The following is a 72,089-nucleotide window of genomic DNA, read 5'->3' as shown; positions in this document are numbered from 1 at the left end:
GGGTGTGATAACGCACAGGGTGATGATGATGAGGTTGGAGATCCCACTTACTGTCAACCCACAGTCAGCCAAGAGATGAGGTCAGCAGAGGAGGTGGAGGAAGATGCTAGTGACGACGAGGTCAGGTTGCGCCTTCCTGGACAGAGACGTAGTACTGGAAGCACGTCAACAACTGCATCCTCAAACACAACTCTGCCTCTCACCACAAGTCGTGGTGGCTCTTCAGGTCGCATGGGTGCTAAGCCTTGCATAGCCTGGGCATTTTTTCAGATCGATAAAGATGACCCAACTCGTGTTATCTGTAACATTTGTCAGCAAAAGCTAAGTAGAGGCCAAAAAATACATAGTTTGAGTACTTCATGCATGAACCGGCACATGGACATGAAGCATAAGTTGCAGTGGGAAGCTCAGTGTGCTACAATGCGGCCTAGCCGGCCGGGCCAACCACCGTCTGCCATATCTTGTGCATCCGCGGCCTCTTCATCCTCTGTGACTGGGGGGACAGCAGTCACACCTGTTTTGGGGCGCAGACCTGCCACCTCTTTACCCGCAACAGCCAGCGTGATTGGCAGGTCATCATTTTCTTTGGAGGTGGTAACACCAGCTGGTGTTGAGTGCTGTCCGACATCGATAGCACCACTTTGGATCAAGGCAACCTAACATGTCCGCCTGCATCTTCCTCACAGACCGGCAGTTTGCCGGGGACACCCTTATCAACCCCGTCTAAGCACAATAGCCAGCCCTCGGTCCCTCAGATGTGGACAAGTAAAAGACCTTTTCCTCCTAGCCATGAGAAAGCTAAGAGGTTGAATTTCACCATCTGCAAGCTCTTGGCTACAGAAATGCTGCCTTTCCGCCTGGTGGACACAGAGGATTTTCGAGACCTTATGTCCGTCGCAGTGCCCCAGTACCAGATGCCCAGTCGGCACTACTTCTCAAAGAAAGGTGTGGCTGCGCTCCACCAGCATGTCGCACACAACATCACCGCTTCTTTGAGAAACTCTGTGTGAGACAGGGTGCATTTCACCACAGACACTTGGACGAGTAGGCATGGACAGGGGCGTTACATGTCGCTGACTGTGCACTGGGTAACTATGGTGAAAGCAGGACAAGGGGCTGCTGTCCAAGTCTTGCCGTCCCCACGAGTTGTGCGTCAATCCTCTTTATGTCAAAGTTCCTCCACTGCTTCTGCCTCCTCAACCTCCTCTCGGTCTTCCACCTGCACCCAAAGCCTGTCTGGTCATGCCACAAGCTTTCTAACTGCGCAGAAGGGATCCTGCACACCTCCTTACTATGCTGGCAGTAGGGCTCAACGTCATCAGGCGGATTTTACATTGAAATGTCTGGGAAATGTGAGTCACACAGCTGAGGAGTTGTGGTCAGCTCTGGAGAACCAATTTCATGAATGGTTGTGTCCACTGGACCTGAAACCAGGGAAGGCCGTGTGCGACAATGCTGCAAATCTGGGTGCGGCCCTTCGCCGAGGCAATGTCACATACGTGCCTTGTATGGCTCACGTGTTGAACCTGGTTGTCCAGCAATTTTTAGCCCACTATCCCAGACTAGATGGCCTTCTGCAGAGGGCACGGTCGCTGTGTGCTCACTTCCGCCGTTCGCATCCCGCAGCTCAGCGACTTACATCTCTACAGAAGTCGTTGGGCCTGCCACTTCACCGGCTAAAATGCGATGTGCCTACCCGGTGGAATCCAACTCTGCACATGTTGCAGCGACTGTGGCAGCACCGACAAGCCCTGGTGCAATACGTTCTGACGTATAGCCTGGGCCAACGAGATCCAGAGGTGGGGCAAATCACGCTGGAGGAGTGGTCTCAGATCAGGGACCTATGCACCCTTCTGCACAGTTTTGAAATGGCGACGAAGATGTTTAGTGCTGACGATGCCATTATCAGCATGACTATTCCGGTGATTTACATGCTGGAGCACATGTTAAACAGAATTCGGAGTCAGGTGGTGGCACAAGAGGAGGTGGAGGAAGTAGAGGAGGAGGAGTTGTATGCGGAAGGGCTAACATCTGCAAGGTCCAGACGGTCGGCAGCACCAAGGCGGCAGGCATGTGAGGGTGGGGGAGATGGTTTTACCAGGGCGCATGGTAGCAGCCAAACTAGTGAGGAAGGTGCAGGAGCCCAGGAAGAAGTGAAGGACGAACTGATGGAAGACTCATCATATGAGGGAGACCTTGATCACATTTCTGTTGTGCGAGGTTGGGGGGAGAGGACAGAGGAAGGAAGCACGATTGTTACCTCGCCACCAACACAACAGGGACTTGGTGCTCCTGGATGCGCAACACACATGAGTGCCTTCTTGCTGCACTACCTGCAACATGACCCTCGAATTGTGAGAATTGGAAATAATCCTGACTACTGGGTTGCCACACTGTTAGATCCCCGGTACAAAAGTAAATTTGCAGAAATTATTCCTGCCATAGAAAGGGATGCACGCATGCAGGAGTATCAGCAGAGACTGTTGCAGAATCTTACATGTGCTTTTCCACAAAATACCAGTGGTGCACGAAGTGAATCTCACAGTTCCAACTTGCCAACCGTGGGACCTTCAAGTGTTCAGCACTCAAACCGTAACAGAACCACAGTATCTGCTGGTAACATCAATTTTGCGGAATCATTTCACCACTTTTTTAGCCCATCCTTTGCAAGGCCACAGGAGACAAGAAGTCTGACACATAGTCAACGCCTAGAGACGATGGTACAGGAGTATCTCCAAGTAAACATTGAAGCCATGACTGTGTCACTGGACCCTTGCTCTTTTTGGGCTTCCAATCTGGATAAATGACCGGAGCTAGCCACTTACGCCTTGGAGATCTTGTCATGCCCCGCAGCCAGCGTTCTGTCTGAACGTGTGTTCAGCGCTGCTGGTGGTGTGCTGACAGATAAGCGCACGCGGCTCTCCACTGATAATGTAGACAGACTCACACTTATAAAGATGAACAAATCATGGATCCGAAACGACTTTTCTACCCCTGTGTCATCCTGGGGAGAGTAAAAGCTTGATGATTGGTTAAAATCACCCTACCAACCGTTTTAAGCTTTCAAATTACTAATCATGTTTATCTGTATCTTGGCTGGAAAATAATTTGGGCTTTGTAGCAGTGTGCAGCACTGATTCTATTAGGCCATCTATAATAAGCTCCACCAGATTTAAAATTACTAATCATGTTTATCTGTATCTTGACTGGAAAATAATTTGGGCTTTGTAGCAGTGTGCAGCACTGATCCTATTAGGCCATCTATACTAAAGCTTCACCAGATTTAAAATTAATAATAATTTTTAGCTGCATCTAGCCCGGAAAATAATTTTGGGGCTCCGAGATGCGCAAGACACATAAGTGCCTTCTTGCTGCACTACCTGCAGCATGACCCTCATATTGTCAGAATTCGAAGTAATCATGACTACTGGGTTGCCACACTCTTAGATCCCCCAAACTTTTCGATCAACCTTTTCATTTTAATAAAGACCAAAAAAATGGTCATTTTTGAAATTATAAGCATTAGCAGGTTGTTAGAAACTGAAATCAAACAGTTTTCAACTCAAAACTTTATTCTAGGTGATGTTACATTTTCACATAGGACCCCTTGTTCGAAAGGAGCTTCTGAACTCTCTCGTCCATTGAATTTGTCAGGTTTTGGATGGTTTCTGCTTCAATTGTTTTGCATGAGGACAGAATACCCTCCCAGAGCTGTTGCTTAGATGTGAACTGCCTCCCGCCATCATAGACACTCCTTTTAATGATGCTCCAAAGGTTCTGAATGGGGTACAGGTCAGGGGAGCATGGGGGTCACACCATAAGTTTGTCCCCTTTTATGCCCATATCAGCCAGAGATGCAGATGTTTTATGTGCAGCATGAGATGGTGCATTATCATGCAAAAAAATGATCTTGCTGTGAAATATACGGTTCTTCTTCTTGAACCATGGCAGGAAGTGCTGTTTGAGAAAATCCACATACATTATGGAGTTCATCTTTAGCGCCTTCATTGATCCTAAAGGGGCCGACAATCTCTCTCCCCATGATTCCAGCCCAAAACATTGCTCCACCTCCTCCTTGTTGGCTCTGTAGTCGTGTTTGCGTGGGGTGTCCATCAACCAGCCATCCTCCACTCCATCCATCTGGACCATCGAGCGCTGCACGACACTCATCCGTGAACAAAACAGTTTTGAAATCAGTCATCTTGTAATGTTTGGCCCACTGGAGCCGTTTCTGCTTGTGTGAAGTGGATAGAGGAGGTCGACAGGATGGCGTATGCACAGCTGCAAACCTCTGAAGGACCCTGCATCTTGTTGTTCGGGGGACGTTGGAGGCACCAGCAGCTTCAAAAACTTGTCTGCTGCTATGACAAGGCTTTTTTGCCGCTGCTCTTTCAACCTGACGTAATTGCCTGTAGGAAAGAGTCCTCAATTTGCCCTTATCAGCACGCACACGTGTGTACTGTGAATCAGCTACATACTTCTTGATTGCCAAGACACTTCATCCTGATCATCGCACAATGTTGATTGTAGTCATGCCTTGACCTAAACACTCCACAATTTGTTGCTTCTCAGCAGCCGACACGTCCTTTTTCTTTCCCATTTTGGCAGAAAATGTAGGCTGCTTAATAATGTGAGACAGCCTTCTTAAGTAGTCTTGCCTTTCATTGGACACACCTGCCAAACTAATTAGCACAGGTGTCTGCAATTGCTTACAGTGATATAAAGAGCCCTGACACACATCACCATCAATGAGTTTAACTGACAAACAAACAAATTCTTCCCTTATCACTCCTAAACACTTTTTGCATAATAATTTGGAACACAGTGTGCATGTGCTTTTCCACAAAACACCAGTGGTTCACGTAGTGAATCTTACAGTTCTAACTTGCCAACCGTGGTCTGTATGGAGTTGTTCAATAAAGGGCCCAAAATTAAGATAACATAGATGGGAGAGGTCTCTATGAATAGGAATTCCTAAGTATTTGATACCCTGTGAGGGCCAGGCAAAGGGAAAGTTGGACTGGATGGAATCCTATATGGATTTGGGGAGGGAGACATCGAGGGCCTCAGACTTCGCTGCATTGATTTTAAAATTTGACCATGTAACAAAGTGATCTATTTCAGCCATAACAGCATGGATGGATATATGTGATTGAGTGATATATACTAGGACATCATCAGCAAATAGAGACCACTTGTACTCGGTGCCTCCCACCTCAATCCACCTAATATTGGGGTTATGGCGAATTGATGAGAGCAGGTGCTCCGTCACTAGGATGTATAAGAGAGGGGACAGAGAACATCCCTGCCTTGTCCCATTGGTGATTGTGAAAGGTGATGAAAATGTTCTGACGCGCCCCCTGGGCCTTGGGACACCCGGAGCCGGACCCTTTTTGGTGGATGCTGGTGGTTGTAGTCTCCGTGGCGGCGACCCGGTTCCGTGGCTCAGGGCGGTCAAACTAGTGGCGGAACTATTTATGTGGTTTTGATGTTTAAATGTCCGACTACGCCACCCGTGGATTGCGGTCAGAGTGAACCGCCGCTCCAGGGCAGACCGCTGAGGCTGGTGTTGTGGGTGCAGCAGAGCGTAGCATAACTCCCCACGGGAGGAGTATAGCCTCAGGGCAGTGTATGCGGAGGATGGGGGTGATGGTGCAGGGCAGCAGCAGTAACGACACGGAGTCAATGATGCAGTCCAGGGCCTTTACTCACAGTTCTTATTATCCAGACCACGTCTGCAGGTAACGGCTGCCCACGTCGTACTGTGCTCACCAGGTGAGGGGCTCAGACAACTCCCAGCTAACTTTGGAGCACTTCACAGGACCCCCTTTGTGTGTCCTTTGTCTGGCCTTTCTTACCAACCCTTCTGTCCGGCTGCCTCGGGCCTCCTCTTGGTAAACTTGGCGCCAGTTTCCCTGACCCTATGTGGTGCCTTCCTAGCGGGTGTAGCGAGGGGCTGCGCTACATAAAATGTCACAGCCTCCTGTTTCTAGCTGAGGGTCGTTTCCTGCCTCCACTAGTTTCGGGGACCGGTCTCCCCCTTTGGCCTGACCCCTCCACGCAGGTGGATTCGGGCGTGCGGTGGCGACTCGCCCGTCCGCACCCCTGGGATCCCTTCGTTCCTCGTTCCTGGAGCCTTCTCCGCTCCTCTTCCTTCCTTCTCCCTCTTCCAGGCCTGGGCCTCTGTTACTAGGCCCGCCTCCGGAGCAGAGCTCATGCAGAGCCCCTGCTCCCTGCCACTTCTGCTCAGACTTCTCTGCACTGAACTAAGATGGTGCCCACCTTTTATACTCCCTTCTCAATGCACCCAGGAACTGCTTCTTCCCTGCTCCTGCACTACAGGGTTCCCCTTCCTCAGTGTTCCCTCCCCCAACTCCAGCCAGGGACAGGGACTGTCATGCCCATCTCAGGGGCATATTGGTCGCCCTGCCCCACGGCAATGTGGTGTAATGCATGCAGGTGTCGGGTCCTGATCCACACTACATCTTTACCTGAGAGTGAGATATCACACCTCTGGGTGAGGTGCAATACCTCTGTAGCAACCGAGCCCTCAGGGTGCTACAGTTCCATTTATCTTCAGCCTAGGTGACGTATTGCGATACAGGGCCGTGATTTTGGCTATAAAAGGGTCCCCTAGACCCCTACCCCAAGCTTTTTAAGAGAATCATATATGGCGTGCCAGGAGACTCTATGGAATGCTTTCTCAGCATCCAACGAGAGTATCTAATTACAAATTTTTAACTGCATCTAGCCCAGGAAATATTTTGTGCCTAGTAGCAGTGTCTGCTAGTCAGCGGATTATCCCGGCTGTTAAGCAAGCTACACCACCTGTAGTTTGGACACTTAATTTTTTCAAAGGAAATGCTTCGGGACCACGGGATACTCAGTGAAGAGCATCAGGAGGCACCCCAAGGCATAGGGGCTGGGACTGGCAGTAGGATGCCTTGCGGTGGACAGCCGAGCTCGATCCTTATAAAAGCTTTTTAACTGCAGCAGCTTTAGTGGACGCTACTGGAGCTGGAATTACGCGGCTGCTGGCATGAGACTTGCCCTCCAATAGATCCTTGTAAATGGATTTAAAGTGTATTCATTCAAATTAGAGAGACAATTTAAATTAAAAAGTTTAGAGCTGCCTCCACCACAGGGGGGCTCGCTCGACCCACCAGCGGACAGGCACCAGTATTGGGAGAGGGGGGCTGGCCGTCAGGGTTCACCGCGGCTCTGGCACAAACCCGGCGACGCGGAGGTGGCACGGGCAGGAGCGGACTGAACGTGTCGGCTTCTCACTTTTTGGATTTTAGAAGGGCATGACATGCCTATATCTGTGTCTCCCCCTCCTTTTACTCCTCCACCTCTTTTCTTTTCGCATGACTATATGTACTTGTCACTTTTCCATGTGTTAGTTGTGTCTTCTGAGCAGTTTTTCAGCTTTTGGACACCTTTGAAGGTGTTTTCTATGTGTTTCTATGTGTTTTTGTTTGCCTGCCATTGGTTTTAACGGTGTTCGAAGGTGTTCGACGAACAGTTCGACGAACAGTTCGGCAAACACACGGGTGTTCGACGAACCGAACCGAACTCGAACACTACGGGGGTGGCTCAACACTACTCAACAGCCTTCCATCCATAGATTCTGTCAGTTGCTTGATCTGTTTTCGATCAACATTGCGTGCAGCAGCCACCACAGCCTCCCAGACACTGTTCTGAGAGGTGTACTGTTTTCCCTCCCTGTAGATCTCACATTTTATGATGGACCATAGGTTCTCTATGGGGTTTAGATCAGGTGAACAAGGGGCCCATGTCATTATTTTTTCTTCTTTTAGACCTTTACTGGCCAGCCACGCTGTGGAGTAGTTGGATGCATGTGATGGCACATTGTCCTGCATGAAAATCATGTTTTTCTTGAACGATACTGACTTCTTCCTGTATCACTGCTTGAAGAAGTTGTCTTCCAGAAACTTGCAGTAGGTCTGGGAGTTGAGCTTCACTCCATCCTCAATCCGAAAGTTCATCTTTGATGATACCAGCTCATACCAGTACCCCACCTCCACCTTGCTGGCTTCTGAGTCAGAGTGGAGCTCTCTGCCCTTTACTGATCCTACCTCTGGCCTATCACGAGTCACTCTCATTTCATCAGTCCATAAAACCTTTGAGAAATCAGTCTTAAGATATTTCTTGAACCATTCTTGAAGTTTTATCTTATGTTTCTGACGCGCCCCTGGGCCTGTGTCGCGCTGCGTTGCGCACGCGGGAGCTTACCCGGAGCCGGATCTCTTGAGGGTTGTAGTCTCGTGGCGGTGACCCGGTCCGTGCCCAGGGAGTCAAACTGAGCGGCGATGTAATAGCGGTAGATGTAGGACGACTACGCCACCCGTTGAATGCAGCTATGGAGCTGCCGCTGCAGGACAGTCCGCTGAGGCCGGTGGATGGATGGTGCAGCGTAGATGGTATAACCCCCAACGGGAGGGGTATGGCCTCAGGGCAGCAGATGTGGATGATGGGGGTAGCAGGAACCACTCAGAGACGGTGCGGTGTAATTCAGGGTCTTTACTGGTAACAACGATAGACCCTCCCGGAGTACTTGCTAGTGAACGGGGCCTGGTCAGTCCTTGAGCAGATGGGATCTCCCCTGGCCAGGCGGAGTTGTAGGCCTCCCAAACTGACTGTACTCTTCTGGCTACCTTGCTAGAAGCGGATATAAGTAGCCCACGTCCCTGAGTGTACCGTGTGGTGCTCACCCGTATGGCCGGTGACTCGGGGCCTTCTAATGGCTTCCGCTCCACGATGGCGGTGCTGGTCCCACGCGTGTGACCGTGCCTTTGGGTTTCTGGGCCTGAGGACCTGAAATCCCCTGCCGGTCGGCTTCTGCTGCTGGGTAAGAGTTAGTCCCCACAGCCTCGGACGCCGGGTCCGGTAAGAAAGCTTCTCAGTCAGGGCGAGCTCTGCAGCTGCCAGCCCCTGACTCGTAGTAGTATTGCTTCTGCTGTTTCTTGTCTCTACTCTCCTTGACTGACTAACCCTGCCTCAGCCCAGGGTTTATACAGGGGAAGTTCTTCCCCTCCCAAGACTGGGCAGGAGGTGTGGCATGCACAGGATCCCTGACCAAAGGACCTCCCACCTGCTCTCAGACATAACATTACATTACTGTGGAAAACCAGACCCCTGGGGTGCCACATTCCCCCCTAGTGAAATTTAGTACTCCGGGACTAAACATATTTTAGAAAAAACATAACAAGATATAACAACAATAATAGTACAATAAGAAGAAACACATAAAGGTGGTCACGGCATGTCCGTAACCGGGTGTAGTCTTTGAAGAAAGCAAGGTGTCCATTTCACCAAAACATGGAGACGTAACCAGGTAGGGGTCTGTCCTACCCCGAGTCCTTAACAGTCTCTAGTCCATCCTGGGTTACGCTCCAACTATGTACAAGGATTCCCGGTAAATCCACCAAGGATTCCTAAAAATAACTGGAAACACAAAATTATACACAAGCAACAATACACAGATAAACATAAATAAAACAATTTATACACTTCAAATCCTCCAGCGTGCGGGTAACTGGCCTCTAGTGGCCCTAGTGGACCTACGGAGCTGACTGTCTGGCCCTGAACTACAGGGTGTAGGAGCTGTCAAGGGTAAACTGGGCAGCTGTCTACCGGCTCTTTGTCTCACTAGGGGTACGGCAGGCTCACTATAAGCAGAGGGTTGATCCTCCTGTTCTGCTTGTGTGGAGTCTTCTGCCTCCTGGACCGGCTGTTCTTCCAGCTCTACCTGTTGCTCCGTAGGTGCTTGGGATGCTGGTTGGAGGAAGGTGAGTACGGGTACCACAACTGCACCATTGACTTGAGTCCAAGACCGAGGGAAGTCCCCGAGCACAGTACTAACCATATCTTCCCTTTCCTCTACGGGTCGATGGTCTTCTTGTTCCTCTTCAGGGTTCCTCAGTTGTTCGGGACACTTCTTCAGGTGGTCCCGGGATACAATGGCTGTGGTTTCCCCTCCGTCTTTACTGATGGTACAAACCTTCGGGTTCTCGTGGCTTGAGGGCAGTACGGTGTACGGGTCCTTCTCCCACTGGTCATCCAACTTGTGGAGCCGTCTCTTCCTCTTCAAGACCTGCTCTCCGGGTACCAGGGGAACAGCGGGAGCATACTGGTTGTAAGTTTTCTCTTGTCTTTCCCTAGCCTGACAGAGACTTCGCTCCACGCTCTCCTGTACTCTCCGGTACTGCTGCTGCCTCTCTGTGTCCCAGTCTGTTTCTGGTGAAGTGTCCTCGGGTGTCAGGACTCCCATTTCCAGGTCAACAGGTAACTTACCAGGTCTTGCCCTCATTAGGTAAGCCGGGGTACAGTTGGTGGAACCTACCGGGATGTGGTTGTATAGGTCCACCAGATCGGGCAACTTCTCAGGCCACAGACTGCGTTCTTCCAGGGGCAACGTTTTTAGAAGATCCATTACCACCTGGTTCATTTTCTCACAAAGTCCATTAGTTTGCGGATGGTAGGGTGTCGTCCTTATCTTCCGGCAGCCATACAGATTGCAGAATTCCTGGAAGACCTCCGCTTCAAAGGCAGGTCCCTGGTCCGTCAGCACTTGGTCCGGGTACCCGTGTGGACGGCAAAAGTGCTGCTGGAAGGCTCTAGCTGCTGTTTGAGCCGTTAAGTCCTTGACGGGGACGACAACCAGAAACCGGGAGTAATGATCCACGATGGTTAACGCGTAGACGTAGCCACTTCTGCTTGGGGTCAGTTTTACATGATCCAAGGCTACCAGTTCCAACGGTTGCCGGGTGACGATGGACTGCAGGGGAGTCTTCTGGCTGGCACGGTCCTTCCTTCTCAGGTTGCACGGGCCACAGTCTCTGCACCACTTCTCGATGGTTCCCCTCATGCCTACCCAGTGGAACCGCTCGCGCAGCAGGAACTCCAGCTTCTTCCACCCGAAGTGTCCAGCTCCGTCGTGGTATGCCTCCATCACCATGGCTGCGTCTCTTCGTGGCACCACTACTTGCCAGAGTAATTCATGCGTCCGGGAGTTAACCATTCTGCGGCACAACTTCCCTTTGTAAAGGAACAGTCGACTCTTCTCTGCCCATAGTTGTTTGGCTTCCTCCGGAGCGTCTGGTTCAAGGCGAGCCTCCGGCCGAGTCAGCATCTCCTTCACCAGTCGGACGGCAGGGTCGCTGTCTTGCGTTTCCGCCCAGTTGTAGTGGGGTAAGGGGTTCAACGTAGCAGCCTGCTTACTCCTTACCCGGTGGGAATACTGGATAGTCCCATGACGGTCAATGCAGGGAGTTCAACTTCTTCCAGTCCCTCCGGATCTTCTCCTCCGTCCGGCAGGTTGGGCATCCTGGACAGGGCGTCCGCGTTGGTATTGGAGCGTCCTGCCCGGTATTTGATTGTGAACTCGTAGTTGGACAGGCGGGCCATCCACCTCTGCTCCAGGGCACCGAGTCTTGCCGTGTCCAGGTGTGTCAACGGGTTGTTATCCGTGTACACGGTGAACCGGGAAGAAGCGAGGTAATGCTTAAAGCGCTCGGTGACTGCCCATACTACGGCCAGGAACTCTAACTTAAATGAGCTGTAATTCTCGGGGTTCCTTTCGGTGGGTCGCAGTTTTCGGCTGGCGTAGGCGATTACTCGTTCCTTCCCCTGCTGGATCTGGGACAGTACGGCTCCTAGCCCGATGTTACTGGCGTCGGTGTAGAGGATAAAGGGCTGGCTATAATCCGGGTACGCCAGGATTTCGTCCCCCGTGAGGGCCATCTTCAGCTGGCGGAAGGACTCTTCTTCCAGCTCCTCCCATTTGAAGGGCGGCTTCTGGTTCTTGGCCTTCCGGGACTGGCCTATCAGGAGGTCCTGCATAGGTGCTGCCTTTTTGGTGAAACCGGGAATAAACCTTCGGTAGTAGCCTACCAACCCGAGGAACTGCCGCACTTCTTTTACGCTGGAGGGGCTTGGCCATTCCTTAATTGCGGTGATCTTATCAGGGTCGGGAGCCACTCCGTCAGCGCTCACCACGTGTCCCAGGTACTGCACCTTTGGTTTCAGGAGGTGACACTTGGAGGGTTTCACCTTTAGGCCGTAACTTGCCAGAGCTTCGAACACTTCCGCCAGGTGTTTCAGGTGGTCCTCATACGTCTTGGAATATACGATGACATCGTCCAGGTACAACAGGACCGTCTCGAAGTTTCTGTGGCCCAGACAGCACTCCATTAGTCGTTGGAAGGTTCCCGGTGCGTTGCAGAGTCCGAACGGCATGCAGGTGAACTCGCTAAGTCCCATCGGGGTGGTGAATGCGATCTTCTCCCGGTCCGCCTCTGCTACAGGAACCTGCCAGTACCCGCTAGTGAGATCCAAGGTAGAGAAGAAGTTAGCAGATCTTAAAGCAGCCAATGACTCCTCTATCCTTGGTAAGGGGTACGCATCCTTGTGTGTGATACGATTGATTTTCCGGTAATCTACACACATCCTCATGGTGTTGTCTTTCTTTCGGACTAAGACTAGTGGAGCTGCCCAGGGGCTACAGCTATCCCTGATCACCCCAGCCTCCTTCATGTCTCTAAGCATCCCCTTGGCGTGTTGGTAGTGTGCAGGGGGTACGGGTCGATACCTCTCTTTTATAGGAGGATGGTCTCCCGTGGGGATGTGGTGTTCTACCCCCTTGACTCGCCCGAAGTCTAACGGGTGTTTACTGAACACTCTCTCGTACTCCTGAACCACCCGATAGACTCCTTGTTTCTGGTGTGCGGGAGTGGAGTCAGTACCCAGATGTAGTTGCTGACACCAGTCCTCCATGTTTTTCTTAGAGCCGTTACCTTCCTCCGGGTGAGATGGAGGCAAGGGTTCCACAGATTGTATAGAATTTTGGTTAATGGTATATAATTTGGCTAGCGTGGCATACCGGGGCAGGTACACTTCCCTCTCCCCGATATTTATTATGCGAACGGGCACCCTCCCATGGCGTACATCAACCACCCCCCGTGCTGTCAAAATGGTGGGCCTACTGTCCGAGTAAACTGGTTCTACCATTGCCTGGTAATCTCTACCTCTCAGACCAATAGCTGCCCGGCACCAAATCATCATTTCACTTTTTGGGGGCATGGCAATAGGAAAAGGGTCACACATTCTTACGCTACCAATCTCACCGCCGGAGAGTTCCACCTGTTGCCGTCGCATCAGTGCCCGGATCTCTTTCTGGAGCACCCGCTGCTCGCCGGAGCTGGCGTTCTTGGCAACCTGCTGTAAAAGGAAAATCACCTCTGCAAGACAATTTTCAATTACATTAGTTCCTAGAGTTATTTTTGGGTGACTCTCATGTTTGTCAATATCTACAATGATCAGTCCCTGTGCTGCCAGTTCGACTCTACCGATTTTGATGGTCACCTCTTTAAATCCGATCTGTGGCACGGGCTGGCCATTGCTGGCGATGATACTCAAGTCGTCGTCAGGGTAGCGGGTAATATCCGAGTCATTCCAGTACTGCTTAAAGAGCACGTACGGGATGGTGGTGACCTGTGACCCGGTGTCCAGTAGGGCACTCATGGGAATGCCATCCAGTACCACAGGCAAGACTGGACGTCCTCCCACATATCTGTCGCGCCAGTTCGATGGGCCTGGTGATCTTTTTCCTGGGGGTTGGCCCTCTACCCCAGGTTGTGCCCGTTTAAAGAACAGTACCTTGCCATATGTCCAGGTTGATTGCAGCGGCGGCAGATGGGTCGTCCGTCCTCGCTGTATCGGTCACTGGGTCTTCCTCTGGCCGGTGGGGTCCTCCTTGGTCGACGCCACGGGATGTCCTCCGGTCCGGATGCCAGCTGGATCTTCCCTGGGGTGGAAGCCTGTAAAGACTGCACAATTCGGGTTAGCGCAGCAACGCTCTTAGCTAGCTCTTGGACCTGATGGTGTAGGTCTAGAGCCGGGTCATTGTCCAAAGCCTGCGCATCAGCTCCCACAGGCCCTGCCGACAAGGGCGCCGCCTCCTGGTGGTAAGTGATAGCAGGGCGCTTGTGGGTCACAACGCCACCCGGTGCCGGTTCTCGGAGCACCCGGATGGCTCTGTCCTTGAACTGTGCAAAGCCCAGATGGGGATCCTGTAAGGCCATTGCCCGCAACTGGGTTCGGTGGGTATTACAATACAGTCCCTCTATAAACTGTTCGGTCAACAGCCTGTCCTCGTTTCCCACTCCATCAGGGTCGGTCTGCTTAATGGCCCTCAGGGCCTCTTGTAGGTTTAGTGCATAGTCCCTTATACTCTCATGCGCTCGCTGCTTGCACCCGTAGAATCTAAGCTTAATCTCGGCTGAGGTGCGGGTATCAAAGGTGTCCTTCAGCCGGGTTAGTATCCCTGCGACAGTCTTCCTTCCAGGTGGCCAGGATTTTACTTCCCTTTTGGCTGCCCCGGTTAGTTGGGCCACCAGGATGCTCACTTTTTGCTCTTCTGTGAGGGGGTACACCTGGAAGAGGCTATCCAGCTTTTCTCTAAAGTCATGCAGGGTATGTGACTCCCCTGAGTACTGGGGTAGCCAAGCTGCTCCCGGGATATAGGGCATGGTGAAGGGCATAACTGCAGCAGCGGTAGCGCTGGCGGGGGTTGAGGCAGTGAAGCTCTCCTCCGTATCCGACATCTTCCTCCCCCCTAGTGGACCGTGGCCTACCTTGCGATGATCCTGTTCCGTAGGCCGCGGCTCCGCAGTGGATCGTCAGGGTTGAGGACCTTCCGTCGCGCTCCTGTGACGTCGGCGTCTGCTGGGCTCCTTCCAGGACCTTACGCAACGTCCGGACGTGAGGCGGGGCTTCAGTTCTCGCGCGCTTTCGGAGTCCACGCCCCTCTTCTTCCCGCGCGGCGTCCTCAAGATGGCGTCCAATGGCGGGAAAACTCCACGGATGGCGGGAAGAAGGCAGAAGATGGCGCCGGATGGCGGGAAACTTCACCGATGGCGGGAAGAAGGCTGAAGATGGCGCCGGATGGCGGGAATCTTCACCACAGGTAAGTTTGAAAAGTCTCTTTTTCAGGCACGCAGTACCCGGTGGTTGCGGGCACGAAATCCTGCCGACTACGCCAAAGTTGACGCGCCCCTGGGCCTGTGTCGCGCTGCGTTGCGCACGCGGGAGCTTACCCGGAGCCGGATCTCTTGAGGGTTGTAGTCTCGTGGCGGTGACCCGGTCCGTGCCCAGGGAGTCAAACTGAGCGGCGATGTAACAGCGGTAGATGTAGGACGACTACGCCACCCGTTGAATGCAGCTATGGAGCTGCCACTGCAGGACAGTCCGCTGAGGCCGGTGGATGGATGGTGCAGCGTAGATGGTATAACCCCCAACGGGAGGGGTATGGCCTCAGGGCAGCAGATGTGGATGATGGGGGTAGCAGGAACCACTCAGAGACGGTGCGGTGTAATTCAGGGTCTTTACTGGTAACAACGATAGACCCTCCCGGAGTACTTGCTAGTGAACGGGGCCTGGTCAGTCCTTGAGCAGATGGGATCTCCCCTGGCCAGGCGGAGTTGTAGGCCTCCCAAACTGACTGTACTCTTCTGGCTACCTTGCTAGAAGCGGATATAAGTAGCCCACGTCCCTGAGTGTACCGTGTGGTGCTCACCCGTATGGCCGGTGACTCGGGGCCTTCTAATGGCTTCCGCTCCACGATGGCGGTGCTGGTCCCACGCGTGTGACCGTGCCTTTGGGTTTCTGGGCCTGAGGACCTGAAATCCCCTGCCGGTCGGCTTCTGCTGCTGGGTAAGAGTTAGTCCCCACAGCCTCGGACGCCGGGTCCGGTAAGAAAGCTTCTCAGTCAGGGCGAGCTCTGCAGCTGCCAGCCCCTGACTCGTAGTAGTATTGCTTCTGCTGTTTCTTGTCTCTACTCTCCTTGACTGACTAACCCTGCCTCAGCCCAGGGTTTATACAGGGGAAGTTCTTCCCCTCCCAAGACTGGGCAGGAGGTGTGGCATGCACAGGATCCCTGACCAAAGGACCTCCCACCTGCTCTCAGACATAACATTACATTACTGTGGAAAACCAGACCCCTGGGGTGCCACATTTCTTGTTCAAAGGTGGTTGTTTTTCAGCCTTCCTTACCTTGGCCATGTCCCTCAGTATTGCACACCTTGTGCTTTTTGATACTCCAGTAATGTTGCAGCTCTGAAATATGGCAAAACTAGTGGCGAATGGCATCTTGGCAGCTTCACGCTTGATTTTCCTCAATTCATGGGCAGTTATTTTCTGCCTTTTTTGGCCAACACGCTTCTTGCAACCTTGTTGGCTATTTTCCATGAAACGCTTGATTGTTCGGTGATCACGCTTCCAAAGTTTGGAAATTTCAAGACTGCTGCATCCCTCTGCAAGACATCTCACAATTTTGGACTTTTCAGAGCCCGTCAAAACTCTCTTCTGACCCATTTTGCCAAAGGAAAGGAAGTTGCCTAATAATTAAGCACACCTTATATAGGGTGTTGATGTCATTAGTCAACACCCCTCCTCATTACAGAGATGCACATCACCAGATTTACTTAATTGGTAGTTGGCTCTCAAGCCTATGCAGCTTGGAGTAGGACAACATGTATAAAAAGTATCGAAGTGATCAAAATACTCATTTGCCTAATAATTTGGAACACAGTGTAGTTCAATGACTACAAATGCATAATGGTCAACAAACCTGAAATGTCCAGGAATCTCCCAAAAGTGGTAGACATTTAAGCTCTGAAATGAAAAGGAGCCCTATGTCCTCTCCCAGGGGGGCTAAATACTCTCCTGTCCCCATTTATGTAACCCACTTCTCTCCAGGGTACCAGCGCGGATATTTTTCTGATATTTGCTCCAGTACCAGAACATTAACTGCAGCAGCAAATGGGAATGAAGAGGATTACTGGCTGCAGAAAGTAGAAGGGGGTAAAATCTTCAGGGTCTTTTATGGGGTCAGTATTTCCTTAGGTAGTTTGATCTTGATGTTCACTTTGTTCTATCTTTCCACTTAGGTGTACAATATCAAGCAACTCAAATCTGCACTCAAAGTTCAGCAATCTGTATATCTGGAAACCATATGCTCTCAGTAGTAATGGAAATAATAGTCATATTGTCAAAGTCCGTTGGATTCCATTGTAGAAATTCATCACTCCAGTACTACATGAAGACAAAACACCATACTAGTATATCACAAAGTACACTTTACACAACATAGTACTAAACACCATGCAAGGACTTTCTACATTTCATGAAGGAAAGAAATCAGAAAGTACGCTGCTGCACAGAGCTGCACTTTAATTCTAGCAGTCTATAACAGTTATTAGCATTGGTATGATGTGTTAACCTGACATAGTACCCGCCTCTGGTGTTTTCTTCCCTGCTACATTTCCCTGAATTTGAATTTAATCATAATCTGCTTCCATAGTGATTTTTCACAATGAAGTTACATATTGATACTACTGCATATATATGTGTGTAAGGTCTATAAAGATGTATGTACTGTATATCTATGTAAGGAATGTAATGTATGTACTGTATATATATGTGTGTAAGGTGTGTAATGTATGTACTGCATATACACTGTGTTCCAAATTATTATGCAAGTAATATTTTCTCAGATTTTCCCAAATTACCTATATGAATTGCAGTCATTGTAATTTTCCAGTCAAATAACTATTAGAGTACAATTGAAAGGTTTTTGTACAAACTGCCTATGATAACAGTATATTTTTAAAAAAATAAAAAACTCAAACTGCACTCAAAATGCATGTTCCAAATTATTATGCACAGCAGAGTTTTCAACCTTTTCATTTTAATAAAGGAGAAAGAAATGGTCATTTTTGAAATTATAAGCATTAGCAGGTTATTACAAACTGAAATCAAACAGTTTTCAACTCAAAACTTTATTCTAGGTGATGTTACATTTGCACATAGGACCGCTTGTTCGAAAGGAGCTTCTGAACTCTCTCGTCCATTGAATTTGTCAGGTTTTGGATGGTTTCTGCTTTAATTGTTTGCATGAGGACAGAATACCCTCCCAGAGCTGTTGCTTAGATGTGAACTGCCTCCCGCCATCATAGACACTCCTTTTGATGATGCTCCAGAGGTTCTCAATGAGGTTGAGGTCAGGGGAGCATGGGTGCCGCACCATAAGTTTGTCCCCTTTTATGCCTATAGCAGCCAGAGATGCAGATGTGTCATGTGCAGCATGAGACGGGGCATTATCATGCATGAAATGATCTCGATGGTCCAGATGGATGGAGTGGAGGATGGCTGGTTGATGGACACCCCATGCAAACACGGCTACGGTGATAACAAGGAGGAGGTGGAGTAATGTTTTGGGCTGGAATCATGGGGAGAGAGATTGTCGGCCCTTTTAGGATCCCTGAAGGGGTAAAGATGAACTCCATAATGTATGTTGAGTTTTTCAAACAGCACTTCCTTCCATGGTTCAAGAAGAAGAACCGTGCATTCCGCAGTAAGATCATTTTCATGCATGATAATGCACCGTCTCATGCTGCACATAACACATCTGCATCTCTGGCTGCTATGGGCATAAAAGGGGACAAACTTATGGTGTGGCCCCCATGCTCCCCTGACCTCAACCCCATTGAGAACCTCTGGAGCATCATCAAAAGGAGTGTCTATGATGGCGGGAGGCAGTTCACATCTAAGCAACAGCTCTGGGAGGGTATTCTGTCCTCATGCAAAACAATTGAAGCAGAAACCATCCAAAACCTGACAAATTCAATGGACGAGAGAGTTCAGAAGCTTCTTTCGAACAAGGGGTCCTATGTGCAAATGTAACATCACCTAGAATAAAGTTTTGAGTTGAAAACTGTTTGATTTCAGTTTGTAATAACCTGCTAATGCTTATAATTTCAAAAATGACCATTTTTTTGTTCTTTATTAAAATGAAAAGGTTGAAAACTCTGCTGTGCATAATAATTTGGAACATGCATTTTGAGTGCAGTTTGAGTTTTTTATTTTTTTAAAAATATACTGTTATCATAGGCAGTTTGTACAAAAACCTTCAATTGTACTCTAATAGTTATTTGACTGGAAAATTACAATGACTGCAATTCATATAGGTAATTTGGGAATATCTGAGAAAATATTATTTGCATAATAATTTGGAACACACTTTATATAGTACGGACCAAAAGTTTGGACACACCTTCTCATTTAAAGATTTTTCTGTATTTTCTTGACTATCAAAATTGTACATTTGCGCTGAAGGCATCAAAACTATGAATTAACACATGTGGAATTATATGCTTAACAAAAAAGTGTGAAACAACTGAAAATATGTCTTATATTCTAGGTTCTTCAAAGTAGCCACCTTTTGCTTTGATGACTGCTTTGCACACTCTTGGCATTCTCTTGATGAGCTTCAAGAGGTAGTCACGGAAATGGTCTTCCAACAATCTTGAAGAAGTTCCCAGAGATGCTTAGCACTTGTTGGCCCTTTTGCCTTCACTCTGCGGTCCAGCTCACCCCAAACCATCTCGATTAGGTTCAGGTCTGGTGACTGTGGAGGCCAGGTCATCTGGCGTAGCACCCCATCACTCTCCTTCTTGGTCAAATAGCCCTTACACAGCCTGGAGGTGTGTTTGGGGTCATTGTCCTGTTGAAAAATAAATGATGGTACAACTAAACGCAAACCGGATGGAATAGTATGCCGCTGCAAGATGCTGTGGTAGCCATGCTGGTTCAGTATGCCTTCAATTTTGAATAAATCCCCAACAGTGTCACCAGCAAAGCACCCCCACACCATCACACCTCCTCCTCCATGCTTCACGGTGGGAACCAGGCATGTAGAGTCCATCCGTTCACCTTTTTTGCATCGCACAAAGACACGGTGGTTGGAACCAAAGATCTCAAATTTGGACTCATCAGACCAAAGCACAGATTTCCACTGGTCTAATGTCCATTCCTTGTGTTCTTTAGCTCAAACAAGTCTCTTCTGCTTGTTGCCTGTTCTTAGCAGGGGTTTCCTAGCAGCTATTTTTACCATGAAGGCCTGCTGCACAAAGTCTCCTCTTAACAGTTGTTGTAGAGATGTGTCGGCTGCTAGAACTCTGTGTGGCATTGACCTGGTCTCTAATCTGAGCTGCTGTTAACCTGCGATTTCTGAGGCTGGTGACTCGGATAAACTTATCCTCAGAAGCAGAGTTGACTCTTGGTCTTCCTTTCTTGGGTCGGTCCTCATGTGAGCCAGTTTCTTTGTAGCACTTGATGGTTTTTGCAACTGCACTTGGGGACACTTTCAAAGTTTGCCCAATTTATCGCACTGACTGACCTTCATTTCTTAAAGCAATGATGGCCACTCGTTTTTCTTTACTTAGCTGCTTTTTTCTTGCCATAATACAAATTCTAACAGTCTATTCAGTAGGACTATCAGCTGTGTATCCACCAGACTTCTGCACAACACAACTGATGGTCCCAACCTCATTTATAAGGCAAGAAATCCCACGTATTAAACCTGACAGGGCACACCTGTGAAGTGAAAACCATTTCCGGTGACTACCTCTTGAAGCTCATCAAGAGAATGCCAAGAGTGTGCAAAGCAGTCATCAAAGCAAAAGGTGGCTACTTTGAAGAACCTAGAATATAAGACATATATTCAGTAGTTTCACACTTTTTTGTTAAGTATATAATTCCACATGTGTTAATTCATAGTTTTGATGCCTTCAGTGTGAATGTACAATTTTCATAGTCATGAAAATACAGAAAAATCTTTAAATGAGAAGGTGTGTCCAAACTTTTGGTCTGTACTGTGTGTGTGTGTGTAAGGTCTATAAAGATGTATGTACAGCATATGTATGTGTGTAAGGTGTGTAATGTGTGTACTGTATATATATGTGTGTAAGGTCCATAAACATGTATGTACTGTATATGTATGTAAGGAATGTAATGTATGTACTGTATATATATGTGTGTAAGGTGTGTAATGTATCTACTGCATATATATGTGTGTAAGGTATATAATGATATACAGGTACATACTGTATTTGTACTGTATGTATATGTATGTGTGTAAAGTGTATAATGATGTATGTACTGTATATGTATATAAGGAATGTAATGTTTGTACTGTATATGTATGTGTGTAAGGTGTGTAAAGTATGTATTGTACGTATATGTATGTGTCAAGTAAATAATGTATATACTGTATATGTGTGAATGTAAGGACAGCAATGTTTTTACGGTATGTGTGTATAAGATGTGTAATGTATATATGGTATATTTGCAAGGTGTGATATCTACGTACTGTATATGTATGTGTGTGAGGTGTATATTTATGTAAGGGGTGTACCGTATATGTATGGTGTGTATCTATTGTATATGTATGTATGTGTGTAATGTTTGTACTGTATGTGGGTAAAATGCATACACTGCATATGTGTGCATGTAAGGACAGTAATGCATTTACTTTATATGTGTGTGTGTAAGACATGTAATGTACAGTAGGTACGAAAAGTATTCAGACCCCTTTAAATTTTTCACTCTTTGTTTCATTGCAGCCATTTGGTAAATTCTAAAAAGTTCATTTTTTTCTCTCATTAAAGTACACTCTGCACCCCATCTTGACTGAAAAAAACAGAAATGTCGACATTTTTGCAAATATATTAAAAAGAAAAACTGAAATATCACATGGTCATAAGTATTCAGACCCTTTGCTCAGTATTGAGTAGAAGCACCATTTTGAGCTAGTACAGCCATGAGTCTTCTTGGGAATGATGCAACAAGTTTCTCACACCTGGATTTGGGGATCCTCTGCCATTCTTCCTTGCAGATCCTCTCCAGTTCCGTCAGGTTGGATGGTGAACGTTGGTGGACAGCCATTTTCAGGTCTCTCCAGAGATGCTCAATTGGGTTTAGGTCAGGGCTCTGGCTGGGCCAGTCAATAATGGTCACAGAGTTGTTCTGAAGCCACTCCTTTGTTATTTTAGCTGTGTGCTTAGGGTCATTGTCTTGTTGGAAGGTGAACCTTCGGCCAAGTCTGAGGTCCAGAGCACTCTGGAAGAGGTTTTCATCCAGGATATCTCTGTACTTGACCGCATTCATGTTTCCTTCAATTGCAACCAGTCGTCCTGTCCCTGCGCCTAAAAACACCCCCATAGCATGATGCTGCCACCACCATGTTTCACTGTTGGGATTGTATTGAGCAGGTGATGAGCAGTGCCTGGTTTTCTCCACACATACCGCTTAGAATTATCATCAAAAAGTTCTATCTTCGTCTCATCAGACCAGAGAATCTTATTTCTCATAGTCTGGGAGTCCTTCATGTGTTTTTGAGCGGGCTTTCATATGTCTTGCACTGAGGAAAGACTTCCGTCGGGCCACTCTGTCATAAAGGCCCGACTGGTGGAGGGCTGCAGTGATAGTTGACTTTGTGGAACTTTCTCCCATCTCCCTACTGCATCTCTGGAGCTCAGCCACAGTGATCTTGGGGTTCTTCTTTACCTTTCTCACCAAGGCTCTTCTCCCACGATTGCTCAGTTTGTCTGGACGGCCAGGTCTAGGAAGACTTCTGGTGGTCCCAAACTTCTTCAATTTAAGGATTATGAAGGCCACTGTGCTCTTAGGAACCTTGAGTAATGCAGAAATTCTTTTGCAACCTTGGCCAGATCTGTGCCTTGCCACAATTCTGTCTCTGAGCTCCTTGGGCAGTTCCTTTGAGCTCATGATTCTCATTTGGTCTGACATGCACTGTGAGCTGTGAGGTCTTATATAGACAGGTGTGTGCCTTTCCAAATCAAGTCCTATCAGTTTAATTAAACACAGCTGAACTCCAATGAAGGAGTAGAACCATCTCAAGGAGGATCACAAGGAAATGGTCAGCATGTGACTTAAATATGAGTGTCTGAGCAAAGGGTCTGAATACTTATGACCATGTGATATTTCAGTTTTTCTTTGTTAATAAATTTGCAAAAATTTCTACATTTCTGTTTTTGTCAGTCAAGATGGGGTGCAGAGTGTACTTTAATGAGAAAAAAAATTAACTTTTTAGAATTTACCAAATGGCTGCAATGAAACAAAGAGTGAAAAATTTAAAAGTGTCTGAATACTTTCCGTACCCACTGTATGTATTGTATATGTACGTGTGTATGATGTATAACGGGTGAACTATATATGCATGTACTGTTTATGTATGTAAAGTGTATATTGTATATGTTTGTGTGTATGGTGTGTAATGTATGTACTGTATAGGTATGTGTGTAAAGTGTATAATGTATAAACTGTATATGTGTGAATGTAAGGGCAGCAATGTTTTTATTGTATAGGTGTGTGTAAAATGTGTAATGTATGTGCTCTGTGTGTATGACTGTGTGTAAGATGTGTAATGGATGTACTATATGTGTACAGTATGTACTGTATAGGTATTTAAAGTGTCTACTATATATATATGGTGTCTAATGCGTGTACTGTAATGTATGTGCTGTACATGTGTGTAAGGTGTGTAATGTGTGTGCTGTATGTGTGTAAGTGTAAGGTAAAGTTACATAGTTAATATGATTAAAAAAATACATGTGTCCATCAAGTTCAAAGTGCATGTGTAGTTGTGAGGTTAAAGGGTTTAGTTTATTAGTTTCTCTTAATATTGATCATTGATGACCAATTGTTTTTACACAAATGTGGAGAGAGAGAGAAGAGGAGGAAGAAAAAGAGAAAATGTGATTTTGTAGTTAATCTATTACTTCATGTCATGTTTTATGTATCCCGATCTCTGACTTACAATAATTTTTAGGAAATATCTACGATCTTGTATCTTACCTGATTATACAGGTAATATATTGTCAGCAGCTGTTTTTTCTCATCCTTTGAATTAGAAAATTGTAACATGTTAAAGAATATAATTTGTAAAATAATTAATAATGTAACTAAACAATGTAACAGTGATTATGCTCTAGGCCTGGAGAGGAAAGGATTTACCAACACACTTAATTCGAATGGTGGCATAAATATTAAAGGGGTTGTCCACTTTCAGAAAACTTTCTGCTATAAGCTGTAGTAGTTATAACAAAACAAATGGAGTATTACTCACCCTCTCTGGATTCAGTGTTCAGTCTTCGCCACTGCCCCGGCCGCTGTTGGTTGTCTGCAGCGCTGATGTTAAGTTGACAGTGCTGCAGCCAATCAGTGAGCTCAGTGGCTTGTGCCATCTACAGGGGCAGAGCTGTTGAGTTCACTTGTTGGATGCAGCGCTGTTGATAAACTTTATAAAATACTGCTGTAAGGGCTGAATTTGGCATTACTGATGGGGGGCCACTCACACTAAGGCTAAGTGCCCACGTTGCGGAACTGAAGCATATTTTTTACGCTTCTCCCTGGCGGGAAAATCGCATGCGGATTTTACATGCGGTTTTCCCGCCAGGTAGAAGCGTTTGTGAAGCGTCTTTGCAGCATTTCTGCATGCGGGTTATCAAGCGCTTTTCCAAGCGATTTTAGCATCACTTGGAAAAGTGCTTGACAACTTGTTCACACTATATAAATCCATGCAACCGGCATGGATTTATATAGTGTGACCAATTAGAGTTAAAAAAAAAGAATCAGAATGGTAAAAAATAAAAAATAAAGTTTATACTCACCTTCCGATGCATTCTCTGCCCCGTCCGGAGTCTTGAGCGGCTCACGCTGTTGTGTGCAGGACCTGCGGTGAAGTCATTGAGTCATGTGATGGGTCACATGACTCAATGACGTGGCAGGTCCCTCACACAACAGCGCGACGGAGGGAAAACATCAGAAGATAAGTATAAACTTTATTTTATTCTTTTTTTTTACAGGTTCTTTGGTACCCAGGTCTGGATGAGAGTCTCCTCTCCTCCAGACTTGGGTACCATCCGCACATTGATTCCGCATGCGGAAACGCAAAATTAATGAACATGCTGCGGATTTTTAACCGCAGCATATACGCTGCGGAAAAATCCGCAGCATGGGCATTGACATTGCGGAATTCCTTTGGGGACCATGGGGTGCGGATATACATGCGTTTTACAAGCGTTTACGCTGCGGAAATTCCGCAGCATATACGCTTGTAATACGCAACGTGGGCACGCAGCCTTAGAGTCAGAGACTACAGAAAGGGGGCTGTAAAGAAACAAGCTTTGTGTAAAAGAGAGAAATGTATCATTAGCAAGTCGGAAACAACATTTGCCACTATTGCTGTGCATACAATGGTAGGAATTCCCTCCTAGGGGCTCGGACAATGGAAGGCCCCTGTGCAAGAACAGTTGGACTCCTAAGCTAGTCACAAAGAAAATCACTTTAATGGCTTTACAGAAAATTCTGACTTCAAGTCAAAGATCTGGATACTGCAAAGAATTATTCCAGAAATTTGAACATTCAATAACTTTTCCTTAGACAAAGAAACTAGAATACTCCTTTAAAGGGGCTCTCCAGGCTTGGAACAAAAGTCTACAATCTATATGACTGCAGCCGGCCAAATTGTGACAGCATGTAGTGCGAATATTGTCACGGTTCCCCTGTATTCCCAAAGTTAGCCGGAAGAATATATAATGTTACAGATGTATACTTACTACAGAAAGGATACCAAGGATAAGTATATCTATATGCACCATGGTGGCCTTTCTCCAGTCTCTTACTGGTCTCAGCTTTGCTTCATATCCTTCCATCAGGTAGTGTAGAAGTTGTCCTGGGGTTGAGTTTGACTGCTTAATGATGGATGATTCTTGGATACCTCCAAATTATCAATAAAATAAAAAATAAAATATATTATCCATGTCAAGAGCACCTTATACATGTCCAGTGCCGCTATCTGAAATTAGGTTTAACATTATAGCTAGAGATGAGCAATTTATTTTTCCGTGCTCCTGTCCGACATCCAGTTTGGTTCTCCATAACAGCCTGGCATTATTGACCCAGCATTCTAGGTGCCTATGACGCATACTATGCCCTGCGACTTCATGACGTCTCATAATGTATGCTCAATAGGCTTCACACAAGGGCGTAACGATCGCAGTTGCAGAGGTCGTGGTTGTGACCGCGACCGGGTGCATGCGGGTGATGGGCCAGCGCAAACTTCAACTGCATTTGCGTCCTCAGATGCACATTCAGCTGAAGTGTATTGTGGCACCGTGCTGAAATACACGCTGCCAACCAATCAGAGGCCAGCAGCTGATGTCGGCATGCACATGCACTGTCATGCCCTCCCGTCGCTTGCACGCTGAAGTCAGCTGCCGGCTTCAGAAGAGAACACCACGCAACGAGGGAGCAGAGGGAAGGTGAGTAGAATCATTTTTTCTCTATGTATTAAAGAACAGCAGCAGAACGGGGGACGTATACCAGGATGGGGCCCAGGATAAGGGACATATGTCAGGCAGAGACGCCGTCCCTCTCACCTCCTCTCTCCCCGCGCTCCCCGCTCTCCTTCTCTTCCTGCTGTCGGCGCGCGCAGTCCCCCGGGCACTGTGCTTAGGGCGCGCGCGCGCCCCCCCCTCTTAAAGGGGCCGCGCGCGCCGTCCTAAGGAGTCCCCGGCCAATAGCCGAGGGTCCTCCCATATATAGGGCTCCTCCTTCAAAATGGAGGAGCCCGAGCAAAGTTGTTGCACAGTGTTACTTATCTCTGCTTCAGCCCTCAGGTTCCGCTGCTAGCCTGACTCCTCGTCCTGCCTGCCAGCCTGTTATCTGCCCATTACCTGCCTGTTACCTGCCTTGTCTGTCAGCCCGCTCACCTGGGAGCACCCGCCTGTTACCTGCCGTATCCGCCAGCCCGCTCACCTGGGAGCACTCACCTGTTACCTGCCTGTTACCTGCCTTGTCTGTCAGCCCGCTCACCTGGGAGCACCCACCTGTTACCTGCCGTGTCCGTCAGCCCGCTCACCTGGGAGCACGCGCCTGTTACCTGCCGTGTCTGTCAGCCCGCTCACCTGGGAGCGCTCACCTGTTACCTGCCTGTTACCTGCCTTGTCTGTCAGCCCGCTCACCTGGGAGCACCCGCCTGTTACCTGCCGTGTCTGTCAGCCCGCTCACCTGGGAGCGCTCGCCTGTTACCTGCCTGTTACCAGACCGTCCATCTAGAGACTTCTGCCTGTCACTTGCCGTGACCACCTGACAGCCTACCCGGAGGCTCCCGCCTGTCACCTGCCGTGCCTACCAGTCCATCCTCCAGGACCACTCGTCAGCCTGCCTGCTGTGTCATCTGCTATACCGGTCAGTCCCAGCCATCTGACCCGTGGGAGTCACCTGCTCTCTTACAAGGTCGTCCCCAGAGTAGCACCTGGTCCCTCTGCTCGGTCCCTCCCTGGTCACAGAGTCGTTAGCCGCCGTACGACCAGGGTCGGTCCGGGTTGATACTTAGTCACGCCCCTCTGGGTCCCTCCTTGCACCACAGCACAGAGGTTCCACCACCCGGACCCGTAACAGAACATATATACCAGGATGGGGGATATTTATACCAGGATGGGGCTAGGACCAGGGACATATATACCAGGATGGGGAACATATTTACCAGGAGGAGCCCAGGATAGAGGACATTACTACATAGTGGGGGAGGAGGTGCAACTTGTACGTACTTATAGGATTGAGAACGCTACAAGGGCCCATACATCTGACTGCATGTGGGGGAAGGAGGAGGACCCAGGTCCAAATCTTGCACCGGGACCCATCAGACTCTAGTTACTCCATTGGCTTCACATGTCGAAATGATGAGCCAACCATCAGAAGCAACATGAGTGATTGGAAGAATGCTCGATGCATCATTGGAGGCCATGGAGACTGGGCAGCACAAATTTTTAATTATAGCTCATTACTAATTAGAAGAGTTTTGAAAACTGTGATGATTTATATATATATACTGTATGTATATATATATATATATATATTTGTATATATATATATATATATATATATATATATATATTATATATGTATACACTGCTCAAAAAAATAAAGGGAACACTTAAACAACAGAATATAACTCCAAGTAAATCAAACTTCTGTGAAATCAAACTGTCCACTTAGGAAGCAACACTGATTGACAATCAATTTCACATGCTGTTGTGCAAATGGAATAGACAATAGATGGAAATTATTGGCAATTATCAAGACACCCTCAATAAAGGAGTTGTTCTGCAGGTGGGGACCACAGACCACATCTCAGTGCCAATGCTTTCTGGCTGATGTTTTGGCCACTTTTGAATGTTGGTTGTTCTTTCACACTCGTGGTAGCACGAGACGGACTCTACAACCCACAGAAGTTGCTCAGGTAGTGCAGCTCATCCAGGATGGCACATCAATGAGAGCTGTGGCAAGAAGGTTTGCTGTGTCTGTCAGCGTAGTGTCCAGAGGCTGGAGGCGCTACCAGGAGACCGGCCAGTACACCAGGAGATGTGGAGGGGGCCGTAGGAGGGCAACAACCCAGCAGCAGGATCGCTACCTGTTAGAACCCTCCTGTTAGTTTTTTTCTATTTTGTGGTCACGTGACCTGCTGCCTATTTATTACAGCTCCGCCCTTCTGGCTTTGCTGGACTTCAGTGTTACTTCGACTCTTAATCTAGCCAGGTGCTTTGTACCTATCTCTATAGTTTGCTTGGTCCTTGGACCTCTAAGTATTTTTGTCTGTTTGTCTTTTTGCTCCGCTACAACTTCTGCTAGGAGGTGTCCAATTTTGTCCCAGTCCTTAGTACTTTTAGGGACCCCTCCCTTATATCTATAGGTCTGCGTTCAGACTAGCTGAGGACGAAGGCGGGTCTGTTCACAAGGAACAGGTTGCCCGCTGCATCGTAGGGAATCAGCTTAGTCCTATTGTAAGGACAGTTTTCCTATCTTTCCTTAGTTCTTGTAGCAGATCATAACAGTAAGTCCAGCCATAAAATCAAAAAAAAAAAAAAAAAATCCTAAGGAACGAGATCCGGAGATCAGCATGGTGTCTGTTCAGGAATTGGCTCAACGCCGAGCTCCAGAAACACGTGAGTAGCTGTCCTGGAGCGCATTTTGTTGAACCGAAGGTAGGACTGCCTGATTTTTTTTATGGTAAACAACAAGATTTTTTTTCCTTTAAAAATGCTTGTTTATTATATTTTCATTTGAGACCCAGGTACATACAATTTGTTGCGAATGAGGGTGATGAATGGAAGACTGCTTTTAACACTCCGGTGGGTCATTTTGAGAATCTGGTTATGCCCTTTGGTCTTACCAATGCACCAGCGTTTTTTCAGAACCTTATTAATGACATCCTGAGACCTTTGATTGGTAAGAATGTGGTGGTGTATTTGGATGACATTTTGATTTATTCGCCAGATCTGGAGTCTCATTGGCAGAGCGTATGTGAGGTATTGCAGTTATTAAGTGACAATTCACTTTTTTGCTAAGCTGGAGAAATGCGAGTTCGCTGTGCAGAGAATTAGTTTTTTGGGCTACATTATCTCCAGCGAGGGCTTTGAGATGGACTCGGTGAAGGTTCAGGCTGTGCAGGAATGGCCTAGGCCTATTGGTTTAAAATTGATACAAAGATTTTTGGGTTTCGCCAATTATTACTGAAAATTCATTAAGAATTTTTCTATAATTGTTAAGCCGCTGACTGATCTCACCAGGAAAGGTGCGAATACGGTCCAGTGGACTACTGTGGCCATTGAAGCTTTTGTGTATCTCAAGGAGAGGTTCAGTTCTGCCCCCATCCTTATCTAGCCTGATGAGATCAAGCCTTTTTTGGTCGAGGTTGATGCTTCTTCGGTGGGGGTCGGTGCGGTTTTGTCTCAGGAGAACAAGGATGGGGTTCATCCCTGTGCTTTTTTTTCGAAAAAATTTTCTGAAACCGAACTTAATTACGATGTTGGTAATTGGGAATTGCTGGCTATCAAACTGGCATTTGAACATTGGCGTCATTTCTTGGAAGGCGCTAAATTTCCCATTCAGGTTTTCACTGATCATAAGAATCTGATCTATCTACTGTAGATGCCGCCAAGCGCTTGAATGCCTGTCAGGCTAGGTGGGCACTGTTTTTTTTCAAGGTTTAATTTTTCTGTTACTTACATCCCGGGTACTAAGAATGTTAAAGCTGATGCCTTATCTCGCAGCTTTTCTCCCATGGTTGGTACCGAGGAGGAGGAGAGCACTTTACAGGAAGGAGTTGTGATAGCAGCATTGGACTCCGTTTTGGAAGATGGGATTCTGAAAGCCCTGGAGGATGCCCCATCTAACACTCCCCATGGGAGGTTGTTTGTACCTAGAACCTTTAGGAGAGAGTTGTTTGTGGAGTATCATGAGTCTCTGTGGGCAGGTCATCCAGGAATTTCTGAGACTAAGAGACTGGTAGGTCGCAGTTTTTGGTGGCCTGGGTGGCAGAAGGAAATCATTAAATGGGTGCGTCAATGTACGGTGTGTTCTAGATGAAAGGCTTCACATGCCCCTGCTGCGGGGTTGCTTTGCCCTCTGGAGGTTCCTAGTGCACCTTGGACGCATTTTGCAATGGATTTTATTACTGACCTTCCTGTGTCCGAGGGTTTCACTGTCATCTGGGTGGTCGTGGACCGTTTTAGCAAAATGTGTCACTTGGTCCCTTTCATTAAACTACCCTGCGCTAAGACACTCGCTAAGGCTTTTGTCAAGGAAATTGTCAGATTCCATGGCGTTCCCACCGACATTGTTTCTGATAGGGGACCTCAGTTTGTGGCTCGTTTTTGGCGTGCCTTTTGTGACAGGTTGGGAGTCCATTTGTCATTTTCATCTGGGTATCATCCTGAGTTTCTGCCACTTGCTGAATTTGCTCTTAACAACCATACATCCTCTTCTGCTGGGTGTTCTCCGTTTTTTGTTGCACTGGGAGACATCCGTCGTTTGGTTCGTTCTCCAAATTGGTGTCGGCTGTGCCGGAGGAGGAGAATTTTTCCAGTGAATTGGAGAGAGTTTGGACTGATGTACGTTGTAACCTTCAAGAGGCTAACAAAAAGTCTAAGAAGTATTTTAACAGGAAACGTCAAGAGGTTTTGTTTACTGTGGGTGACATGGTTTGGTTGTCCTCAAAGAATCTGCGGTTGAGGATTCCTTCTAAGAAATTGGGTCCGAAGTTTGTGGGACCGTTTAAGGTGCTTCAGGTGGTTAACCAGTCTGCTGTTAGGTTGGAGGTTCCCTCCTCCTCGAAGATTAATCCGGTGTTTCATGTTTCCTTGTTGAAAAAAGCTGATGTATAGGATAGGGACGTCACTGTCACAGTTCCTCCGGTGGTGGAAGACGGCGAATATGAAATTTCGCGTATCCTGAATTCCAGAAGGCATAGAGGGAGATTGCAGTATCTCGTCGCTTGGAAAGGTTTCGGTCCTGAGGATAACTCCTGGGTAAGGGCAGATGATGTCTCTGCTCCTAGACTTATCGGAGCGTTTCACAGGAGGTTTCCTGATAGGCCTGGGCCTGGAGGTTCCGGAGGATCCTCATAGAAGAGGGGGTACTGTTAGAACCCTCCTGTTAGTTTTTTTCTATTTTGTGGTCACATGACCTGCTGCCTATTTATTCCAGCTCCGCCCTTCTGGCTTTGCTGGACTTCAGTGTTACTTCGACTCTTAATCTAGCCAGGTGCTTTGTACCTATCTCTATAGTTTGCTTGGTCCTTGGACCTCTAAGTATTTTTGTCTGTTTGTCTTTTTGCTCCGCTACAACTTCTGCTAGGAGGTGTCCAATTTTGTCCCAGTCCTTAGTACTTTTAGAGACCCCTCCCTTATATCTATAGGTCTGCGTTCAGACTAGCTGAGGACGAAGGCGGGTCTGTTCACAAGAAACAGGTTGCCCACTGCATCGTAGGGAATCAGCTTAGTCCTATTGTAGGGACAGTGTTCCTATCTTTCCTTAGTTCTTGTAGCAGATCATAACACTACCTCCACCTTTGTTCAAGGAGGAACAGGAGGAGCACTGCCAGAGCCCTTCAAAATGACCTCCAGCAGGCCTCAAATGTGCATGTGCCTGCACAAACAGTTAGAAATCGACTCTATGTGGGTGGTATGAGGGCCCAACACCATGCAGGACGCTTGGAATTTGCCACAGAACACCAGGATTGGCAAAGTCGCCACTGACGCTCTGTGTTCTTCACAGATGAAAGCAGGTTCACACTGAGCACGTGACAGACGTGACAGAGTCTGGAGACGCTGTGGAGAGCGATCTGCTGCCTGCAACATCCTTCAGTATGACTGGTTTGGCAGTGGGTCAGTAATGGTGTGGGGTGGCATTTCTTTGGAGGGACGCACAGCCCTCCATGTGCTCGCCAGAGGTAGCCTGACTGCCATTAGGTACCGAGATGAGATCCCCAGACCCCTTGTGAGACCATATACTGGTGCGGTTGGCCCTAGGTTACTCCTAATGCAGGACAATGCCAGATCTCATTTGGCTGGAATGTGTCAGCAGTTCCTGCAAGACGAAGTCATTGAAGCTATGGACTGGCCTGTCCGTTCCCCAAACCTGAATCCGATTGAGCACATCTGGGACAGCATATCTTGCTCCATCCACCAAAGTCACGTTGCACCACAGACTGTCCAGGAGTTGGCGGATGCTTTAGTCCAGTTCTGGGAGGAGATCCCATAGGAGACCATCTGCAACCTCATCAGGAGCATGCCCAGGCGTTGTAGGGAGGTCATACAGGCACATGGAGGCTACACACAATACTGAGCCTCATTTTGACTTGTTTTAAGAACATTACATCAAAGTTGGATGAGCCTGTAGTGTGTTTTTCCACTTTAAATTTGGGGGTGACACCAAATCCAGGCCTCCAGTGGTTAATAAATTTGATTTCCATTGATGATTTTTGTGTGATTTTGTTGTCAGCACATTCAACAAAGTATTCAATGAGAATATTTCATTCTTTCAGATCTAGGATGTCTTATTTGAGTGTTCCCTTTATTTTTTTGAGCAGTATGTATATATATATATATATATATATATATATATATATATATACTATTTATATGACTGCATGGAACTGCAACAATTGGATTGGAAAAGACGAGAATTTTATTTTTTCCCAGGAAACAGCACGATTAGGAACCTTCTGAATGAATGTACACCCGGTATGCCCCATGGACCTTTCTCTAATCTCAGATGTCTCCTTATTGCTCAAACTTCTACTAGTTAAAGGATCTAATAGTTACCCAAGATAACCAGTAAAAGGAGTTCAATTTATGGAGTTATATAGTTGAATCGATCAAGTATAGATATTGTCACTAGTGTTGAGTGAGCATGCTCGACACTGCTCGGTACTCGCCCGAGTATCTCACTACTTGGGATGTTCGGCAAGCACCGAGCATTTCCGGTTTACTCGGGCGGGAGCTCGGGTCTCCGCCCTGCACGTTTGGCGCTCTTTACAGAGCCAATGAACATGCAGGGATTGCCAGCCAGTCACTGTAATGCCGCAGCCATGTTGTTTGTGGGCATTACAGTGACTGGCTGGCCGCACAGCATCACCTCGAGTATTTAAAACCGGGCGCCGCCATCTTGGACACAGTCGCTCCAGATCAGACAGTGTAGGGAGAGTGCTGCTGAGTTAGGGAGAGATTTATACTGCAAAATAGTTAGTGTAGGGTCTCTAAAGCCTGCAAAATCAAACAAACAGTCCTTCTCAGGACTAATATCCATCCCAGATATCAGGCAGGCAGGCAGACTGTATAGGAGACGCAGTGGTTATACCAACAAGCACTGCATTACAGTCCTGTGTGCTCCTGCTGGTCAAATTGCTAGACTTATCCCCAGGTCTCAGGGGCCAGGAAAAATCCTTTTTTTTCATCTAAATCCTGTTGTTTTTTTTTTTCCTCAGTCAGACTGTACAAATACGCATCTTATTTACCTTTTGGTATCCCCCCCCCCAAAAAAAAAAATGAGTGTGTCTGTGAGTGTTCAGACACAAATATATCTGTTTAAAAGAGTCTGGTGTAGGCCAGATAACTAGAACTATGGTTTTCCTCTTCCACGGTTCAAATCTGGGTGTTATCAACCTGCTTGCCTTTTTTCCATAAAAAAAAGCAGTTTGAGTGTGTCGCTGACTGTTCAGACACAAATATATCTATTTTAACAAGTCTGGTATACACCAGGAAATTATAACTGTGGTTTTGCAGTTCCATGGTTCAAATCTCTGTATTATCCACTTTTTTGTCTTTTTTCCATAAAAAAAAACATTTTCAGTGTCTCGCTGACTGTTCAGACACCAATATATCTGTTTAAAAGATTCTGGTGTAGGTCATATAAATAGAACTGTGGTTTTCCTCTTCCACGGTTCTAATCTCCTTTCTATTACCCTTTTGCCATTGATAGTTCGAGTGTAAGCTATTTTACTTCATTTACAATGGGCAAGGTGCGTGGCAAGGGACGTGGAACTGGACGTTCTGGTGATGGTGCGTGCAGAGGACGGGAAGTGACGAAGGTAAAAATGTGCCACAACCAACAGCCACGTCTTCTCGCTCCTAGTTCTTGACCGAATTACTAGAGAAGCACACAACAGCACCACTATTGCGAACTGATCAGTGTGAACAGGTTATTAATAGGATAGCAGATAATACTTCCAGTCACCTGGGCACCACCACCTTCGGTCTGTCTTTCACATGGTCAAGTGTTAGTAGCCGTGAGTCTCGACCGCATACTCCTCCTCACCCTGATGCTCCTTCCTCCCACCATGTCGAGTGTCGTCAGCCAGCAACTGATCCACAGTTGGACACTCTGAAGAGTTGTTCACTGGTCCATTTCCATATTTGTGCCCCTCACCTGCTCTGCTTGAAGTGGTGGAAGAGGAGATCCCATGTAGCGATGGCCAAATATTTGAACAGCCACGGCCACAGGAAGGCGACGCTGGCAATTTGTCACAAGAGGTGGACGATGACAAGACACAATTGCCACGAAGTGAGGAGCAGGACCGTGGTGCGGAAGTGGAAGAATAGGAGGTGGTGGATGATCTAGTAACTGACCCAACGTGGCAGGAGGACATGCAGAGCGAGGCCAGCAGCACACAGGGGGAGGGAGGCAGAGTACCCCAACAGGCCGGAAGAAGCAGTGTGGTGGCCGCAGACAGAAGGTGGGCAACCGTTCCCCGTAACACCAACACAAGGGACTTTGCCAGTACAACCGGTAGGTCTTCCAGAGTCTGGAATTTTTTTAAAGACTCTGCTGATAACCCCAAAAAGGCCATTTGTACCACCTGCCAGGCCAGCATCAGCAGGGGTGACAAAACTACCAGCCTGACCACCACCAGCATGATCAGGCACATGTCAGCAAAGCACCCGACCTTGTGGGGCGAACCCCAGGGTCCACGACCAGTGTCAGCGGGTGTCACCACTGCTTCTTCAGCTGTTGTGCGTGTAAGAGAACTAGAGATGAGCGTTGTTCTACTCGAACTGTTCGCCAATCTCAAATTCGAGCTGTTTTGGGCGGTGTTCGAGCCGTTCGGCGAACACGAACAATTGGGGAAAAATTCGGCTGTTCGAGGTTATGTTCGATAACTGTTCGTGCACCAAAATCATACCTGGATTTTTTCTCAGTAATGATGAAAATTAATGTTAATACGCAGTTTGAGTGTACAGCGGGGTGGGGGGAGGGGCAGGGGATGGATCTCTGCAGGAACAATGAAGATCTCCATTTTTTTTTCTCTTTCCCGCATTTGCAGTGGGGAGGTGCAATCTGTCAGCCTATCAGCAGCGCACACACGGAGCGAAGTGCTTTTTTTCACACAAGCAAGGGCATGTGTGATTGGCAGTGTATGTCACATGTCCTTGCCCTATAAGACCAAGCCATTTTCCCCGTCGCCACCATTTTCTCACTGCTGCAGCTGCGTGTTAGACGGCACCGCTGTTGCTGTGTGCGCTATACCTTGTTAATTTCAAGCCAATTTTCGCACAAATATACAGATAGCTTGGGAGTAGGGAATAGTTGTGATTGCAGTCCTTTTAAGGACTAGGTTACAGCATTTCCTACGACTTTTATCAGGGAGGTCTGTGCTCTTAAATAGATAGGTTGTGGGAGTAAAGACTAATTGTAATTGGAGTCCTTTTCAGGACTAGGTTACATGAGTTCCTATCAGTTTTTGCCAGGCAGGTCTGTGCCAGTGCTGTGCAAGTTTTTTTCACAGCATTTGGCTGAATCTAGCAAAGCTAATCCTTTTTGGCCTATTGCAGAGTGTGTTAGTCAGTGGAGTAGCCTATCTGTGTTGCAAGATATAACACCTGTGTATAGAATACCAATTTTTTTACTGCACCTAGTGAAGTAAAATATTTGGGCATAGCATCATTCTATTAGTCCATCTATACTGACTAGTGTTGAGCCACCCCCGTAGTGTTCGAGTTCGGTTCGGTTCGTCGAACACCCGTGTGTTCGCCGAACTGTTCGTCGAACTGTTCGTCGAACACCTTCGAACACCGTTAAAACCAATGGCAGGCAAACAAAAACACATAGAAACACATAGAAAACACCTTCAAAGGTGTCCAAAAGCTGACAAACTGCTCAGAAGACATAACTAACACATGGAAAAGTGACAAGTACATATAGTCATGCGAAAATAAAAGAGGTGGAGGAGTAAAAGGAGGGGGAGACACAGATATAGGCATGTCATGCCCTTCTAAAATCCAAAAAGTGAGAAGCCGACACGGCCAGTCCGCTCCTGCCCGTGCCACCTCCGTGTCGCCGGGTTTGTGCCAGAGCCGCGGTGAACCCTGACGGCCAGCCCCCCTCTCCCAATACTGGTGCCTGTCCGCTGGTGGGTCGAGCGAGCCCCCCTGTGGTGGAGGCAGCTCTAAGCTTTTTAATTTAAATTGTCTCTCTAATTTGAATGAATACACTTTAAATCCATTTACAAGGATCTATTGGAGGGCAAGTCTCATGCCAGCAGCCGCGGTAATTCCAGCTCCAGTAGCGTCCACTAAAGCTGCTGCAGTTAAAAAGCTTTTATAAGGATCGAGCTCGGCTGTCCACCGCAAGGCATCCTACTGCCAGTCCCAGCCCCTATGCCTTGGGGTGCCTCCTGATGCTCTTCACTAAGTATCCCATGGTCCCGAAGCATTTCCTTTGAAAAAATTAAGTGTCTAAACTACAGGTGGTGCAGCTTGCTTAACAGCCGGGATAATCCGCTGACTAGCAGACACTGCTACTAGGCACAAAGTATTTCCTGGGCTAGATGCAGTTAAAAATTTGTAATTAGATACTCTCGTTGGATGCTGAGAAAGCATTCCATAGAGTCTCCTGGCACGCCATATATGATTCTCTTAAAAAGCTTGGGGTAGGGGTCTAGGGGACCCTTTTATAGCCAAAATCACGGCCCTGTATCGCAATACGTCACCTAGGCTGAAGATAAATGGAACTGTAGCACCCTGAGGGCTCGGTTGCTACAGACGTATTGCACCTCACCCAGAGGTGTGATATCTCACTCTCAGGTAAGGATGGAGTGTGGATCAGGACCCGACACCTGCATGCATTACACCACATTGCCGTGGGGCAGGGCGACCAATATGCCCCTGAGATGGGCACGACAGTCCCTGTCCCTGGCTGGAGTGGGGGGAGGGAACACTGAGGAAGGGGAACCCTGTAGTGCAGGAGCAGGGAGGAAGCAGTTCCTGGGTGCATTGAGAAGGGAGTATAAAAGGTGGGCACCATCTTAGTTCAGTGCAGAGAAGTCTGAGCAGAAGTGGCAGGGAGCAGGGGCTCTGCATGAGCTCTGCTCCGGAGGCGGGCCTAGTAACAGAGGCCCAGGCCTGGAAGAGGGAGAAGGAAGGAAGAGGAGCGGAGAAGGCTCCAGGAACGAGGAATGAAGGGATCCCAGGGGTGCGGACGGGCGAGTCGCCACCGCACACCCGAATCCACCTGCGTGGAGGGGTCAGGCCAAAGGGGGAGACCGGTCCCCGAACTAGTGGAGGCAGGAAACGACCCTCAGCTAGAAACCGGAGGCTCTGACATTTTATGTGGCGCAGCCCCTCGCTACACCCGCTAGGAAGGCACCACATAGGGTCAGGGAAACTGGCGCCAAGTTTACCAAGAGGAGGCCCGAGGCAGCCGGACAGAAGTGTTGGTAAGAAAGGCCAGACAAAGGACACACAAAGGGGGTCCTGTGAAGTGCTCCAAAGTTATCTGGGAGTTGTCTGAGCCCCTCACCTGGTGAGCACAGTACGACGTGGGCAGCCGTTACCTGCAGACGTGGTCTGGATAATAAGAACTGTGAGTAAAGGCCCTGAACTGCATCACTGACTCCGTGTCGTTACTGCTGCTGCCCTGCACCATCACCCCCATCCTCCGCATACACTGCCCTGAGGCTATACTCCTCCCGTGGGGAGTTATGCTACGCTCTGCTGCACCCACAACACCAGCCTCAGTGGTCTGCCCTGTAGCGGCGGTTCACTCTGACCGCAATCCACGGGTGGCGTAGTCGGACATTTAAACATGAAAACCACATAAATAGTTCCGCCACTGGTTTGACCGCCCTGAGCCACGGAACTGGGTCGCCGCCACGAAGACTACAACCACCAGCATCCACCAAAAAGGGTCCGGCTCCGGGTGTCCCAAGGCCCAGGGGGTGCGTCAGAACATTTTCATCACCTTTCACAATCACCAATGGGACAAGGCAGTGATGTCCTCTGTCCCCTCTCTTATACATCCTAGTGACGGAGCACCTGCTCTCATCAATTCGCCATAACCCCAATATTAGGTGGATTGAGGTGGGAGGCACCGAGTACAAGTGCTCTCTATTTGCTGATGATGTCCTAGTATATATCACTCAATCACATATATCCATCCATGCTGTTATGGCTGAAATAGATCACTTTGTTACATGGTAAAATTTTAAAATCAATGCAGCGAAGTCTGAGGCCCTCGATGTCTCCCTCCCCAAATCCATATAGGATTCCATCCAGTCCAACTTTCCCTTTGCCTGGCCCTCACAGGGTATCAAATACTTAGGAATTCCTATTCATAGAGACCTCTCCCATCTATGTTATCTTAATTTTGGGCCCTTTATTGAACAACTCCATACAGACCACGGTTGGCAAGTTAGAACTGTAAGATTCACTACGTGAACCACTGGTGTTTTGTGGAAAAGCACATGTACACTGCGTTCCAAATTATTATACAAAAAGTGTTTAGGAGTGATAAGGGAAGAATTTGTTTGTTTGTCAGTTAAACTCATTGATGGTGATGTGTGTCAGGGCTCTTTATATCACTGTAAGCAATTGCAGACACCTGTGCTAATTAGTTTGGCAGGTGTGTCCAATGAAAGGCAAGACTACTTAAGAAGGCTCTCTCACATTATTAAGCAGCCTACATTTTCTGCCAAAATGGGAAAGAAAAAGGATGTGTCGGCTGCTGAGAAGCAACAAATTGTGGAGTGTTTAGGTCAAGGCATGACTACAATCAACATTGTGCGATGATCAGGATGAAGTGTCTTGGCAATCAAGAAGTATGTAGCTGATTCACAGTACACACGTGTGCGTGCTGATAAGGGCAAATTGAGGACTCTTTCCTACAGGCAATTACGTCAGGTTGAAAGAGCAGCGGCAAAAAAGCCTTGTCATAGCAGCAGACAAGTTTTTGAAGCTGCTTGTGCCTCCAACGTCCCCCGAACAACAAGATGCAGGGTCCTTCAGAGGTTTGCAGCTGTGCATGCGCCATCCTGTCGACCTCCTCTATCCACTTCACACAAGCAGAAACGGCTCCAGTGGGCCAAACATTACATGAAGACTGATTTCAAAACTGTTTTGTTCACGGATGAGTGCCGTGCAGCGCTCGATGGTCCAGATGGATGGAGTGGGGGATGGCTGGTTGATGGACACCCCACGCAAACACGGCTACAGCGCCAACAAGGAGGAGGTGGAGTAATGTTTTGGGCTGGAATCATGGGGAGAGAGATTGTCGGCCCCTTTAGGATCCCTGAAGGCGCTAAAGATGAACTCCATAATGTATGTGGATTTTCTCAAACAGCACTTCCTGCCATGGTTCAAGAAGAAGAACCGTGTATTTCACAGCAAGATCATTTTTCTGCATGATAATGCACCATCTCATGCTGCACATAAAACATCTGCATCTCTGGCTGATATGGGCATAAAAGGGGACAAACTTATGGTGTGACCCCCATGCTCCCCTGACCTCTACCCCATTCAGAACCTTTGGAGCATCATTAAAAGGAGTGTCTATGATGGCGGGAGGCAGTTCACATCTAAGCAACAGCTCTGGGAGGGTATTCTGTCCTCATGCAAAACAATTGAAGCAGAAACCATCCAAAACCTGACAAATTCAATGGACGAGAGAGTTCAGAAGCTCCTTTCGAACAAGGGGTCCTATGTGAAAATGTAACATCACCTAGAATAAAGTTTTGAGTTGAAAACTGTTTGATTTCAGTTTCTAACAACCTGCTAATGCTTATAATTTCAAAAATGACAATTTTTTTGGTCTTTATTAAAATGAAAAGGTTGATCGAAAAGTTTGGGGGATCTAAGAGTGTGGCAACCCAGTAGTCATGATTACTTCGAATTCTGACAATATGAGGGTCATGCTGCAGGTAGTGCAGCAAGAAGGCACTTATGTGCCTTGCGCATCTCGGAGCCCCAAAATTATTTTCCGGGCTAGATGCAGCTAAAAATTATTTTTAATTTTAAATCTGGTGAAGCTTTAGTATAGATGGCCTAATAGGATCAGTGCTGCACACTGCTACAAAGCCCAAATTATTTTCCAGTCAAGATACAGATAAACATGATTAGTAATTTGAAAGCTTAAAACGGTTGGTAGGGTGATTTTAACCAATCATCAAGCTTTTACTCTCCCCAGGATGACACAGGGGTAGAAAAGTCGTTTCGGATCCATGATTTGTTCATCTTTATGAACGTGAGTCTGTCTACATTATCAGTGGAGAGCCGCGTGCGCTTATCTGTCAGCACACCACCAGCAGCGCTGAACACACGTTCAGACAGAACGCTGGCTGCGGGGCATGACAAGATCTCCAAGGCGTAAGTGGCTAGCTCCGGCCATTTATCCAGATTGGAAGCCCAAAAAGAGCAAGGGTCCAGTGACACAGTCGTGGCTTCAATGTTTACTTGGAGATACTCCTGTACCATCGTCTCTAGGCGTTGACTATGTGTCAGACTTCTTGTCTCCTGTGGCCTTGCAAAGGATGGGCTAAAAAAGTGGTGAAATGATTCCGCAAAATTGATGTTACCAGCAGATACTGTGGTTCTGTTACGGTTTGAGTGCTGAACACTTGACGGTCCCACGGTTGGCAAGTTGGAACTGTGAGATTCACTACGTGCACCACTGGTATTTTGTGGAAAAGCACATGTAAGATTCTGCAACAGTCTCTGCTGATACTCCTGCATGCGTGCATCCCTTTCTATGGCAGGAATAATTTCTGCAAATTTACTTTTGTACCGGGGATCTAACAGTGTGGCAACCCAGTAGTCAGGATTATTTCTAATTCTCACAATTCGAGGGTCATGTTGCAGGTAGTGCAGCAAGAAGGCACTCATGTGTGTTGTGCATCCAGGAGCACCAAGTCCCTGTTGTGTTGGTGGCGAGGTAACAATCATGCTTCCTTCCTCTGTCCTCTCCCCCCAACCTCGCACAACAGAAATGTGATCAAGGTCTCCCTCATCTGATGAGTCTTCCATCAGTTCGTCCTCCACTTCTTCCTGGGCTCCTGCACCTTCCTCACTAGTTTGGCTGCTACCATGCGCCCTGGTAAAACCATCTCCCCCACCCTCACATGCCTGCCGCCTTGGTGCTGCCGACCGTCTGGACCTTGCAGATGTTAGCCCTTCCGCATACAACTCCTCCTCCTCTACTTCCTCCACCTCCTCTTGTGCCACCACCTGACTCCGAATTCTGTTTAACACGTGCTCCAGCATGTAAATCACCGGAATAGTCATGTTGATAATGGCATCGTCAGCACTAAACATCTTCGTCGCCATTTCAAAACTGTGCAGAAGGGTGCATAGGTCCCTGATCTGAGACCACTCCTCCAGCGTGATTTGCCCCACCTCTGAATCTCGTTGGCCCAGGCTATACGTCAGAACGTATTGCACCAGGGCTTGTCGGTGCTGCCACAGTCACTGCAACATGTGCAGAGTTGAATTCCACCGGGTAGGCACATCGCATTTTAGCCGGTGAAGTGGCAGGCCCAACGACTTCTGTAGAGATGTAAGTCGCTGAGCTGCGGGATGCGAACGGCGGAAGTGAGCACACAGCGACCGTGCCCTCTGCAGAAGGCCATCTAGTCTGGGATAGTGGGCTAAAAATTGCTGGACAACCAGGTTCAACACGTGAGCCATACAAGGCACGTGTGTGACATTGCCCCGGCGAAGGGCCGCACCCAGGTTTGCAGCATTGTCGCACACGGCCTTCCCTGGTTTCAGGTCCAGTGGAGACAACCATTCATGAAATTGGTTCTCCAGAGCTGACCACAACTCCTCAGCTGTGTGACTCACATTTCCCAGACATTTCAATGTAAAAACCGCCTGATGACGTTGAGCCCTACTGCCAGCATAGTAAGGAGGTGTGCAGGATCCCTTCTGCGCAGTTAGAAAGCTTGTGGCATGACCAGACAGGCTTTGGGTGCAGGTGGAAGACCGAGAGGAGGTTGAGGAGGCAGAAGCAGTGGAGGAACTTTGACATAAAGAGGATTGACGCACAACTCGTGGGGACGGCAAGACTTGGACAGCAGCCCCTTGTCCTGCTGTCACCATAGTTACCCAGTGCCCAGTCAGCGACATGTAACGCCCCTGTCCATGCCTACTCGTCCAAGTGTCTGTGGTGAAATGCACCCTGTCACACACAGAGTTTCTCAAAGAAGCGGTGATGTTGTGTGCGACATGCTGGTGGAGCGCAGGCACACCTTTCTTTGAGAAGTAGTGCCGACTGGGCATCTGGTACTGGGGCACTGCGACGGACATAAGGTCTCGAAAATCCTCTGTGTCCACCAGGCGGAAAGGCAGCATTTCTGTAGCCAAGAGCTTGCAGATGGTGAAATTCAACCTCTTAGCTTTCTCATGGCTAGGAGGAAATGGTCTTTTACTTGTCCACATCTGAGGGACCGAGGGCTGGCTATTGTGCTTAGACGGGGTTGATAAGGGTGTCCCCGGCAAACTGCCGGTCTGTGAGGAAGATGCAGGCGGACATGTTAGGTTGCCTTGATCCAAAGGTGGTGCTATCGATGTCGGACAGCGCTCAACACCAGCTGGTGTTACCACCTCCAAAGAAATGATGACCTGCCAATCACGCTGGCTGTTGCGGGTAAAGAGGTGGCAGGTCTGCGCCCCAAAACAGGTGTGACTGCTGTCCCCCCAGTCACAGAGGATGAAGAGGCCGCGGATGCACAAGATATGGCAGACGGTGATTGGCCCGGCCGGCTAGGCCGCATTGTAGCACACTGAGCTTCCCACTGCAACTTATGCTTCATGTCCATGTGCCGGTTCATGCATGAAGTACTCAAACTATGTATTTTTTGGCCTCTACTTAGCTTTTGCTGACAAATGTTACAGATAACACGAGTTGGGTCATCTTTATCGATCTGAAAAAATGCCCAGGCTATGCAAGGCTTAGCACCCATGCGACCTGAAGAGCCACCACGACTTGTGGTGAGAGGCAGAGTTGTGTTTGAGGATGCAGTTGTTGACGTGCTTCCAGTACTACGTCTCTGTCCAGGAAGGCGCAACCTGACCTCGTCGTCACTAGCATCTTCCTCCACCTCCTCTGCTGACCTCATCTCTTGGCTGACTGTGGGTTGACAGTAAGTGGGATCTCCGACCTCATCATCATCACCCTGTGCGTTATCACACCCGTCGTCCTCAGAGCCAACCTGTTCCTGCCCTGACAAAAAACTAAAGTTGTCGCTCCAATCAGGTATTTGAGTCTTATCATCGTCTTCCTCATTGTCTCCACCAACAGGAGTTACAGTTTGGGAATGAGGGTCTACATTATGGTCAGAACCTTCTGCGTCTGGTCCTGGATCCGACTCATAAAGATTCTGGGCATCAGTGCAGATCATTTCCTCGTCTGGATTCACAGAAGCGCTGGAGTCGACCTCTGATTCCCAGGCTATAGTATGAGTAAACAGCTCTGCAGACTCAACCATCTGTTCTACCTCATACTCAGACGGGCAGCTGGAGATTTGGGAGCTGTGAGGAAGCAAGTGCGATTTGGGTGACACCTTTGAGGACTGGAGAATTTGTGATGTTGAAGTTGATGTGGAGGAGAGCCCACTTAAAGGAGCACTTGATATCCGTTGAAGCACCTGCTGTTTTTGTGCCTCATCTGGAATTTGTAGCGATTGGCGTGGCCGTAAGAAAGGGATCTTATCACATTGTCCGCTAAAAGAAGTAGACATTTTAGTTTGGCTGGAAGATGGTCTTTCTTCTGCAGATGTTACTGTTGCTTTAACACCTACCCCACGGACACAACCTTTTTTCCCCTTCCCAACACGCCTATTCCCCTTTCCACCAGCAGCAGGCCTTTTTCCACTCATTTTGGTGGTTAACTAATTCACAACTCTGGAGTTGTTTGCACAAAAAAACAATGGATGGTAACCGAGCAGAGCTGAGTGGCCAAATTGTGGTATTAGGCCAAAACTATTGGCTGGGTTAGATGCAGAAAAAAAATATTTTGAATTTGCAACCTGATGGAGGTCAGTATAGATGGACTAATACAAATAGTCCCACACACTGCTAGAAGCCCAAATATTTTTTCAGAGGTACTGTAGATGCAGATAAAAATTATTTTTAATTTGCAACCTGATGGAGGTCAGTATAGATGGACTAATAGACCAAGTCCCACACACCGCTAGAAGCCCAACTATTTTTTCAGAGCTAGATGCAAAAAAAAATTATATTCAATTTGCAACCTGCTGGAGGTCAGTATAGAAGGACTAATAGAACAAGTCCCACACACTGCTAGAAGCCCAAATATTTTTTCAGAGCTAAATGAAGAAAAAAATTATTTTTAATTTGCAACCTGATGGAGGTCAGTATAGATGGACTAATAGACCAAGTCCCACACACTGCTAGAAGCCCAAATATTTTTTCACAGCTAGATGCAGAAAAAAATTATTTTTAATTTGCAACCTGATGGAGGTCAGTATAGATGGACTAATAGACCAAGTCCCACACACCGCTAGAAGCCCAAATATTTTTTCAGAGCTAGATGCAGAAAAAAATTATTTTTAATTTGCAACCTGATGGAGGTCAGTATAGATGGACTAATAGACCAAGTCCCACACACTGCTAGAAGCCCAAATATTTTTTCAGAGCTAGATGCAGAAAAAAATTATTTTTAATTTGCAACCTGATGGAGGTCAGTATAGATGGACTAATAGACCAAGTCCCACACACCGCTAGAAGCCCAAATATTTTTTCAGAGCTAGATGCAGAAAAAAATTATTTTTAATTTGCAACCTGATGGAGGTCAGTATAGATGGACTAATAGACCAAGTCCCACACACTGCTAGATGCCCAAATATTTTTTCAGAGCTAGATGCAGAAAAAAATTATTTTTAATTTGCAACCTGATGGAGGTCAGTATAGATGGACTAATAGACCAAGTCCCACACACCGCTAGAAGCCCAACTATTTTTTCAGAGCTAGATGCAGAATAAAATTATATTCAATTTGCAACCTGCTGGAGGTCAGTATAGAAGGACTAATAGAACAAGTCCCACACACTGCTAGAAGCCCAAATATTTTTTCAGAGCTAAATGAAGAAAAAAATTATTTTTAATTTGCAACCTGATGGAGGTCAGTATAGATGGACTAATAGACCAAGTCCCACACACTGCTAGAAGCCCAAATATTTTTTCAGAGCTAGATGCAGAAAAAAATTATATTCAGTTTGCAACCTGATGGAGGTCAGTATAGATGGACTAATAGAATGATGCTATGCCCAAAAGATTTTATTTCACTAGGTGCAGTAAAAAAATTGGTATTCTATACACAGGTGTTATATCTTGCAACACAGATAGGCTACTCCACTGACTAACACACTCTGCAATAGGCCAAAAAGGATTAGCTTTGCTAGATTCAGCCAAATGCTGTGAAAAAAACTTGCACAGCACTGGCACAGACCTGCCTGGCAAAAACTGATAGGAACTCATGTAAACCTAGTCCTGAAAAGGACTCCAATTACAATTAGTCTTTACTCCCACAACCTATCTATTTAAGAGCACAGACCTCCCTGATAAAAGTCGTAGGAAATGCTGTAACCTAGTCCTTAAAAGGACTGCAATCACAACTATTCCCTACTCCCAAGCTATCTGTATATTTGTGCGAAAATTGGCTTGAAATTAACAAGGTATAGCGCACACAGCAACAGCGGTGCCGTCTAACACGCAGCTGCAGCAGTGAGAAAATGGTGGCGACGGGGAAAATGGCTTGGTCTTATAGGGCAAGGACATGTGACATACACTGCCAATGACACATGCCCTTGCTTGTGTGAAAAAACGCACTTCGCTCCGTGTGTGCGCTGCTGATAGGCTGACAGATTGCACCTCCCCACTGCAAATGCGGGAAAGAGAAAAAAAAATGGAGATCTTCATTGTTCCTGCAGAGATCCATCCCCTGCCCCTCCCCCCACCCCGCTGTACACTCAAACTGCGTATTAACATTAATTTTCATCATTACTGAGAAAAAATCCAGCTATGATTTTGGTGCACGAACAGTTATCGAACATAACCTCGAACAGCCGAATTTTTCTCAAATTGTTTGTGTTCGCCGAACGGCTCGAACACCGCCCAAAACAGCTCGAATTTGAGATTGGCAAACAGTTCGAGTAGAACAACGCTCATCTCTAATACTGACCTCCATCAGCTTGCAAACTGAATATAAATTTTTTCTGCATCTAGCTCTGAAAAAATATTTGGGCTTCTAGCAGTGTGTGGGACTTGGTCTATTAGTCCATCTATACTGACCTCCATCAGGTTGCAAATTAAAAATAATTTTTTTCTTCATTTAGCTCTGAAAAAATATTTGGGCTTCTAGCAGTGTGTGGGACTTGTTCTATTAGTCCTTCTATACTGACCTCCAGCAGGTTGCAAATTGAATATAATTTTTTTCTGCATCTAGCTCTGAAAAAATAGATGGGCTTCTAGCGGTGTGTGGGACTTGGTCTATTAGTCCATCTATACTGACCTCCATCAGGTTGCAAATTAAAAATAATTTTTTTCTGCATCTAGCTCTGAAAAAATATTTGGGCTTCTAGCAGTGTGTCGGACTTGGTCTATTAGTCCATCTATACTGACCTCCATCAGGTTGCAAATTAAAAATAATTTTTTTCTGCATCTAGCTCTGAAAAAATATTTGGGCTTCTAGCAGTGTGTGGGACTTGGTCTATTAGTCCATCTATACTGACCTCCATCAGGTTGCAAATTAAAAATAATTTTTTTCTGCATCTAGCTCTGAAAAAATATTTGGGCTTCTAGCAGTGTGTGGGACTTGGTCTATTAGTCCATCTATACTGACCTCCATCAGGTTGCAAATTAAAAATAATTTTTTTCTGCATCTAGCTCTGAAAAAATATTTGGGCTTCTAGCGGTGTGTGGGACTTGGTCTATTAGTCCATCTATACTGACCTCCATCAGGTTGCAAATTAAAAATAATTTTTTTCTGCATCTAGCTCTGAAAAAATATTTGGGCTTCTAGCAGTGTGTGGGACTTGGTCTATTAGTCCATCTATACTGACCTCCATCAGGTTGCAAATTAAAAATAATTTTTTTCTGCATCTAGCTCTGAAAAAATATTTGGGCTTCTAGCGGTGTGTGGGACTTGGTCTATTAGTCCATCTATACTGACCTCCATCAGGTTGCAAATTAAAAATAATTTTTTTCTACATCTAGCTCTGAAAAAATATTTGGGCTTCTAGCAGTGTGTGGGACTTGGTCTATTAGTCCATCTATACTGACCTCCATCAGGTTGCAAATTAAAAATAATTTTTTTCTTCATTTAGCTCTGAAAAAATATTTGGGCTTCTAGCAGTGTGTGGGACTTGGTCTATTAGTCCATCTATACTGACCTCCAGCAGGTTGCAAATTGAATATAATTTTTTTCTGCATCTAGCTCTGAAAAAATAGTTGGGCTTCTAGCGGTGTGTGGGACTTGGTCTATTAGTCCATCTATACTGACCTCCATCAGGTTGCAAATTAAAAATAATTTTTTTCTACATCTAGCTCTGAAAAAATATTTGGGCTTCTAGCAGTGTGTGGGACTTGGTCTATTAGTCCATCTATACTGACCTCCATCAGGTTGCAAATTAAAAATAATTTTTTTCTTCATTTAGCTCTGAAAAAATATTTGGGCTTCTAGCAGTGTGTGGGACTTGTTCTATTAGTCCTTCTATACTGACCTCCAGCAGGTTGCAAATTGAATATAATTTTTTTCTGCATCTAGCTCTGAAAAAATAGTTGGGCTTCTAGCGGTGTGTGGGACTTGGTCTATTAGTCCATCTATACTGACCTCCATCAGGTTGCAAATTAAAAATAATTTTTTTCAGCATCTAGCTCTGAAAAAATATTTGGGCTTCTAGCAGTGTGTGGGACTTGGTCTATTAGTCCATCTATACTGACCTCCATCAGGTTGCAAATTAAAAATAATTTTTATCTGCATCTACAGTACCTCTGAAAAAATATTTGGGCTTCTAGCAGTGTGTGGGACTATTTGTATTAGTCCATCTATACTGACCTCCATCAGGTTGCAAATTCAAAATAATTTTTTTCTGCATCTAACCCAGCCAATAGTTTTGGCCTAATACCACAGTTTGGCCACTCAGCTCTGCTCGGTTACCATCCATTGTTTTTTTGTGCAAACAACTCCAGAGTTGTGAATTAGTTAACCACCAAAATGAGTGGAAAAAGGCCTGCTGCTGGGGGAAAGGGGAATAGGCATGTTGGGAAGGGGAAAAAAGGTTGTGTCCGTGGGGTAGGTGTTAAAGCAACAGTAACATCTGCAGAAGAAAGACCATCTTCCAGCCAAACTAAAATGTCTACTTCTTTTAGCGGACAATGTGATAAGATCCCTTTCTTACGGCCACGCCAATCGCTACAAATTCCAGATGAGGCACAAAAACAGCAGGTGCTTCAACGGATATCAAGTGCTCCTTTAAGTGGGCTCTCCTCCACATCAACTTCAACATCACAAATACTTCAGTCCTCAAAGGTGTCACCCAAATCGCACTTGCTTCCTCACAGCTCCCAAATCTCCAGCTGCCCGTCTGAGTATGAGGTAGAACAGATGGTTGAGTCTGCAGAGCTGTTTACTCATACTATAGCCTGGGAATCAGAGGTCGACTCCAGCGCTTCTGTGAATCCAGACGAGGAAATGATCTGCACTGATGCCCAGAATCTTTATGAGTCGGATCCAGGACCAGACGCAGAAGGTTCTGACCATAATGTAGACCCTCATTCCCAAACTGTAACTCCTGTTGGTGGAGACAATGAGGAAGACGATGATAAGACTCAAATGCCTGATTGGAGTGACAACTTTAGTTTTTTGTCAGGGCAGGAACAGGTTGGCTCTGAGGACGACGGGTGTGATAACGCACAGGGTGATGATGATGAGGTCGGAGATCCCACTTACTGTCAACCCACAGTCAGCCAAGAGATGAGGTCAGCAGAGGAGGTGGAGGAAGATGCTAGTGACGACGAGGTCAGGTTGCGCCTTCCTGGACAGAGACGTAGTACTGGAAGCACGTCAACAACTGCATCCTCAAACACAACTCTGCCTCTCACCACAAGTCGTGGTGGCTCTTCAGGTCGCATGGGTGCTAAGCCTTGCATAGCCTGGGCATTTTTTCAGATCGATAAAGATGACCCAACTCGTGTTATCTGTAACATTTGTCAGCAAAAGCTAAGTAGAGGCCATAAAAAATACATAGTTTGAGTACTTCATGCATGAATCGGCACATGGACATGAAGCATAAGTTGCAGTGGGAAGCTCAGTGTGCTACAATGCGGCCTAGCCGGCCGGGCCAATCACCGTCTGCCATATCTTGTGCATCCGCGGCCTCTTCATCCTCTGTGACTGGGGGGACAGCAGTCACACCTGTTTTGGGGCGCAGACCTGCCACCTCTTTACCCGAAACAGCCAGCGTGATTGGCAGGTCATCATTTTCTTTGGAGGTGGTAACACCAGCTGGTGTTGAGCGCTGTCCGACATCGATAGCACCACCTTTGGATCAAGGCAACCTAACATGTCCGCCTGCATCTTCCTCACAGACCGGCAGTTTGCCGGGGACACCCTTATCAACCCCGTCTAAGCACAATAGCCAGCCCTCGGTCCCTCAGATGTGGACAAGTAAAAGACCATTTCCTCCTAGCCATGAGAAAGCTAAGAGGTTGAATTTCACCATCTGCAAGCTCTTGGCTACAGAAATGCTGCCTTTCCGCCTGGTGGACACAGAGGATTTTCGAGACCTTATGTCCGTCGCAGTGCCCCAGTACCAGATGCCCAGTCGGCACTACTTCATAAAGAAAGGTGTGCCTGCGCTCCACCAGCATGTCGCACACAACATCACCGCTTCTTTGAGAAACTCTGTGTGTGACAGGGTGCATTTCACCACAGACACTTGGACGAGTAGGCATGGACAGGGGCGTTACATGTCGCTGACTGGGCACTGGGTAACTATGGTGACAGTAGGACAAGGGGCTGCTGTCCAAGTCTTGCCGTCCCCACGAGTTGTGCGTCAATCCTCTTTATGTCAAAGTTCCTCCACTGCTTCTGCCTCCTCAACCTCCTCTCGGTCTTCCACCTGCACCCAAAGCCTGTCTGGTCATGCCACAAGCTTTCTAACTGCGCAGAAGGGATCCTGCACACCTCCTTACTATGCTGGCAGTAGGGCTCAACGTCATCAGGCGGTTTTTACATTGAAATGTCTGGGAAATGTGAGTCACACAGCTGAGGAGTTGTGGTCAGCTCTGGAGAACCAATTTCATGAATGGTTGTCTCCACTGGACCTGAAACCAGGGAAGGCCGTGTGCGACAATGCTGCAAACCTGGGTGCGGCCCTTCGCCGGGGCAATGTCACACACGTGCCTTGTATGGCTCACGTGTTGAACCTGGTTGTCCAGCAATTTTTAGCCCACTATCCCAGACTAGATGGCCTTCTGCAGAGGGCACGGTCGCTGTGTGCTCACTTCCGCCGTTCGCATCCCGCAGCTCAGCGACTTACATCTCTACAGAAGTCGTTGGGCCTGCCACTTCACCGGCTAAAATGCGATGTGCCTACCCGGTGGAATTCAACTCTGCACATGTTGCAGCGACTGTGGCAGCACCGACAAGCCCTGGTGCAATACGTTCTGACGTATAGCCTGGGCCAACGAGATTCAGAGGTGGGGCAAATCACGCTGGAGGAGTGGTCTCAGATCAGGGACCTATGCACCCTTCTGCACAGTTTTGAAATGGCGACGCAGATGTTTACTGCTGACGATGCCATTATCAGCATGACTATTCCGGTGATTTACATGCTGGAGCACATGTTAAACAGAATTCGGAGTCAGGTGGTGGCACAAGAGGAGGTGGAGGAAGTAGAGGAGGAGGAGTTGTATGCGGAAGGGCTAACATCTGCAAGGTCCAGACGGTCGGCAGCACCAAGGCGGCAGGCATGTGAGGGTGGGGGAGATGGTTTTACCAGGGCGCATGGTAGCAGCCAAACTAGTGAGGAAGGTGCAGGAGCCCAGGAAGAAGTGGAGGACGAACTGATGGAAGACTCATCAGATGAGGGAGACCTTGATCACATTTCTGTTGTGCGAGGTTGGGGGGAGAGGACAGAGGAAGGAAGCATGATTGTTACCTCGCCACCAACACAACAGGGACTTGGTGCTCCTGGATGCGCAACACACATGAGTGCCTTCTTGCTGCACTACCTGCAACATGACCCTCGAATTGTGAGAATTAGAAATAATCCTGACTACTGGGTTGCCACACTGTTAGATCCCCGGTACAAAAGTAAATTTGCAGAAATTATTCCTGCCATAGAAAGGGATGCACGCATGCAGGAGTATCAGCAGAGACTGTTGCAGAATCTTACATGTGCTTTTCCACAAAATACCAGTGGTGCACGTAGTGAATCTCACAGTTCCAACTTGCCAACCGTGGGACCGTCAAGTGTTCAGCACTCAAACCGTAACAGAACCACAGTATCTGCTGGTAACATCAATTTTGCGGAATCATTTCACCACTTTTTTAGCCCATCCTTTGCAAGGCCACAGGAGACAAGAAGTCTGACACATAGTCAACGCCTAGAGACGATGGTACAGGAGTATCTCCAAGTAAACATTGAAGCCACGACTGTGTCACTGGACCCTTGCTCTTTTTGGGCTTCCAATCTGGATAAATGGCCGGAGCTAGCCACTTACGCCTTGGAGATCTTGTCATGCCCCGCAGCCAGCGTTCTGTCTGAACGTGTGTTCAGCGCTGCTGGTGGTGTGCTGACAGATAAGCGCACGCGGCTCTCCACTGATAATGTAGACAGACTCACGTTCATAAAGATGAACAAATCATGGATCCGAAACGACTTTTCTACCCCTGTGTCATCCTGGGGAGAGTAAAAGCTTGATGATTGGTTAAAATCACCCTACCAACCGTTTTAAGCTTTCAAATTACTAATCATGTTTATCTGTATCTTGACTGGAAAATAATTTGGGCTTTGTAGCAGTGTGCAGCACTGATCCTATTAGGCCATCTATACTAAAGCTTCACCAGATTTAAAATTAAAAATAATTTTTAGCTGCATCTAGCCCGGAAAATAATTTTGGGGCTCCGAGATGCGCAAGGCACATAAGTGCCTTCTTGCTGCACTACCTGCAGCATGACCCTCATATTGTCAGAATTCGAAGTAATCATGACTACTGGGTTGCCACACTCTTAGATCCCCCAAACTTTTCGATCAACCTTTTCATTTTAATAAAGACCAAAAAAATTGTCATTTTTGAAATTATAAGCATTAGCAGGTTGTTAGAAACTGAAATCAAACAGTTTTCAACTCAAAACTTTATTCTAGGTGATGTTACATTTTCACATAGGACCCCTTGTTCGAAAGGAGCTTCTGAACTCTCTCGTCCATTGAATTTGTCAGGTTTTGGATGGTTTCTGCTTCAATTGTTTTGCATGAGGACAGAATACCCTCCCAGAGCTGTTGCTTAGATGTGAACTGCCTCCCGCCATCATAGACACTCCTTTTAATGATACTCCAAAGGTTCTGAATGGGGTAGAGGTCAGGGGAGCATGGGGGTCACACCATAAGTTTGTCCCCTTTTATGCCCATATCAGCCAGAGATGCAGATGTTTTATGTGCAGCATGAGATGGTGCATTATCATGCAGAAAAATGATCTTGCTGTGAAATACACGGTTCTTCTTCTTGAACCATGGCAGGAAGTGCTGTTTGAGAAAATCCACATACATTATGGAGTTCATCTTTAGCGCCTTCAGGGATCCTAAAGGGGCCGACAATCTCTCTCCCCATGATTCCAGCCCAAAACATTACTCCACCTCCTCCTTGTTGGCGCTGTAGCCGTGTTTGCGTGGGGTGTCCATCAACCAGCCATCCTCCACTCCATCCATCTGGACCATCGAGCGCTGCACGGCACTCATCCGTGAACAAAACAGTTTTGAAATCAGTCTTCATGTAATGTTTGGCCCACTGGAGCCGTTTCTGCTTGTGTGAAGTGGATAGAGGAGGTCGACAGGATGGCGCATGCACAGCTGCAAACCTCTGAAGGACCCTGCATCTTGTTGTTCAGGGGACGTTGGAGGCACAAGCAGCTTCAAAAACTTGTCTGCTGCTATGACAAGGCTTTTTTGCCGCTGCTCTTTCAACCTGACGTAATTGCCTGTAGGAAAGAGTCCTCAATTTGCCCTTATCAGCACGCACACGTGTGTACTGTGAATCAGCTACATACTTCTTGATTGCCAAGACACTTCATCCTGATCATCGCACAATGTTGATTGTAGTCATGCCTTGACCTAAACACTCCACAATTTGTTGCTTCTCAGCAGCCGACACATCCTTTTTCTTTCCCATTTTGGCAGAAAATGTAGGCTGCTTAATAATGTGAGAGAGCCTTCTTAAGTAGTCTTGCCTTTCATTGGACACACCTGCCAAACTAATTAGCACAGGTGTCTGCAATTGCTTACAGTAATATAAAGAGCCCTGACACACATCACCATCAATGAGTTTAACTGACAAACAAACAAATTCTTCCCTTATCACTCCTAAACACTTTTTGTATAATAATTTGGAACGCAGTGTACATGTGCTTTTCCACAAAACACCAGTGGTTCACGTAGTGAATCTTACAGTTCTAACTTGCCAACCGTGGTCTGTATGGAGTTGTTCAATAAAGGGCCCAAAATTAAGATAACATAGATGGGAGAGGTCTCTATGAATAGGAATTCCTAAGTATTTGATACCCTGTGAGGGCCAGGCAAAGGGAAAGTTGGACTGGATGGAATCCTATATGGATTTGGGGAGGGAGACATCGAGGGCCTCAGACTTCGCTGCATTGATTTTAAAATTTTACCATGTAACAAAGTGATCTATTTCAGCCATAACAGCATGGATGGATATATGTGATTGAGTGATATATACTAGGACATCATCAGCAAATAGAGAGCACTTGTACTCGGTGCCTCCCACCTCAATCCACCTAATATTGGGGTTATGGCGAATTGATGAGAGCAGGTGCTCCGTCACTAGGATGTATAAGAGAGGGGACAGAGGACATCACTGCCTTGTCCCATTGGTGATTGTGAAAGGTGATGAAAATGTTCTGACGCACCCCCTGGGCCTTGGGACACCCGGAGCCGGACCCTTTTTGGTGGATGCTGGTGGTTGTAGTCTTCGTGGCGGCGACCCAGTTCCGTGGCTCAGGGCGGTCAAACCAGTGGCGGAACTATTTATGTGGTTTTCATGTTTAAATGTCCGACTACGCCACCCGTGGATTGCGGTCAGAGTGAACCGCCGCTACAGGGCAGACCACTGAGGCTGGTGTTGTGGGTGCAGCAGAGCGTAGCATAACTCCCCACGGGAGGAGTATAGCCTCAGGGCAGTGTATGCGGAGGATGGGGGTGATGATGCAGGGCAGCAGCAGTAACGACACGGAGTCAGTGATGCAGTTCAGGGCCTTTACTCACAGTTCTTATTATCCAGACCACGTCTGCAGGTAACGGCTGCCCACGTCGTACTGTGCTCACCAGGTGAGGGGCTCAGACAACTCCCAGATAACTTTGGAGCACTTCACAGGACCCCCTTTGTGTGTCCTTTGTCTGGCCTTTCTTACCAACACTTCTGTCCGGCTGCCTCGGGCCTCCTCTTGGTAAACTTGGCGCCAGTTTCCCTGACCCTATGTGGTGCCTTCCTAGCGGGTGTAGCGAGGGGCTGCGCCACATAAAATGTCAGAGCCTCCGGTTTCTAGCTGAGGGTCGTTTCCTGCCTCCACTAGTTCGGGGACCGGTCTCCCCCTTTGGCCTGACCCCTCCACGCAGGTGGATTCGGGCGTGCGGTGGCGACTCGCCCGTCCGCACCCCTGGGATCCCTTCATTCCTCGTTCCTGGAGCCTTCTCCGCTCCTCTTCCTTCCTTCTCCCTCTTCCAGGCCTGGGCCTCTGTTACTAGGCCCGCCTCCGGAGCAGAGCTCATGCAGAGCCCCTGCTCCCTGCCACTTCTGCTCAGACTTCTCTGCACTGAACTAAGATGGTGCCCACCTTTTATACTCCCTTCTCAATGCACCCAGGAACTGCTTCCTCCCTGCTCCTGCACTACAGGGTTCCCCTTCCTCAGTGTTCCCTCCCCCCACTCCAGCCAGGGACAGGGACTGTCGTGCCCATCTCAGGGGCATATTGGTCGCCCTGCCCCACGGCAATGTGGTGTAATGCATGCAGGTGTCGGGTCCTGATCCACACTCCATCCTTACCTGAGAGTGAGATATCACACCTCTGGGTGAGGTGCAATACGTCTGTAGCAACCGAGCCCTCAGGGTGCTACAGTTCCATTTATCTTCAGCCTAGGTGACGTATTGCGATACAGGGCCGTGATTTTGGCTATAAAAGGGTCCCCTAGACCCCTACCCCAAGCTTTTTAAGAGAATCATATATGGCGTGCCAGGAGACTCTATGGAATGCTTTCTCAGCATCCAACGAGAGTATCTAATTACAAATTTTTAACTGCATCTAGCCCAGGAAATACTTTGTGCCTAGTAGCAGTGTCTGCTAGTGAGCGGATTATCCCGGCTGTTAAGCAAGCTGCACCACCTGTAGTTTAGACACTTAATTTTTTCAAAGGAAATGCTTCGGGACCATGGGATACTTAGTGAAGAGCATCAGGAGGCACCCCAAGGCATAGGGGCTGGGACTGGCAGTAGGATGCCTTGCGGTGGACAGCCGAGCTCGATCCTTATAAAAGCTTTTTAACTGCAGCAGCTTTAGTGGACGCTACTGGAGCTGGAATTACCGCGGCTGCTGGCATGAGACTTGCCCTCCAATAGATCCTTGTAAATGGATTTAAAGTGTATTCATTCAAATTAGAGAGACAATTTAAATTAAAAAGCTTAGAGCTGCCTCCACCACAGGGGGGCTCGCTCGACCCACCAGCGGACAGGTGTAGCACCCTGAGGATTCGGCTGCTACAGGGGTATTGCACCTCAACCCAGAGGTGTGATATTCCACTCCCGGGTAAGGAAGGAGTGTGGAACTGAGCTCAGATAGACTGCATGCACTACATACATCCCATTCCAGAGGAGCAGGCCGACGGCACTCCCACTTAGAAATGTGCAGGTGCGACCGAGCCTGTTCCTGGCTGGAGTGGGAGGGGGGAGGAACATCCCATGTAGTGTAGGGGCAGATAGGGGGAGCAGTCTGGGTAGTGGTAGGAGCTCATTGGGTGCTGGTCACCTGAGCTCACACATAGAGGGATATATAAGGTGGGCACCATCTAGAATCAGGGTCAGACGCAGAGAGGAAGTCAGATGCAGAGGACAAGCCTGCAGCAAGAGAGAGAAAGAAACAACAGCCCTGGAGAGAGAGTGGAGTACAGAAAGACCCAGAGGGGGACAAAGAAGGGACCCAAGAACCCAAATCAGATCACCGGGTGAGGAGTCAGCACAAGGGTACCGGAACCCAAACTGGTGGGGGCAGAAAACACATCCCTAGCCAGAGACCGGAGGCTGTGGGCAGCATCTGCCACGGCCACCCACTACATCCACCCTGAAGGCTTACCACATGAAGGGTCAGGGAACCTGAGGCCAAAGGTTGCCCCACAGAAGGCCCGAGGGAGTTGGACCTAGGCGGATCACTGGTGGGGACGGCTGAAGGAAGGACAGAGGGAGAGCTCAGGGCCACGCTCCGGACTTGTTTGGGGGTTGGCCGGATCCAGGACCTGGTGGACGCAGCACGGCTCGGGAGGTCACTTGGAGCTAGAGTGACCAGGAACATCTGCAGTAAGTAAAGACCCTTAACTGCACTACCCGAGTCTGTCATCATTACCGGCTGCACCGCACCACCACAACCCCCATCCTCTGCGCCTGTCCCCTCTGAGGCTATACCCCTCCCGTTGGGGGTTATCCCACCAAGCTGCGCATCCACCATCAGCCTCAGCGGACCCTGCTGCAGCGGCGGCCACAGTGACCGCATCACAACGGGTGGCGTAGTCGACACAACGAACTTTAATAACATCAGTAAAGACTGCCACATAACCCTGAGCTTGACGCCCTGGGCACAGGACCGGGTCACAGCCGCTCGGAGACTACAACCCCCCCCATCTGATCCGGTGCCGGGTATTCCCCTCAAAACGGAATATGTCCCAGGGGGCGCGTCAACTTTGGCGTAGTCGGCAGGATTACGTGCCCGCAACACCCGGGTACTGCGTGCCTGAAGAAAAGTGCAAGTTTACCTCAGAAAGAAGTCTCCCGCCGGTTCCGGAGGGTCCACGCCATCGGACTCCATCACCAGTCGTTTCCCGCCGATTGTCCGCCATTTCCAGCTTGTTCCCGCCATCTGCAGAGTTTCCCGCCACTGGGAAGCGATTCCCGCCAAAACCGCAGATTTCCCGCCTTGGAAGAGCAGCGGACGCCATTATGGGCGTGCCAAAGGAGGGCAAGAGGCCACCTCCCATCGTGGGCCAGGACAGAAAATGGCGCCAAAAGTGGAAACCGCCCCCACCAACAGAGACTGTGATGCTGGAGGTGTCTGTCAGCGTGAAAGAACTCCCCCTGGAGCTGACAGTCACCGAGTTGCCCCGGGACCGCCCTCGAAGTGGGAGGAGACGAAAGAAAGGAGAGAAGATGGGTGTCGCCTGGAGCAGTGTAGAACGAGCGCACCCGGAGGCAAGAGGTCTAATGAGGAGTAGCGGAGAAGCTCACCCGGAGTCGAGGAGAGAAAGAGTGGACCCGGGAATGGAGCGGCAGCAGAGCAGCACCGGCCCGCTGGCCAGGAGCCTGCTGGAGGAAGAAGGAGGAGAGCAGAGCAGCACCGGCCCGCTGGCCAGGAGCCTGCCGGAAGCAGAGCAGAGCAGCACCGACCCGATGGTCAGGAGCCTGCTGGAGTCAACAACCCCGCTAGGCTTAGCGGAGATCCTGGCGCAGCTTCCCCGAGATCGGGAGTGCGCGCGGAGTGCCCTGGAGGGCCTCGCGGGAAGGATGGCCCGAGTGCAGAGGGAGATCCTGGCGGAGTGGGGCCGGGAGATGGCCCAGCAAGCTGGAATCCGCCCACGGAACCCGCTCCCTTGGAAGAAGACACCGACTACCTCTGCGGATGACGCGGGAGGACCCAAGGCCGGAGACGGCGCAGAAGAGGGAGCGAGACGCATGGCAGCAGGTAAGGGGGATGCCTATACCCCATACCGGAAGACCGCTTACCTGCCCCAGCTCCCCGTCGCAGAGCCCGAAGGTCCCCCGGCCGTACCCGAGACCGCCATGACATCGCCACCGACTAGGCCCCGACCGGAAGCCGCCGTCGCGACCCCGATGACGTCACGCATCGTGACCCGGAGCGTGGCGCCGGAAGAGGAGCCTCCGGCCTGGTCACAGGGCCTAGCATTTCCGGGCGCCGCATCCAAAGCAGAGCCATCTACCTCCGCGGAGCCTCCGGCCTGGTCGCAAGGCCAGGTAACCCAGGGCGCCGCCGTCCTAACGGTGCCCTTCACCTTCCAGGTGCCCCAGGCCTGGCCGCAAGGCCTGGGCAACCCGGGCGCCACCACCACCGCGCCCGCGCCCGTAATACCTAGGGTGCCACATCTGGGAGAGGACCCCTTCAGCCAGCTAACGTGGCCGGACGGTCGGCCTTTCATCTGGCCCGAAGGATTCTTGGAGCTGGAGCGGCAGAAGCAACTAGGTCCCCTGTGTGAGCCCCTGATCCCGGCTCCAAAGCCCGTGACTCGGGTCTCGCCTCCCCTAGAAGAGGCTCAATTTGCGTGGGACCCCAAGGGAGAAGATCTGATGGGGTTCACCGGAGAGACTCGGGCAGCTGCAGCAGCGCGCACAGAGTGTTGCCGTCAACAGCTGGCAGAGTTCAAGAGAGAGCGGGAGGAGAGGCAGGCCAAAGAGCAATGGGCCCAGACCCGCAGCGCGGAGCAAAAGAGTCGGACCAGAAGGGACCCCCGTGCAGCAGATCGTCCCCGTACCATCGGGACGGTAATAAAGTTTAATGCGCAGCATGGGTGGGGCTTCATAAGGGACCGGAACACCATGGGTGACGTCTTCGTCACACGACGGGACGTCGAGTCCCACCTGCCAGAGGGTCACAAAGGCCGTGACCTCTACGTCGGTGATGAGGTAACGTTCACCCGGCACAAGTGTGCCAAGGGACCTTACGCCCTCCACGTGCATCGCTTGACGGAGGAGGAGTTGCGGTGCGAGGAGGAGGAGCAAGAGGACCCGGACGGGTCTGAAGAAACCACCAGCCGTAAGATAAGAGCAGGAGGCAGACGCCGTTGAGTGCGGCAGAGCAGGAGACTGTATATAGTTGCCTGTCGGGGCACAGTGAATCGGAACTGAAACTGAAACTGGAACTGTTGTTGCTGCTAAAATAGTCCCCGTTGGGACCAGCGAACTGTTACCTGTAACCCTTACCATACCAGGCTGAGGACTGTGAGCAGCCATCCCTTTCCCCCTACCTGGCCGGGGACTGAGAACGGCCAAAATTTCCCTGTACATAGTTGCGCTTGCTAAAGCGCCCCCTACCGGTTTTATTTGGGAAACTGTTTTACAAAAGACTGTCGCACTCTACCTGGTCACGAGTTGCACGGTGACCAGAGGAGGAAGAAAGAAAAAGACGACGAGAAAGTTTTATATATATATGTTTTATGTGTTTTACATGTTTATAAAAATTTGTATGTTTTGGTGTTTTTTGTCTTTGCAGCCCGAGGACGTGCTGTGATTTACCAGGGGGGAATGTAGCACCCTGAGGATTCGGCTGCTACAGGGGTATTGCACCTCAACCCAGAGGTGTGATATTCCACTCCCGGGTAAGGAAGGAGTGTGGAACTGAGCTCAGATAGACTGCATGCACTACATACATCCCATTCCAGAGGAGCAGGCCGACGGCACTCCCACTTAGAAATGTGCAGGTGCGACCGAGCCTGTTCCTGGCTGGAGTGGGAGGGGGGAGGAACATCCCATGTAGTGTAGGGGCAGATAGGGGGAGCAGTCTGGGTAGTGGTAGGAGCTCATTGGGTGCTGGTCACCTGAGCTCACACATAGAGGGATATATAAGGTGGGCACCATCTAGAATCAGGGTCAGACGCAGAGAGGAAGTCAGATGCAGAGGACAAGCCTGCAGCAAGAGAGAGAAAGAAACAACAGCCCTGGAGAGAGAGTGGAGTACAGAAAGACCCAGAGGGGGACAAAGAAGGGACCCAAGAACCCAAATCAGATCACCGGGTGAGGAGTCAGCACAAGGGTACCGGAACCCAAACTGGTGGGGGCAGAAAACACATCCCTAGCCAGAGACCGGAGGCTGTGGGCAGCATCTGCCACGGCCACCCACTACATCCACCCTGAAGGCTTACCACATGAAGGGTCAGGGAACCTGAGGCCAAAGGTTGCCCCACAGAAGGCCCGAGGGAGCTGGACCTAGGCGGATCACTGGTGGGGACGGCTGAAGGAAGGACAGAGGGAGAGCTCAGGGCCACGCTCCGGACTTGTTTGGGGGTTGGCCGGATCCAGGACCTGGTGGACGCAGCACGGCTCGGGAGGTCACTTGGAGCTAGAGTGACCAGGAACATCTGCAGTAAGTAAAGACCCTTAACTGCACTACCCGAGTCTGTCATCATTACCGGCTGCACCGCACCACCACAACCCCCATCCTCTGCGCCTGTCCCCTCTGAGGCTATACCCCTCCCGTTGGGGGTTATCCCACCAAGCTGCGCATCCACCATCAGCCTCAGGGGACCCTGCTGCAGCGGCGGCCACAGTGACCGCATCACAACGGGTGGCGTAGTCGACACAACGAACTTTAATAACATCAGTAAAGACTGCCACATAACCCTGAGCTTGACGCCCTGGGCACGGGACCGGGTCACAGCCGCTCGGAGACTACAACCCCCCCCATCTGATCCGGTGCCGGGTATTCCCCTCAAAACGGAATATGTCCCAGGGGGCGCGTCACAGGCACCAGTATTGGGAGAGGGGGGCTGGCCGTCAGGGTTCACCGCGGCTCTGGCACAAACCCGGCGACACGGAGGTGGCACGGGCAGGAGCGGACTGGCTGTGTCGGCTTCTCACTTTTTGGATTTTAGAAGGGCATGACATGCCTATATCTGTGTCTCCCCCTCCTTTTACTCCTCCACCTCTTTTATTTTCGCATGACTATATGTACTTGTCACTTTTCCATGTGTTAGTTATGTCTTCTGAGCAGTTTGTCAGCTTTTGGACACCTTTGAAGGTGTTTTCTATGTGTTTCTATGTGTTTTTGTTTGCCTGCCATTGGTTTTAACGGTGTTCGAAGGTGTTCGACGAACAGTTCGACGAACAGTTCGGCGAACACACGGGTGTTCGACGAACCGAACCGAACTCGAACACTACGGGGGTGGCTCAACATTAAAGAGAACCCCCTGTTGTGCGTGCAAGGCAATCCCCTGTCCATACTGCATGCAAAGATGCCCCCTCCTCTCCGTCTTCACTTGTTATGGCAGTTTCTCAAGAAACAGCATCAACGTCCACGTCCACGTCCCACCGCAGCGTTAAATTGTCCATATCCCAGACCTTTGAACTAAAGCGCAAATTCGCAGCCAACGCCCCACAGGCCACAGTCCTAAATTTGCACATTTCACGACTGCTTGCGTTGAAAATGCTGTCTTTTAGGCTGGTGGAGACGGAATCCTTCCGCAATCTTATGGCAGTGGCCGTCCCTCGGTACTCGGTCCCCAGCCGACACTATTTTGCCTGGTGTGCCATCCCCGCACTACACAAGCACGTGTCCCAAAACATCTGCCGTGCCCTCAACAACGCAGTTACTAGGAGAGTCCACCTGACAACGGACACGTGGACAAGTGCTTGTGGCCAGGGACGGTACATCTCCCTAACGGCACACTGGGTAAATATAGTGGAAGCCGGGACCCAGTCGGACCTTGGGACGGAACACATCCTCCCCACACCGAGGATTGCGGGCCCTATGTCAGTCAGAGTTGCCCCCACAGTGTACAGCTCCTGCGCATCATCCTCCTTCTCTTCATGTTCAGCCTCCATCTCAGATATCACCACATCAGTTACAAGCTGGAAGCACTGCAGTACTGCCTCAGCCAAGCGACAACAGGCTGTGCTGAAACTCATAAGCTTAGGTGATAAACCTCACACTGCTTGTGAGTTGTGGACAGCTGTGAAAGATTAGGCAGATCTGTGGCTGAGACCGCTGAACCTACATCCAGGCATGGTCGTGTGTGACAATGGCTGTAACCTGGTGGCGGCTCTGAGGCGAGGCGAGATCACACACGTACCATGCCTGGCTCATGTGCTTCAGCGGTTTCTTCAATCGTACCCCGAGTTGCCAGATCTGCTTGTCAAAGTACGCCACCTGTCAGCTCATTTTACGGAAGTCGGCTACAGCTTCCGCCGCCCTTGCTGTGTTGCAGCAGCGTTTGCAGCTTCCAGCACACCGACTGGTGTGTGATGTCCCCACATGTTGGAACTCTACCCTCCACATGTTGCAAAGGATTTGTGAGCAGAAGAGAGCAGTTGTGGAGTACCAGCTGCAACTAGGCCGTCGATATTCAGGTCAGACTCCACACATAAGACCTCAGGAGTGGACCTGAATGTCTGACATATGTACCATCCTGACAAACTTTGAGGAGTCCACCAAGATGGTGAGTGGCGATGACGCCGTCATTAGCTTCAGCATCCCACTTGTCTGTCTTTTCCAACGCTCTGTGCAGAGAATTAAAGAGGAGGCATTGCAGCCAGAGTATGATGAGATGGATCAAGAAGCCGTAGCGGGCGATTACACACAGCCCAGCCTCATCTCATCCCAACGTGCATTGGGGGACAATGAGGGAGAGGAGGAGGAGAAGGAAGAACAGGAGCTGGTATCATGCGATGTAGACGGTAGTACCTGTAAAACTGTCATACCGTTGGTTCAGCGTGGGTGGCCTGAGGACAGGGGGGAGGGGGAGGAGGAGGAGGAGAGCATGGTCAGTCGTCATCTTGGTGAGGTCACAGAAGTCTTGCCCGTTACTAGTCTGGCACGCATGGCTGACTGACTTTATGTTACGCTGCCTTAACCGTGACCCTCGCGTTGTCAAAATGTTGGGTGACAGTCATTACTGGTTGGTGACACTTTTAGACCCCCGCTACAAGGAGAACTTTCACTCTCTTATTCCTGAGGTGGAGAGGTCTACAAAAATGGGGCAGTACCAGAAGGCCCTTGCTGCAGAACTGTTAAAAAAATTCCCATCTGAACACACTAGTAGCAGAGGTCACAGTTCGTTGACCAACCAAGGCGTACAGGCGAGAGAGACGCAACTCCAATCCAGCAGAGGCAGGGGAACATTGTCAACGTTCTGGGACAGTTTTCTGAGACCCGCCCAGCTTACAGGCCCTGAGGCGCAGGTGTACTCTCACAAGGAGTGGAAAGTTTCAAAAGATGGTGAGGGAGTACCTTGCCGACCGTAACAGCGTCCTCAGTGATTCCCCTGTGCCTTTTAATTATTGGGTATCCAAGCTGGACACTTGGAATGAACTCGCTCTGTACGCCTTGGAGGTCCTAGCCTGCCCTGCCGCTAGCGTGCTATCGGTGCGTGTTTTTAGTGCCGCTGGGGGAATTTTAACTGATAAGCGCACTCGTCTGTCAACTGACAATGCTGACAAGCTGACCCTTATCAAAATGAACAAGGGCTGGATTGGGCCCGACTTCTCTTCACCACCAAATGACAGCAGAGTAGCATAAAGTCAAATCCACTCTGTTGTTTCGGGAGGTGTATTCCCATGCACCGCTTCACACCCACACATGGGTATACGCTTCCTCATTTCGGCTGTTTTTTGCTCTTCTCCTTATCCTCAGCCTCCACCACCGCTATACCACCAGGGTGACCATGGTCCGTGTTGCCAGCATTGCAAGTTCCTCCGTCCTAATTTTTGGCAGCTTTTGCTTGGAAGGCATAGGCAAAGACTATGGGAGACCCACTCCCCCATAATGGGAATAATGTTTTTAATATGCTATACTGCATGGCTCTTGTACAGGGCATTGCAAGTTCCTTCAACCTAATTTTTGGCAGCTTTTGCTTGGAAGGCATAGGCAAAGACTATGGGAGACCCTCTCCCCCATAATGGGAATAATGTTTTTAATATGCTGTACTGCATGGCTCTTGTAAAGGGCATTAAAATCGTCTTGTTAAGCTACAGTGACTTCCACGTCTCTTCCACGGGGCATTGATATTGTCTTTTTATTCCACTGCGACCTCCACCACTCTTCCAAGGGGCATTGATATTGTCTTTTTATTCCACTGCGACCTCCACCACTCTTCCCAGGGGCATTGATATTGTCTTTTAATTCCACTGCGACCTCCACCACTCTTCCAAGGGGCATTAAAACGGTCTTGTTAAGCTACTGTGACCTCCACGTCTCTTCCAAGGGGCATTGATATTGTCTTTTTATTCCACTGCGAACTCCACCACTTTTCCAAGGGGCATTGATATTGTCTTTTTATTCCACTGCGACCTCCACCACTGTTCCAAGGGGCATTGATATTGTCTTTTTATTCCACTGCGACCTCCACCACTCTTCCCAGGGGCATTGATATTGTCTTTTTATTCCACTGCGACCTCCACCACTGTTCCAAGGGGCATTAAAACTATCTTGTTAAGCTACTGTGACCTCCACGTCTCTTCCACGGGGCATTGATATTGCCTTTTTATTCTACTGCGACCTCCACCACTCTTCCAAGGGGCATTGATAATGTCTTTTTATTCCACTAGACCTCCACCACTCTTCCAAGGGGCATTGATATTGTCTTTTTATTCCACTGCGACCTCCACCACTGTTCCAAGGGGCATTAAAACTATCTTGTTAAGCTACTGTGACCTCCACGTCTCTTCCACGGGGCATTGATATTGTCTTTTTATTCTACTGCAACCTCCATCACTCTTCCAAGTGGCATTGATATTGTCTTTTTATTCCACTGCGACCTCCACCACTCTTCCAAGGGGCATTGATATTGTCTTTTTATTCCACTGTGACCTCCACCACTCTTCCAAGGGGCATTGAAACTGTCTTGTTAAGCTACTGTGACCTCCACGTCTCTTCCAAGGGGCATTAAAACCGTCTTGTTTAACCACTCTGAACTCTACAGCTCTTCCAAGGGGCATTGATATGTTGTTTTTAATTAACTCTATCCTACACGACTCTTCCAACGGGCATTGCATTTCCTCCTAATTTTAGTCAGCTTTTTCTTTTCAATGCATAGGCGAACACTAAGGAAGACCCACTCCCCAATAATGGGTAGAAGGTTTTTAGTACGCTGTAATCCACGTCTGTTTCAAGGGGCATTGCAGTTCCTCATAATTTTTGGAAAGCCTGCCATTCACTGCTTAGGCCAACAGTGTACAGGAGACCCTGTTGCTATAAATGGAAAAAACTGTTTAGTTAAGGCCCTCTGACCTCCATGTCACTTCCAAGGGGCATTGGAGTGCTTCAAAATTTTTGGTAGGCATTGCACTCACTGTATGCCCTATAACTGTGTAGCCGAACCGCTCCTTTTGGTACAGAAACATATCCTACAAGACATATGTGGTTGACTGGCCTGATATTGATGTGAATGGTCCCTGTTCCTCCTGCTCTTTCTCCTTTGCCACCACCTCATCCATCATTCATCACCTGAAGCTTTGTTTTAACGGGAGTCATAGAACTGGGATAGTAGCAGGAAAACATCCAGCAATCCTCGGAGGAGGTAGGGTATGCGCCAAAACGCTGACCACCTCAGGCCTAGCCGCTACTACATACATGCGCTTGCATTCCAAGGAACAGAAAGCTAAGGAGACGGATGGCCTCATGATCATGAATAATTTACTCGTTGTGTAGGAGGCCGATCACTGCTGCTGTCTACCTTCTGAACTTTGTGTTGAAGCATGATTGACCCAGGACCCGCAATCCTCTATGTCTGGAGGACGTGTTGCATCCCAGTGTCCAACTGTGTCCCGGCTACCACAATATTAACCCAGTGTGAAGGCATCAGTGATATGGACCATCCCTGGCCACATTCACTTGTCCACTTGTTTATGGTTAGGCTGTCCTTCCCACTAAATGCACTGGGGAGGGCATAGGTAATGTTTTGGTATGCGCGCTTGTGTATAAGGCGCACCGGGACAAATAGGGGCGGCTGGGGACCAAGTTTGGACACCCAGCCGCCGGGCGGCTGGGGACTGAGTATGGATACCAGGCCGCCGACGCAGCCATGACATGGTGGCCGGTGTCTGCCTCCACAAGCCTAAAAGGCCTCATTTCAAGTGCAAGCAAGCTAGCAGTATGGTATTGCAGCCTGGGGGTGGGTGGGTGGCAGGCTGCACACTTACGCTTGCATTCCAAGAAAACAAAGCAGATGCTAACTTCTATCATCATCATCATGCTCCTCACCTTGGCACTCTCAACTCCCCTGATGGAGAAGCCAGGGCCCACCGGAGGAGTCTGGTTGTCTGGTGGGTTCGGCCAATGCTGCCCTAAAGCAGGCAAGGCTAAGAATAGTGTGAGGAAGGTTACCGGGACAAATAGGGGCGGCTGGGGACCGAGTATGGACACCAAGCTGCCCCCTGGTGGCTGGGGACCAAGCGTGGACACCCGGCCGCCGACACAGCCATGACGTGGTGGCCAGATTCCGCCTCCACATGCCTAAAAGGCCCAATTTCAAGTGCAAGCTAGCAGTATGGTATTGCAGCCTGGGGGTGGGTGGGTGGCAGGCTGCATACTTGCGCTTGCATTGCAAGGAATGGGGGAGGTACAATTGAACACTGCCCTGGGACAAGGACTTGCACAGGGATAGTTACAAGTCTGCATCTTCTGATGCAGCTAGGATCACTTCTGATGGGCACACTTTTACGCAGTGACCTGGGTGTCAGAGATGATTCCAGGGGTCTTCCCCATGCTGTTCCCATGTCTTTTCAGCACTGTATGCATGTATCACACAGCACATGGCCAGATAAGGTTGTAAAATGTTAAAATGACATTTCCCGGTAAATGCATTTGTCACGGTTGAAAGCAATACAAAATTGCAAAAACGCAAAAAAATAATACTTGTGAATATAGCCCAAGGTATGGAGGAGTATTTTTGTTTTTGGTTATTTATTTTACCTTATACACAAGTCTTTACCCTGGAAAGGATGTTCCTTAACATATTTCACAGGAAAGCAGTTTCAGTTTCGTTTTTGAACGTTTTATTGTGAGACCGTAAAAGTGGCTTAATACCTCTGACCACGTTGTTGACAGCAGTGACCTGGGGGTCAGAAATGCTTCCTGAGGCGATCCCCATGCTGTCCCCATGTCATTTGAGCACTGTCACTATCGTTTTGGGCACTTTTTAGGCTTTCTGCAGACTACCGGGGGTGCCGCCGCAAAAATGCTCCGGTCTCCCATAGACTAACATTGGGCTCGTTGCTCGGGTTGAGCACCCGAGTATCACGGTGAGCTCGGTCCGAGCTTCGAGTACCCGAGCATTTTGTGCTCGCTCAGCACTAATTGTCACCATTCACATGTTTGTTGTTCCCAGGGTAAGAATGTAATTTCTTTGCTCCAGACACATGGACGCTAGGGATAATTTTAGAAGGAGACTGAATTTATTAATTTGTTTTTTTGGAGTGTTGTAGGAAACCCACATAAATATGAAGATAACATGGAAACCACCATGCAGATGTCACCCACGGTTGATTAAATGTTTGAGCTGCCGAGGATCCATCCCTGTAAGCTCTGCCATAAACTATTATGTACACAGAGTTTGCTCCACTATGAATATATTTTTTGTTGTTGGATTTTTTTAGTTGCAATATTCATATTATTGTGTTTCCATACTTTTTATGGTCCTCTTTTCCACATATCCAGCCATTCAGCCTTTTTTCGCTCAGGGATGACAATGAAGCACCGATTTGGTGTATCTGCTGTTGCACCATACCCTTGAAGGAGCCGGATCAGGAAATGTCCCATTTTGTGTTTTTTTGATCTGCCTCCACAGTTTTGTTATAGAAACTGTTGAAAAACATTGACGACAACTGATGCTGTTTTACCATCAGTTGCCATCAATCAAGACACAAGAAAACAAATCCGGATGGTACGGCTATACAGTAGATGAAAACTTCTTGAGAAGAACATTGACTGAGTGAATTTACTGCTTCGTGAGAACATGACTCTTCTAGTGCACTGAATCTTTTTTGTTGGCCTACGAAATAGCAAAATTACTTTGATGCCCATGTACAAGAGGATCTGGGTGCTTCTACTGAACTACTGGTCATGTGTGACCACCAGCACTGGGCAAAGTAAGTGGTGGGATTGGTGGAGAATGGTGGAACTAGGAAACAAGTAGTAATAATGATTGTCCATTTGTCTGCTGAACTTCAGGAACCAACTGTGGTGGGAAACACCTGTCTTGGCCACCAAAAGAGCTTGTCCCATCCTAAACAGATAATCTGTACGACATCTGCAAGAAGAATGGTCCATAAAGAGAGCCACAGGATATGGAACCATTTTATTCTCCCAAGGAGGACACATCCAAGAACATTTACCAAGTCCTCAGTTCCGGGGTTCATTTCTGGTTCTCATTAATGATGGAGAGAATGCTTAGTCTGAACTTAACATTTACACTGGACTTACCTGAACAGACGTGAAGAAGGTAGAAGATGATGCCAAGAATCCAACCAAAAATCATTGTGGTGCAGATTGAGAAACCAAGATTCCGAAGAGAAGAAATGATATCTGTTGCAGTTGACTGTCCACTTTGTTAAAATCCTTCGTACAAGTACAGCGTGCAGCTATGGCACGGAGTCACGGCTCCACGATATTACTAGCAAATTTGTGGTTAATGTTCTCCTATTTATGGCAGTATTTTAATACCGATGAAGAACGTGGACTTACTGAGCAAAGTTTTATTCAAATAAGTCTGACCAATAATTACTGGCAGTTTCCATCATATTTCCAACAGATGGACAGAATAAAAGTATTCTAAGAAGTCTGTAAGTGAATGTACAAATATCCACAACTATCTTGTGAAATTACATTTTTTGTACAGAGAAGGTACATCTAGAGTGGTCCTATAGTGATCGCTGACTACTCCACCCAAACCGAACAGAGTCATAGACCCCAAATCTTCAAGCAGATTTCACCACTTTTCCGATGTAAAACTGCTTGAGATGTCACCAAATTTTTGGGCAACTCATGGTTGCACCAAAATTTTTCAATTTTTTGGTGTTTTTACACCAGTCTTGACCAACTTTGTCAATTTGTTGATAAAAAGGCAGAGTTTTTCCAGGAAGGGTCATCATGGTTGTTCCAACAAATCCATCATAATTTACACCAAAAAAATTAGAGTGATAGCTGAAGCATACACCAAATTCATGGAGGCACAAATGAATCATTCTCCAGCACACTCTTCATCAAAAATGATGTACAAAATGCCAGTCATGATTAATCGGGGCCAAAGGGTTTACATATTTCCATCCAGGAACAGCAGTAGTTTTTCCGATATTGGTACCCGCTGACTGGCACTCTTTGGGCAATACTCTGGCTGGCACCATATTGGAAGTTCATTTGGTTGTCACTGTTGATGTCGTCCCGAGTCTGTCATTGTTGGTAGTAGTATCAGTGAGAGTTCTGCATGTTATCCCTTTGCATCATGTATGCTGAAGTTAAATGTGGACAGAAAATTACATAAATCCTGGTAAATAATTTGGGATTTTAACCATGGCTGCCTTGGCTCTTGTCCCCCAATAAAAATTATACCTTTTTTGTAGAGATCCGATGTGCCAGTCATGAGAAATCTAGTGTAGAAGTCATATGTAAATCATGCAGGAAGTGCACTGGGGGCGTGTCAGTGCAATTGAACTGCTTCTTCCCGCCTCCAGTGCATTTCTAGTCCGATTTGCATATAACTTCTACACTAGATTTCTTATGATTGGGACCTCAGATCTTTACAAAAAAATTAGCATTTTAATTTGGGGCACAAACACCTATATGGCCATATTACTACTTTTACATGTAAAATCGCTTTAACAAAGTCCCTTTGAAATAATAATTTTGTGTGTTTGCAGGATCAAGCTTTACCTACTAGTTTTGTTATTTTGGACTTTAGAGTCGTCAACTATTCTATCTACTTGCTTGCATGAGCAACAAACACCAAAAACTCAGAGCAAATGTAAAATGAGCAAATAAAAAGATTAATAATAATAATAATAATAATAATAATAAAAAAATAGAAATGAGCAAGAAAATTTTTATTACTGTGAAAAATTAAATAATAAACACTAAAGTGCGAATATATTTGGATACATATATTATTATAATATTTATATATTTATTTAAAATATGTCATATATTTTAATAGATAATGCATATATTTTAATATAGGAAATGTGGGCAGGTCATTATCTCAAGGCTCCTGCTCTCCTGTCTCAGAGAGGCGGACTTTCCCAGTTTAAGGCAGATAAGTCATTGGACTGTGGACGGATCTATGCAATGCTCGGTAGTAAAGGAAAAAAGTTCCAGCACCTATAATGCTGGCAGAATACTAATAAAGTGATCAAAAATTCCACCTATCCCCAGACTTAATTATATTTAATTGCTTCCATGAGGAATAAGCATCAACTAAACTAGACTTGATAGAAATGAGTAAATAAAAAGTGGCAATATACCGTATTACACAATCAATATGATGAAACACCAGATCGTAAACCCTCAAACACAAATATATTTTAATATATTCTTACGCAACAATCACAAACAAATAATGCATTTTTATTACAATTTAAACAGTGCATTAACATGTACAATGTAGTTATTGCATGCATCGGCACTTTAAATGACCCCTGTACTGTTAGACAACTTGATCTCACTAATGTAATAATAATAAACAATCTGCAAATCACTTTATTTAAAAATGATGTTGTCTTACACCTGAAAAGTCGCTACAAAGTGCCGGACACTAGGTGTTTTCTTTTAATTTGCAGCAGTGAACCCAAGAAGGATTACAGTAATTGGGTGAGGGTCTTTATCTCAGTACTCCTTCTGTCCTGTCTGGGAAAGATAAGGGCTTTTAGGTCAAGCCAGGCAAGTTATTGGACTATGGCAGGAACTATGCATGCTTGAAAGTTAGAGAAATTATCAGCATTCTGCCAGCACTACAGGTGCTTGAACTTCAAAAGTAACTATGCACTGAAAAAGAATGAATGGTAAGTCACTGAGCATGGTTATCTGGACAAATCATGTACGTCTACACTGAAAGCATTTTTTACTTAGAAAAACAATTGATTTATTTTATTTGTTTATTTTAAGTTTTACTTCTGTTCTAATTTCTGAAAACATCCTGCATTGGAGTTCACCGGGTAAATATGAAAATAATATTCATCCAATGTGTAGGTGTTTTATGAGGAGTGGTGTGATGACTCCCCCCCCCCCACACACACACACAATACAGGCACATTATGTGCATTCTTCAATTGGCAGATGCTGGGGAGAGAAGGGTTGGGCATGTTAAATTTCCACATGCCTGATCTTACTGGAGATAAGCCACCACCAGAGTTGGCTCAGTTC

The 72,089-nt window shown here is 48.0% G+C and overlaps 1 protein-coding gene across 1 annotated transcript; it reads right to left on the bottom strand.

The window, feature by feature from the left end:
• Positions 1-17,001: 17,001 nt before the first annotated feature.
• On the bottom strand, positions 17,002-69,347 carry LOC141171801 (5-hydroxytryptamine receptor 3A-like). Its single transcript, XM_073655438.1, has 4 exons — positions 69,159-69,347; positions 25,503-25,663; positions 23,740-23,784; positions 17,002-17,115 (listed from the first exon to the last, which is right to left on the bottom strand). The coding sequence occupies exons 1-4, from the start codon at positions 69,211-69,213 to the stop codon at positions 17,002-17,004; spliced, it is 375 nt and encodes a 124-aa protein (XP_073511539.1). The 5' UTR covers positions 69,214-69,347.
• Between the last annotated feature and the right edge of the window lie 2,742 nt (positions 69,348-72,089).

Source organism: Phyllobates terribilis, unplaced genomic scaffold (genome assembly GCF_046119375.1).
Source record: "Phyllobates terribilis strain yellow unplaced genomic scaffold, ASM4611937v1 Scaffold_12__6_contigs__length_324123572, whole genome shotgun sequence".
Lineage (NCBI taxonomy): Eukaryota > Metazoa > Chordata > Amphibia > Anura > Dendrobatidae > Phyllobates > Phyllobates terribilis.
Note: the sequence above shows the minus strand (reverse complement) of the source record. Positions and strands in the feature narration are given on the sequence as shown.

Excerpts from the sequence above, each read along its gene's own strand:
- LOC141171801 (XM_073655438.1), bottom strand. The coding sequence starts at position 69,213 with ATGATTTTTGGTTGGATTCTTGGCATCATCTTCTACCTTCTTCACGTC. Across the intron at positions 25,664-69,158 it reads CCTTCTTCACGTCTGTTCAG|GTATCCAAGAATCATCCATC; the intron begins GTAAGTCCAGTG and ends GATAATTTGGAG. Across the intron at positions 23,785-25,502 it reads TCCTTGGTATCCTTTCTGTA|GATGAGAAAAAACAGCTGCT; the intron begins GTAAGTATACAT and ends TCTAATTCAAAG.